At 36.5% G+C, this 72,089-nt stretch overlaps 1 protein-coding gene across 2 annotated transcripts; it reads left to right on the top strand.

Moving 5' to 3' along the window:
• Positions 1-22,206: 22,206 nt before the first annotated feature.
• CAND1 (cullin associated and neddylation dissociated 1) lies at positions 22,207-64,014 on the top strand. 2 transcript variants are annotated; one of them, XM_045553415.1, is made up of 15 exons: positions 22,207-22,700; positions 32,230-32,373; positions 40,641-40,795; positions 42,553-42,676; positions 44,515-44,771; positions 44,856-44,961; positions 46,122-46,267; positions 49,505-49,809; positions 51,473-51,614; positions 51,936-53,429; positions 54,214-54,309; positions 56,706-56,875; positions 56,961-57,125; positions 58,847-58,954; positions 59,642-64,014. In XM_045553415.1, exons 1-15 carry the CDS (start codon positions 22,633-22,635, stop codon positions 59,864-59,866), a joined length of 3,705 nt encoding a protein of 1,234 aa, XP_045409371.1. In that variant the 5' UTR covers positions 22,207-22,632; the 3' UTR covers positions 59,867-64,014. The 2 variants fall into 2 exon arrangements, with proteins under 2 accessions (XP_045409371.1, XP_045409372.1); XM_045553416.1 differs by having other exon boundaries at positions 22,237-22,700; positions 49,505-49,797.
• Positions 64,015-72,089: the final 8,075 nt, after the last annotated feature.

Below are 72,089 nucleotides of genomic sequence, written 5' to 3'. Positions count from 1 at the left end.
GCAAACACATTTATGTTGCTACTTTAGGGAGAATGCAACCCCAGGAGAGAGGAAGTGCGAGGGAAAGGGGAAAGAGGTGGGGAGGTAGGAGAGCCAGCACCAAGTATATCACTGCGCAGGCCACCACCTGGGACCAAAGAGCCTATGGCAGGATCTCGCAGGATCCTAGGAGCCTACGAACTGCTGCATTTGAGGATAGTCTGTGGGATGGAGGGAGGAAGGAAGGGTGGATCGTTTTTCCGCTGGCTCCCATCTCCCTTTGTCGTAACATTCACTCTCTGTGGTTCTCTAAGAGTCACTTTCCTGCAATTACGGTTTGAATGGGTAGGCGCTGAGCAAGTCCTAGGGCACCTCACGCCTCATAGCAACAGAGGGACCTTAAGGCAGAAGGTGAAAGTCACAAGTCTTGGGCAAGGGACAAGGCACTGTCTGAAGTGAGCCTTAGCCTGTGCTGGGCTGGTCACTACAGCTGCAGCTAGCGGGGAAAAGTGAAAAAGGGCCCTGTCGAGGCTGGAAAGATCCAAGTGATGTCTTGTCTGTTAAAAACATCATTTGTGTTGAAAAAAGACGAGAAGAAACCCAAAGAGCTATCTATTACAAGGAGAATGACTGAATAAAATACATATAATTATATGCAACTGTAAAAAAAAATTACAAAGCATTTTAGGTCCTGGTATGGAAAATCTATAAAATATAGTATGAAGTGAAAAAGAAAGGTACAAATGAATATTTATAATGTGCAAGCTTTTACCAGAAAATGGGAGAATGAGCATGTACATAAAGAAACTTGAGGATGATGCTTGTGAAACTGTAAACAGTGCTAACCTGTGGGTAGGGAAGTGAGCATGGGAAAAAGTATGAGAGGCGGATTTCCATTGTAAAATATTTTATACTTTGGGGCTTTTGAGCCATGTGAACGCATTAGCTAAGCATTCAATACAGAAATACGGGGGCGTGGGGAAAGGTTAGAGAATACCCAGAAAAACAAAAAGGAAATACTACTTATCTTCTCACAGGTAGAAAACTGAGAAATAGACAAAAATGACAATGATAATAAAAATAAGTGAAGATTAAAAAAAAAAAAACCCAGACCTTCTTCTTCAAAAAGTTTAATAAAATAGTCATGAAAGGAAAGTCATGCAAGACCAATACGTAAAAAGAAAAAGAATATGAAAATAAATAAAATATAGAATGAGAAAAGGGATAAAATTGCAGATACAATATTATAAACAAGTATATACTGACGAATTTGAAAACTTAGATGAGATGAAAAACTTCAAAGAAAAATAAGATGCTAAAATAAAAAAATTGAGAATTTGAAGAAAACACTAAGAATTAAATAAATTGAAATGGTAGTCAAAGACCCCCATTCCGCCCCCACCCTCACCCCTGACCAAATTCTCCCAGGCCCAAAAGGCTTTATATAGTGAGTCGTCTTACCAACATGTCATGGAGGGCTAGTTCCCATGTGATATAGGTTGTCCCAAAGGTGGAACAAAAGCTGCCTAGATCATTTTATGAGGCCAATGAAATCTTGCTTCCAAAAACATAAGGGCAATACAAGAAAAGAAAACTACAGACCATTTATCTTATAGATATAAATGCTACCTTCAAAGGACAAGCAAAATGTGACTACTTGTCACCTCCTCCTTAACAGTCCAAGCCACCATATCTTTCAATTAAACTTTTTGCAACAGATCTCCCCATTTCCATTCTTGGCTCATTGCCATCTCTTCTTCAGAGAGGCAAAAGTGTTTTTTTTTTAAGCATTGTCATCATTCTTTCAGATATTTGTCCAAACATCTCTTGATAAAAGAGGATTTCATCTTCTTCCATATCGCATCCCTCTTTATCTTTTACTATGCATTACTTTGTTTCACTGATTATCAGCTGATATATTATATATTGCTTTGTTTATGCTTTATTTTCTGTTTCCCTACTCAAGAATTAAATTTTATCAGAGCAGGGATTTTGTTTTGTTGCTGCTGTTTTGTTTGCACTTAAAAGAGTGTTGGTACATAGTAGATAGTCAAATATTTGCTGAGGAATGGCATTTATATAAGTAGAACTACATGGAATACATACTGTGTCTTGTTCAGGAATACATATATATATATTTAGAAACATGTTTATATATGTATTCATAAATACACTTTAAAATGTGCATGGGAATGATAACCACCAAATGCAGGAGGATGGTTACCTCTGGAGAGAGGAAGGGGAGGGAAAAGCATGTGATGTTTTATTTCTTATTTTAAGTGGTAGGTACTTAGCTATTTGTTACATTATTCTTCTTACCTTTTTAAAGTGTCTAAACAGTATATTAATTGTCAAGAGTATAGACCCAAGAGCCTGACCAGTAGGGTTTGAATTCTGTCTCTGCTTAGAAGCTGTGTGACCTGAGAAATTGTACTTAACCTCTCTGAGCTTCAGTGACTTTCTCTGTAACATGGTGATAATAATACCCACCTTATGAAAATGAGCCGAGTGAATACATGCAAAGTGCTTGGTACATAGTCATGCTATATAAGACTTTTCCTTATTTCACATTATTGAGCTCAGATTCAACAGAGTATTTTGATGGGTATAGAATAAAGAGACATATCTATGTTTAAACTTTGGTCATGTCACTTTCTAGTACTAAGCATTGTGGAAAAGGGAAACAAATACATAGACCGTGCCCTCAAGAACTTTATCCTAGCAATGGAGACTGTAAGATACACCTAGCTAAAAAATAATGCAATGTGAAAAAATCAGCACTATAATAGCATAGAGAAGGAAGTGTTTGAAATATGACAGAGTCCAAAACCTGTATTGTGCCAAACTTATATTAAATAATAAATGTTAGTTGCCCCTACTCTCTATTCAGTGGTCTATGGACATTAATTGCCAAAAAAAGAGCCAATAGAAAGCAATTAATGATCATGATGTGTTTAAGAATTAGTTTTTAATTAGAAAGAATATTAATTAATGTAAGCTACCATGCAGAGGGCTTAATATTTATTTTTTCAACATTTAAAAAGTAGAAGGGAAAATTCTGATATGAAAACCATTACTCCGTACATATACTATGAGTGTCATAAATTGAAATTGGTCCTAGAAACTAACAATGCACAAAAAGCATGTCCTGCCAACTATGTGGTTATATTTAGCTTCTCAATATAAACCAAGGAATTATTTTCCCACTGTTTTCAATTCCTCTATGTTTCATACAAATAATTCTCTAAAAATACACATTTTAAAGCATCTTGAGTTTTAAAAATGCCACTGGACTCAAATGACCTTTTATTGAAACTAAAAGTCCCCTTCTGATACTAATTTAGTCTAAAGGAAACAAAGTTGTACTGTTAGTAAATAGAGATGGCATTGAATCTTCCTGAGCTTATCAGCTAAAGCATTCATGGTCTTCGTCAATTTTCTTTCTAAGTCTAAAATAGGGTACAACCAGGCACAATTGCAAATCAAGTGAAGTTTGTCTGCACAGCTCTCCTTTCTAGTAATTGAAATCCCCTGCTGCTGAAGAACTTGTTTGTTGCACTGGCAAACAGAGCAGCATTGGAGTCTGGGGTGGGATACTCAGCGTGAGATTGTACCTAGAAAGAGTGAAGAGTTCTGTCATTTGAAGATACTTTGCATCTACATTCTTTTGAGAAGTTGATCATAGAGGACTCAGGTAGGTCTCAGGGAATAAGACTTGAACGGTTGAGTTTCTGGAGGGCAAGCCAAACACGGTGGTTAAGAGTGTGGGCTCTGGCACCAGGCAACTGCAGTTAGAATCCTGGTGTTGCAATTTGTTCATTGTGGGACCATGGGAAAATTATTTAAACTCTCTGAGTCTCAGTTTCTTCATCTGTAAATTTGAATGATAATAATACTTATCTTTTAGAGTTGTTATTGCAATTTAGTGAGCTAGCATTTGTAAAGCACTTATAATAGTGCCTGAAACAAAGTGTTATTTAGGTCATTTTAAAATGAATAAGTAAGTAAATCAACCAACCAACCAGAGCAATCCTACTTCTGGTAATGACAGACTAAGTAATTACTGAACATAGCTAAAATAAGCCAGAGGATATTTTTGAGAGTGTCTTCTGAGTACTGAAGATTTAATCAAATAGTGATTAACTACTGGGCCAATATCTCGGTAGTGAAGGAAATTGGTAGTGATACCAATTTTGCCCTGGGAGCACTGTCACCTGGAAAGAGGTGGCCGAGAAGCTAGGCAGTGCTTTCACAACCTTATGAACCTATGAGAACAAAAATCAGAGTCCAGGGCCCATCAGGGATGGCAACACTGTTACCTACTCCCTCCTTATATTTAGGCTTCCTCTTTGTGTAAGAATAAAATGGAAATAAACCAGCCGTCCCAAGGGATAAAGCCTTGTTTTAAGTCACCTAGGTGTCCCCCAAACTCTTAAGGCTTGAGAAGGTTAAAGGTATCGCTGATGGCGAGTGCCCCCAGACACCTAACAGAAAAAGCCATCTCTGAAGGAAAATGGAATTATCCCAGTTTTCAAGATCCTACTATAAACACATTTTCAAATAGAATGACTAGTACATGGTTAAAAATAATGAGCCACACAAGGAGGAGAGTGAGTGTAAGTGAGATAGACCGCAGAAAGGAAGCCAAGGGAACTCCAGATACTAGAATTATTTATTAAATAAGGACTGAAAAACAACGATGTCTACCGTGCTCAAGGACATAAAAACCATGTTTGAAAATTTCAGCAGAAAACTAGGAACTATAAGCGATATTGAAGATTTAGGAAAGAACTAAACAAAAATTACAGAATTTAAACAGGGAATAATAAAAATTAAGAACTTGAAAGGATTAGAGAGCAGATTAGAGTCAACAAAACATAAAATTAGTGAACTAGAAAATAGAACAGAAAAATACCAAAAATTAAGAACAGGAGGACAAAATCATGAAAAATAGAGGAAATGATGACAAGACACATAAAGGATATATATTGCCTAATATATAGTCATGTGCCATATAATGACATTTTGGTCAATGATGGATCCCATCTACAATGGTGGTCCCATAAGATTATATACTGTATTTTTACTGTAACTTTTCTATGTTTAGATACACAAATACTTACCATTGTGTTACAATTACCTACAGAATTAAGTACAATAACATGCTGTACAGGTTTGTAGCCTAGGAGCAATAGGCTAGACCATAGAGACGAGGTGTGTGGTAGGCTATACCATCTCGGTTTGTGTAAGTACACTCTGTGAGGTCTGCACAATGATGAAATCACCTAAAGATGTATTTATCAGAACATATCCCAATCGTTAAGTGATGCATAACTGTACTTAACTAAATTCCCAGAAGAAAAGAAGGAAGATAATTGGACAGAAGGAACTTTTGAGGAGATAATGACAAAAAGCTTTCAAAACAGATGAAAAACAGAGACTCACAGATTTGCTAAATCCAACTAATAACAAGTAGAATAAGTTTTTTTAAAAATCCACACCAAGATGTATTACAATGAAGCTGCATATAGAGGCAAAGACAAAGAAAAAATCTTACAGCATTTAAAGAAGATAGAGTGCCTTCAAATGAAAACAATTATGTGGGTTGTTTCTTATTCTTTTCACAGTAATAAGAAAAAAACAGAAGAAAATAAAATCATATTCCTTCAATGAACTGAAAGAACAAAACTTCTAAACTAGAATTCTGTACCCAGAGAAAATAACTTTCAAGAATGTAAGTAAAATACTGGCCAGAACTAGGGTGAGTCAGCAGGACGCTCAGGGTGCAAAATTTAAGAAGGAGCCAGTCCTGCAAGTGCACAAGCCTGAGAGTAGGCGCCTCCTTGTACTTTACACGCTGAGCACTTTGCTTGCCTCCCCCCAGTGAATTCACTGGCAAACTAATGACAGTTTCAAAAGAAAAAAAAACTAATACAGTTTACAAAATACATGCCTAAATTAAAAGAAATTCTAATGAATAATCATCAAGGAGAAGAAAATTAATCCTAGATGGAAGACAAGGTTGTAGAAAGGAATGAAGAACAACGAGAATTATAACAATGTAACATAGTTCAATCATCACTTTGAGAAAATTTGGGAATCATAGACAAAATATTTTAAAATCTGTCTCCTTTGAAGCACCAGAAAGCCGACAAGAGAGTAAAGAATTACAGGGCTAATATTGAAAAGACCGAAACCCAATGTGATAAACCTGACATTTGGTGCTGCTTACCCTCTAAGAGTTTCTGTCAATTCTGGAAGAAGTGCTAAGACACTGAGCACCATTTTGATAGCATCATGGGATGAGAACAAATATTTGGGTCTAAACTTCAGTTTCAACCTCACGGGGCTACTCTACAGGAGTAGACTAGAAGTAGACTCATACTCTCAGTGACTAAGTTTCAAGTTAAAATTATCCAAATTTCTGAAACTGGACTAAGCTGCTCCCACATTGTGGTTGTGGTCATGGCCCACAGGAAGGCAGAGAGGTTTGCTGAGGTGCCCCAGTGAAAGAACTCACTGGGAAGCTGTCCTCTAAGTCCCAGGAAAAGCTGCTCACCAGAGAGATGCTACATGTTTTTGACCTCTGCAAGTTCCTCTTTGTCTCTCCAGTGACTTCTACTGATGAAGTGTAACAGCCTGCCAGCCATCAAGGGAGAAATGTTCCAATATCACAAGCATGCTATGCAGGGTGGATGTGGGAAAGAGAAGCTGCTATGATTTGGATGTTTGTCTCCTGAAATCTCATGTTGAAATTTGAACCCCAGTGTAGCAGTGTTGGGAGGTGTTTGGGTCATGGCGGTGGATCCCTCACAAATAGATTAATGCCCTCCCTAGAGGGTGAATGAGTTCTTACTCTTAGTTTCCCCACAGAAGCTGGTTGTTAAAAAGAGCCTGGCACCTTCTCTACCCTTTGCTTTCTCTCTCGCCATGTGCTCTCTGTGGCTCCCCTTCACCTTCTGCCATGAGTGGAGGCAGCCTGAGGCCCTGATCAGATGCCCAATATTGACCCTTCTAGCCAGTAAAGTCGTGAGCCAAATAAACTTCTTTTGTTTATAAACCACCTAGCCTCAGGTATTCCTTTGTAGCAACACTAAACGGAATAAGAGGCAATAGACAGATACATGGTAAAAACTAATGAGTTAGTAATTGCATTAAAATTAACAAACTAACTGATCCCACTAAAAGGCAAAGATTTCCAGGAAATCACAACTAGGTGCTGTTTACAAAAACACATTTAAGACATGGAAGGTATGAAAACAAAAGTATGTAAAATGATAAGCTGAACAATGATTTAATAAACAGTGACCTTATCACACTAATATCAAAGTAGATATTAAGATAAAACTATTATTAGAAATAAAAATAGACATTTCATTATAGTAAGTTCAATTCACAAGTAATATATAACAAATTAAAATTGTATGCATCTAATAACTTAGTCTCAAAATCTATGAAGCAAAAATTGATAGAGTTACAAAGTGAAATGGACAAATTCACAGTTATATTGTAGTGTATATTTCTCAGTAATTGGTTAAATAAGTAGATAAAAATCAGTAAGAATACGGATGTGTATAATTGTTGCAATGATAGACACATAGGATACTGGAACCATACAGAGAACCCACAAACAGACCTACATGCATATGGACACTTGGTTTATCACAGAAGTAGCATTGGAGTGTAGTGAGGGAAATCATGGTCTTTTCAGTAAATGTTGGGACAAAGAAAAGCACTTACTGTAAGGAAAATAAATGATATGGTGGACTAATGTCAAAATTATGAACTTCTGTTCATCAAAAGACATTAATAAGAGATTAAAAGACAAGGTACAGAGTGGGAGAAGCATTTGCATAACATTCATTTAATATATACTGACAAAGAGATTACAACCAGAGCATTATAAAAAAGATAGCTCAATAAAAAAAAATGGGCCCAAATCTTAAACAGGCATTTCACATAAGAGGAAATGTAAATGCCTAATAAAGACGCTCAATCTGATTAGTAATCAGGGATATATGATTTAAGCTATATTGAGATACTAAATACCCACTTGAATAGCTAAAATTAAAAGTCTGACAACAAGAGTTGGTGAGAAAGTGGTGCAAAAGCAACTGTTATTCACTGCTGATTAGAGTGTAAATTGGCACAACCATTTTGGAAAACAAACATTATCTAGCAAGAATGAAGATACATATGTTGTATGACCTAGCAATTCTTCTCCTAAGTATCTGCTCTACAGAAATAAATGCAAGCTTGCATGTATCAAAAAACATGGACAAGAATTTTCATAGCAGCTTTTTGTGTAATAGGAAAATGTCCATCAGCAATAGAGTAGATTAGAAAAAGAAAATGTGTCATATTCATTAAATTAAATATCATACAGCAATGAAACGAATTAACTATATCTCTTATTTATAATGTGGGTAATTTTAAAAATAGAGTGACAAGTAAAAAAAACCACCTAGAACAAATTTATATGAAGTTCAAAGCCAGGCTAAATGAAACTGTAATGTTTAGGCTGCATACATATGTGGTAAAAATAAATGTATGAAGAACAGTAACAACATGAAAATTGTACAAGTCAAGAGCATGGGAATGGTTTGGAGCAGTGGTCTCCAACATTTTTGGCACCAGGGACCAGTTTCATGGAAGACAATTTTTCTACAGACTGGGGTTGGCGGGGCGGGGGGCGGGGGATGGTTTTGGGATGATTCAAGCACATTACATTTATTCTGCAGTCAAACCTCTCTGCTGATGATAATCTGTGTTTGCAGCTGCTCCCCAGCACTAGCATCATCACCACCTCAGATCGTCAGACATTAGATTCTCATAAGGAGCAAGCAACCGAGATCCCTTGCATGAGCAGTTTACAGTAGGGTTTGTGCTCTAATGAGAATCTAATGCTGCTGCTGATCTGGCAGGAGGTGGAGCTCAGGCAGTGATGTGAGCGATGGGGAGTAGCTGTAAATACAGATGAAGCTTCCCTCATTGCCTGCTGCTCACCTCCTGCTGTGCTGCCCAGTTGCTATCAGTCTGCAGCCCAGGTGTTGGGGGCTGCAGCTTTAGAGGAAAAAAGAGGTTATTATTCAGCGGAGCAAGTGGGATTTCTGGGGAGATGGCAATATTCTTTTGCTATATCTGGGTGAGAAGTACATGAATGCTTTTTAATAATTCATTTAGCTGAACATATACATTGTTGCACTTTGCTAAAGGTATGTTATATTCCATAACAAAACAGCTTCAAATAAAAAAATAAATAATCCTAACATGGTAAAGTACTCCTAAAATGGCTGAAACATTGTGTTGGCTATTTCCTGTTTGTTCTTTCTTTTAATCCTGATAATAACACTAGGAGAACCATATTTTACAGTATTATCTGCATTTTAAGGGTATGAACTATATTGTAGTCATTTTTATCTTCCAAAACCTGGCACCATGCCTGGCATTCAATAGGCACCATATATGTCTGATATTAAACCGGGGCTCAGAGAATTAAATGCTTTTCCCCCCAAGACAGCATATTACACCAGCAGTGAAACCTGCAAACCCAGGTTTTCTTAGTCCAAGCTCCATCAAGCATGCTACATCTGCCTCTCCCATTCCTGCTGTAGCACACAGAAGCTCTCACTGATTCTGATCGCCAACTGCACACACAGCCAAATATAAAACCGATTTCCAACCGTGGACTGCAAATAGATTGCAAGATTAAAAGGCAACTAGAAAGTTAACAAACAAACAAACCTTGACTATGGAGCTTGTCCATGGTGGGACAAAATGAGAATTGTGCACCTTTTACTGCTGTGTTAAACTGACAGCAGGCAGGGAACGAGCATCCCTTCCTTCAGGCAAGAGACACTGTCCTTTTGCCCTAAGCACACTATTTGCAGGTTTTATTCTGGAAGCAGCAGAGAGAATATTAAATTTTTATTTTTAAGTACTTTGAATTTTCCCTTTTGTCCATAGCTCACAGTATGTTTAACTAGTTCATTAGAATGTAGTCAAGAAGTACCAGTGTAAAGATTATTTAAATACATTTAAACAGTCCTCAGGCCTAGTTCTCAGGAAATATTCACCATTGCGGAAGTAATAAAAATCTGTTTCTTATTGGTTTTTGACAAGATAAATTAGACAAAAGTCTAGTGAACAGAAGGGTTTTACTCTGTGCACTGACAGTGACAAACTCAACAGATTATCCGAAAGAGGAGCAAGTTCTAGGGACTCTCTTGGGAAGCAGTATTTTCAAAATGTAGGCCACAATTCAGTAGTGGATACCAACAATTTAGAAAAAATTGAAATAAAATAGATTAGAAAACATTAAAGTGCCTTGTCCATAGAAAGGGTAAGTACTGTTTCATGAAATCTTTGTTTCACATTATATATTTATGTGTGCATATGTGCATATGTGTGTGTATATATATCTATAAATTTGCATTTATAGGACTGTACTGAGTTGTGTTATAAAATGTTTTTCTTAATGTAGGACATGGCAAAAATATTTCTGAAAAACCCTGATTTAGATGCTATTTTTTTCATACTCTATAAAATGTATGGTAAAGGCCTATAGTTATAAGTGCTCACTTTTGTAACAATTTAGATTGATAAAAGAGAAAAATTGGGGTAGCTAGTATGTCATTGCACATGACCTAATTACTTCTGAAACAGTAACTTGATAGTGGCCTGGAAGCAAATATTTAATAGCTAGCTAGCTGACCAGCAGGCGCTAGCAAATTCTGTGACATCATTAAAGCAAGAATCAACTATTCTGCACTGTTATTTTAATCCGGTCCAAAGACAACAAAGTGAGGCACAGCTGAGCCCATGATCTATGCCAAGGCACACTGAAGACTAATCCTCTAACACATCCTAACCACCACCAAAGACTTAGAGCCACTCATGTTATTGACCTTCAGTCCCAAGTATCAACTGAAATGCCACATGACAAAGCAGAAATTTCATCATGTCATCTAAATATTTCCCCTTATTCACTGCAACCCCTCTTATTTTAGTGTTTTCTGTTTACCTTTGTCTCTATTTGAACAGGAGTTAGTCCCATTTCATATACGAAAGAGATTATAAAGGTACCTCAACTCAGAATATTTCTCATTTTGGCATAATGACCTTATTCAGATATTGAATTATTTGGGGTATATGAAAAAAACTTTCATATTATTAAAACAAACAGGCCCTGGAGTATCCAGAGGTAAATATGCTCTGACAGATTGTATGTAAATAAAACTTTGGTAAATTGATTATTTTACTATAAGTACAAAAGCATAAGCGTACATTATGAATGAAGATTTGTGAAATGATTTGGTAGAGACAGTAAGAAAGACATTCTGCTTGTGAACATAAATAGACTAGGTATTTTTGTAATTTCAGCATGAGTTATGCCAAAGCATGCAATGGCCTGGTTGAATCCTGGACACAGGCAGACATAGATTGAAAAGCAGTGAGAGATGAATTTTGTGACTGATTCAAACATAATCAATTACCCTTGGTCAGCATGACTTCTTTTCCACAGAGGTTCCATGGGGATGATGGTAATAAAACGTCTTAACTTCAGAGAATGGTTTACTCCGTTTCTGGACTGTGAACCTGAGTACTGCTACTGAGAAGAAAGTAAACAGTTGGAGGGGAGATTAACTACCTTTTTCAAAATACACTATTGTTAATTCCTCATACTCTTTCTCTTACTCTTGGGGAAGAGTGTACAGTCCTGTTTTAGGACAATTTAGCGCAGATTCACTGTCAAACCCCTCTCCGATAGAGAACTTACTGATGTGCCGGGAATTGGGCAGTCTTGTTTCTGTTTTGTCTTTACAACAAACCTGTGAACTAGAGGTTGTTATCCTTAAATAAACTAAGACTAGTTAAACTCTGGAGGCTGTTTTCTAACTCATGAATTTCTAACCAACTCCAAAGCCTTAACATTTTCATACAAGCAGTTTGACAGCATTTTACTTCTATCTAATAAGATGCTCTGTGCTACCAAAAAATAAGTATGAAATTTCAAGTAATTTAAAGGCAAGATGATATTTATATACAAAAATTATGAATTCCCATATGTAATTATGTTTTTATTGGAAAGCCATCTTGTGCACATAGCTATTATTTATAGGCTATACAAAATACATGAAATATTTTTTATTATTGCCGAAAATCTTTATTAAGCACCTCATATTCTCCTACTAGTTTTCTCATATTGTCATACTAGTGCCCACTCTTGAGAAAAATACTATTAGGTGATTTTCAGGCTCAGGTTTGGTTTACTCTTTAAAGATATAATTTTAGGAAAGACTGCTGTCAACCAACTCTCAAACAGTCCCATAACCAATACTGAAAGTACAACCTTAAAATTTACCTTTTAAAGTACAAATGCTTCTTTCTAAAAAGACTGGAAGCAAGTGTCATGGCCCATCACTACTGAGGACCAACATAAACAGGCACTGTGTGTCTTACTTTATTTTCATCTTTGAGATTATGTGTACTCAAGCAGTGGGCTCGTTACGTAAAACAAAGTTGACAGCATGTGTTGGTAGAAATTGGAAACCAAGAAGGAAATTAGTTTCCTTTATCCCTAGGATTTCCTAACACTTGTGGCTGTAGGGTTGTACTCTATTTTTTCTATTGGAGAATTCCTACCCTTTCTGGTAGAAAGAATATGAAAAATAGCCTCAGAGTCTTTAGTGCTACATATCCAAAGAAAAAAATCAGAGAACAAGAACAGAAAGAATATTAAATGTTTCATTAGGCTAAATAATTTAATCTCATGAGATTTATTTTTTAAGGCAGTGGTCACTTAAAGGAGTGCTTAAAGTAAAACCAAAATTAATAGATACCCCCTCCCCAACTGACCAGAGTCCTCGATTTAATCAAAATGGTCTGCCAGTGTCCTGTTTTCAAAGAAAGGGGAAGATGGGAAGCGCTTGACGTCAACTAAGTATCTGGTGAAAATAATCCCTGAATGTCAGGTGTTTTCTTGAGGTCAGTACACACTGTTTAATCTCCTACTGTACACTTCTAGAGATTGAAAGTTGGTGTGAAGAATGATATCCTGGATCCATACGAAATCCTCTATCAGGAAAAAAGAAAGGAGATTTAGTCATCTTTATTGCAGTGAAGTGCACTATAGCATCCAAAGTCATTTTTAATGTAAGGGTTGAATAAAAAGCATTTTTTTTAGCTAAACCAAAATATACTCAGAAAAAAAATCAACCAAAGCATCCTTCATTCCTCTAATTGAGAGGATCTGTCATTAAGAGATTTTTTTTTTTATGGAGGGGGCAGGGGTTCTGGGGCTTCATATAAGAAAAGTTAACAAATAGTTTCTACATTTGAAATTAAGTTCCTTCTCTTCTCGGGCCATAGCAGGCAAAATAAGCACTGTCACCATTATTCATTATGTTTCCTGTGAGATCCAAAATTATTTAATATATGAGAGTGGTATATTTAATTTCATTAGGAAGTTACTATTAATTATTTGCTATTGTCAATCTCAAAACTGATAAATCAAAATAGTATAAGGATGCCTACCAGAACCAGGGTCAAGGGATATGGAACACCTTTGTTCTTTTTTTTTTTTAACATCTCCAACGGTGAAGCAAGTATAAAATCCAAATCTGGCTCACAAGTTCATCTATTCTCTGATGCAAGATATGCTAGATGGCATTGTGGGTTTGGATTATCCTTGCTTTTTAACCAACCCAGGCACCTGGCATAGTGCCCAGAGTGCAAGATTCAAAGGGCATTGATTCTCCTTGTGCAGTACTGCAGGGCTGCCGCAGCCTCTGACAAATGTCCTAGAGGTGGTGACCACAGCCCACAGAATGAGGAAATCCAGGCTCTCTTGGACCTCATACTGGAACTCTGGAAAGTGGGAAGGAGAGGACTGATATTTAACTCCAGACTAATGTTTTCAAATATTTTTAATCGCTTGCACACCCCTGAGAGTTCCAAATAATTGAGCACATTCTCCAACACAGGGTGATTTTGTATTTACAAATTGTATACATATATTATTATATGAATAAAGTATGCAAACATACAAATTAGAATTTTAAAATATATAAACAAAAGTTTTTATATTTTCTTGCTAAACCTCAATGGACAGTCTTGAGCAATCCTTGGATTACACCCCACCAGACCCCCTTCCACCACCACCACACACATACACTCCTACAGATACACACACACGCACACACACACACACTCACTCAGCACGTTGCTTATCTAGACTTGACAGGTACAGTTTGGCCTGGCTTTACTTTTAAATCAACAAGTCCCCCAATTGGCAACTATCTTAATATATTTAATTTCCAGAAACAAGATCAAGGAACATTTGCTTTATTCAGGAACAACATTTCTAGAGAGATTGTGTGCCACGGTGAACAAGAATTTCCATGGTATCTAAACTATTTGTCATATTGTGAAGTATTATGCTCAAAACAGAATTAAACCCAGGTCAAGAAAAGCCAGTAAAATATATTTAGGGATATGCAAGAATTTAATACAAGTTTAGTGAAAAGTTTAAACTTGCATTGGGTAAAACTAGGCTAATGTGTAGAATTCTTTGATTATTTACTTTAAAAATCACTTTTGGTTAACTCATAAAATAATGAATTAAAAAGTGTATATATTTTGGGTTACATCAGGTTGTAACATTTTCGCAACATATTCATTTGGGTATTTCATAAAATATGAACAACAAAAAGACATTTACATGTATTAATAGCCACAAAAATAACATTTGTATTAATTAAATGTTTAAGTCAAATAATAAGGCATAGATAACTTTTAAATTGGGGGTGTTTTATTTATAAATCAAAGAATACTCTTTTTCTCCCAGCCCTTCCCAAGCTCCTCTTTCTGAAGTCCTACTCATCTTTAAAAGTTCCAGTCTAATTCTATTTCTTTCTTTCTTTTTTTTTTTTTTGGAGGCAGAGTCTCGCTCTTTTGCCCAGGCTAGAGTGCCGTGGCATCAGCTTAGCTCACAGCAACCTCAAACTCCTGGGCTTAAGCAATCCTTCTGCCTCAGCCTCTCGAGTTGCTGGCACTACAGGCATGTGCCACCATGCCCGGCTAATTTTTTCTGTATATTTTCAGTTGTCCAGATAATTTATTTCTATTTTTTAGTAGAGACGGGGTCTCGCTCTTGCTTAGGCTGGTCTCGAACTCCTAACCTCGAGCGATCCTCTTGCCTTGGCCTCCTGGAGTGCTAGGATTACAAGCGTGAGCCACCGCACCCGGCCTCTAATTCTATTTCTTTATCAACTATTTTGAAGTCCATCCTCACCACAGTCAGAACTAGTTACTTCCCTCCAGTTTATATATTGCACGTTGTGGCACTTTTCACCATCAGCCTGAATAATAATAATGGCTACTTTGACCAAGATCACAGGTACTTCTAAGAAGAGCTCAACCCTATCTGACTTCAAAGTCCATATCCTTCTTTCATACTGCATTTTGTAAATTACAATGACTATACTGGAATCCCCAAAGGGTTGGTATGGTATCGCAGCATCTAGTATAGCACCTTGTACAAAATGGGTGATCACAAATGTTTGTTAATTTGAATTGATAAATGCAAAACAGTTACTTTGAATATACGTATTCAAATTATGTACATTAATATATAATTTAACAGGACATTTTATTGGCCTTTAAAATTTATATTGTTCTTTCAGTGTATTTTTGTTATTTTTTAAGAAAAAGAATATGGAAAGGAATATGGGAGGATATCAGTGAACTACAATAATGTGCTATTTCAAAGTAAAATATTAGAAAGCAAGATAACACTAAGTGTTATTTAAGTGGTAAAGTTCTACTGAAAAGAAAATAAATTAATTACTTGAGAGAATGTGCTCATTTTACAATGCATATTGTATTTAAAATTTCTGTATTCTTTGACTTTTTCCAATTCACAGTAGATAGCTAATGATGCAAATCAAAAATATAGAATGATTCTACAGAAGACATTCACTGCTGCATAGTAGTATTTGCATACCCTTCTCAAGAATTCTAGGATGTCAGAATAGGCCATCAGAGATCCTCTTTGACTGACACTTCTCAGGAGAAATAAAGATTCCTTTGTCTAGATCCTTGGAACTGCTGGTAGAGGGGATTTTAAGATACTAGCAGATGCCTGGGAAGACAGGAAGTTCCTCCTGAGACGGGAGAAAGTCATGTCATATCGTCATGTCCTGGAAGATGAGTCTGGCCTTGGGAGGCCAGCTTGGATAGAAAACACTCCTTTTGAGAATAGCACCCGAGGGAGTTTCTGAATGCTCTTGAAGGTAGCTCTTGATAACTTGTTCTACATTTTCTGCAGAAAGACTTCTAAAGCTGAAAGAGTAAGTCTACTCTTTGCAACCTAAAATAGTTGTATGCATCATTTCAAGTCAATTCAAGGTTTTCTAAGAAAGAGAAAAACATTTTTTTCTTATTGATTATGCTGTGTATTGTAGATTTTGACCCCTCTCAACAGGGTTGACAAACTCTAGTCCAGATGGGCATTCCATCCAGCCACTGTTTTTATAAGGCCCATCAGCTAAGAATAGTTTCTACATTTTAAATGGTTTTAAAAATGAAAGGAATAACATTTTATAATATGTGAAATGTATATGAAACTCAAAAATAGGTGTCCATAAGCATAGCTTTATTGTAACACAGCCACACTCATTTGTTAATGTATTTTCCATTGCTGCTTCTGTGCTACAATGGCAGTGTTGAGTAGTCACAACAGAGACCGTATAGCCCACAAAGCCTAAAATATTTACTGTCTATTTACAGAAAAAGTTAGCCAACCTCTGATCTACAGTGATGAGAGAAAAAAGGGGAGATGTATAAAGTGATGAATATGAATGCATGGAGAATTCTCCAGCGAGTTAATATTTAAAAGAGTCTTGAAAAAAATTGAAAATATGAAGGAAGTTCTTATAAATAATAATATTAATGAAAAATCATTTGGAGAAGTAGCAAGGAATATGTGAAAGTGATATCAGTGAGGATAAAAGCTTAGAAGATTCTGAGGCTTGTGAAAATTATTAATATCAAGAAAAAAAGTTTTACTTGTGAGTTAAGGAAACAAGAATGGCATATAAAGCTACCACTTTGGGTGAATGGCAAAATGCCATGGAAAAGAAGAAATTAAATTGAATTACTTAACTCTCTTTAACTCAACTAACTCCTTAAATATGTTTCTATCTTTTCTGTGGAGATTTATCATCACTTGGAAAGAACAAAATAAATACTAGTAAGAAGAAATGGCAGGTCAAAAGAGTAAAATAGTAAAGAAATATCCATCTGTTCTAGTCTATCTCAAGGCCTGGATGAACAATATCTCAAGATTACAAAAAGATACCAGCATCTCAATCCATCAAAAAGCCACTGACTATTACTAAGTGGCTATTAATAATTTTTGAGATTTTGGGGAGAGCTGAAGAGGTGCCTAAAATCTAGAGTTAGAAAGAAATAGATCTCTTATGAATATTCATGTTCTTTGTCTTTGTATGGGCAGATGCTTTCATTTCTCTTAGGTAAATACCTAGGCATGGAATGGCAGGGTTATAGAGTAGATGTTTAACTTTTTAAGAAACTACCAAACTGTTTTCCACCAGCCATGTATAAGAGTTCCAGTTGTCCCATAGCCTTACCAACACTTAGTATGATCAGCCTAGATTGGCCTAGATTAGATTAGATCAGATTAGAATTTTAACTATTCTAATAAATATGTGGTGGTATCTCATTGCAGCTTTAATTTGTCTTTCCCTGATACTAATGATAGTGAGCACTTTTTCAAGTGTTTGTTATCCTGTAGCTTCTTTGGTGATGTGTCTGGTCAAATCTTTTGTACATTTTAAAATCAGGATTTCTGTTTTATTATTGAGTTATATGAGTTGATTATATATTCTGAATACAAACCCTTTGTTAAATATGTTTTGCAAATATTTTCTACTGTTTTAAGCCCTGGTTGAACCATTAAAAGTTTGCCCAATCAACAACCATTTTCTTCTAAACTAATTCTAGATTGTGACATATCTTAAATGTTAATAACTATATAGGTTATAGCAAAGCCCTGACCTTGTTAGGAATTGATGCAAAATTTTTATTGCTTTCTTCATGAACTACAAAGCGTGCTTCTTTGAATTTCTTTTCTTAGGTCATAAAGAAAAGTTCATATTTTCAAAAATGATGTAAATACAGCAAAAACTCATTTTATATAATCAGCAATTTTTTTCTAGGATGGAGTATTTTTACCACTTCACCTATTTGTATAAATATTAGTAATGATGGGCTGATATCATTGCATAAAATATCCACTGCTGCAAGGATCTCAGTACCATTTAATTAAATTTATTTTCATTAAATTACTATTTTTTCAGCTTCATTTTTTCATAATTTATTCTGTGGGATCATGATTTCTCTTTAATTACTCTTTTACACCTTTTTTCAAAAGTCAACACTTGCACCCGGTAGTAAGCAGAATACCTTTTTAAGCAATAGGTAAGACATCATCAGCACAAAATCTCTATTTAAAGCAAATTGCAACATTTGGTGAATTCTAGCATTTTCTTCTGCATTCTTCTCAAAACTGATAGCTAGATTTAAATTTATAAAGTTATATTTTTAGTTGTCTGAAAATCCTGGACAGTGCACTTATCAATTCATATCAGAAAATGTTATGATCTTTAAGTGCCAAATGATGGTTAATACTATAATAAAAGCCAAAGGTAAGAATAAAATGGTAGATATTCCAAAGGAAGCACTTCTGTCACATAAATAATCTTTCTCATTTTCTCTGATATGCTGCAAATGTTTTCCTAACTCTAAAAGAATAATTCCTTCATAGAAAAATAATTAAGGTTGATTTAGAGTGCCACTAAAAATTAACCAAAAGCTTCTAGCAATTGTTCAGAAGAGATGAAGGGAAAATTCTTAGCTATTGTTTCCCATCACATGGAAATAAATCTTGAGATTAGTTTTATATAGCATTTACTTCCTTCCGTATCTAAGTTGAAGTGAGTATTGATAAATAATCTATAACAGGAAGCATTTTGTGTCTGTTTGAAACACAAATCAGAACTGCCCTTTTCCTGTCCTATCAACATATCAGCTTTGACATTCAACAAAGACTTAATTATATTATTTCAGAAATTAACAACTGGTTGCATAAATATAGCTCTATTTTCTTTATTTCCTTTAACTCAATTTACAACAAATGTAGAACTGAGCACAGTCCACATTTACTTGGCAAAAGGCTGTTTTTAAAATGAATATCAAACTCATTTTCCACCAAGACTCTCCTCTCAATCATCCATTCAGCATTCAGTTCAGAAAAAAAATCAACACAGAACAATGGTTTCCAAATTATGTGTCATGGTCATGGTACTCTCATTCCTTGTGATGGTAATAGGTACAACTTTAAATTCTATGCTCAAATGTGTCAACCAGCTGCATACTACATATTCCTCTTATATATTAACATACTAAGTGTTCTGAGACATTGTATAGCTAAGAAACCGTTTTCTAAACCCTTCTTTTTAAACACAACTCTCTCCACCTGCACCCCTTCCCCAACACATATCCCAAAACCCAAGAGTTTCTATTAACATTTTAAGGAACTAGTGTTCTAGGGTTCACAGTTTGGGAAATGCTACAGTAGAACCTCCTTCTAATAATAGGGGAGAAGGATGGAAACACATACAAAGTCCTAGAGTGTCTTTATTCTCCTAAAAGTTCTGACTTTTTCTTCATATTACAACTGCTTTAGTGAAAATTTAGAAGGTTTTAATTCCATTTACTGTTATTTTACATTCCTAGTCTCTAGTAGGGGTGACCCTTAGCAAGTTACTTTAACCTTTCTGCCCTTCATACTTAAGATGTGGGCAATACCAACCTCACAGGGCTGTTCTGAGGATTAAATAAGTTAATAGAATGCCTGAGCTATAAAAAGCACTTATAATTATAATTATATACAAAGACTTGGAGTTGGATCTTTGTGGGACTCAAAATTTTAGTAGGAGCAATTCCTATATTAGAACAGTGACCGGTCAGAAAGAAAGGGTAAGGGACAACAGAAGGTGGCCAGTGAATGCCAAAACATTTGGACTTTATTCTGTAATAGTGGGCCACTGAATGTTTTAAATTGGTAAGTAGTACCATAAAAAAAATGTTTTGGACAACTCTAAACTGGCTGTGCAGAATGATTTGGGAATAGGGACAAATAAAAGATGGAAAGAATAATAACTAACTTTTATCAGATGCTTTTCTGCACCTTTGCAAGTGTGTAAGAAATACTAGTTATAAATATTATTACTATGCTCTAAGCAATGTGCCAAGCACTTTATATGGGACATCTTGTTTAATTCTTAAAACAACCCTGAGGTAATACTCTGACGATCATCATTTTACACATGAAGAAACTGAAGCTGAGAGAGATTAAAGTGAATTGCCTAAGACGGCTAGTAAGTGGCATTAAATATGATTTATATTTAAGGTATCTGACTCCAGATATTTGGAAGCTGATAAATGAAATGATTTACACACATAAATACGCAAATCATGATACAGGCTAAAAGAAAGGATTATTACTAAATGACTGAGGTTCCAAGCCTTGAGGTCCACACACAAGAAAAGATGACCTGTTTGTGTGTGTGTGTGTGTGTCTGATTAAATATTGTGGAAAGGTTGTTCAGAGCAAAAGGAAATTGGTTGTGGCTGAAGTGCTCACATACAGACTGATCAAAGAGGCCCTAACGAAGGCAGACTTGGGTAAAATAAAGGAACAGATGCGGCATTACTTGGGAGAAACATGTATAGTATATATTACATAAAATATTACATATATTAAAGTAAAAGGATACATGGGGTAGAGAAGAGTAATGAGGGGGAAACTTAGACACATACTGTGAGACTAAAGTACCTTTCATCTGTTTTATTAACTGCTATTGCCTGACTTAGAAGATAGTAATATTTGATGATGTAGATAAGAATGGTAAAGAAAGATTAGGTAGATTTGATTGGATTTGATGTATTTGGAAGTAGGGGGTTATTTAAAGGTTTGTTGTTGTTTTTCACAGGAATATCAGAATTCGATTGAATTTTCCTTGTCTTTTCCCTGGGCTCTCTTTTTATTTAGAAAGGTCAGCTAGATCCAATCCCACCTACCTCAAATTCCTAACAAACTTTTAGGTGGTAACCCCTAGCTGTCAAAATTTACGTAAAAGTTCCCAAATATTAAGCAGGTAAAAAATTTGGATAGTAAAACAAATGCTTTGATATCTCATCTTCATGGCTGTGTATGTCTGAGGGAACAATAACCTACACAGCCGCAGGACCATCAAACCCACAAAAGCTGACTGCATAAGTCTTTTAACTATTTTGAATAAAACGAGTGGGCCCCTGCATACAATCTGTCGCATGCCCATTGGTCTTACTAAGGTCCTGCGGGTGTTAGGGAGCTGACTACGATGCACGGAAGGCGTATATACAGCCAGAGAAGTCGGGAGGTTCTGCTGCCTTTAGAGCGGTAAGTCTTAGGGCTAGAAAGTCGCCACCAGGCTTGCGCCAAGAACACCAACTGACCCGCAGTGCGCCTGGCCAACTGCAGCCGCCTAGCTCTGCAAACATCGCATGGCACAAAAAGCGTGTGCTGGGGGGAAAAGAGAATCCGCGGCAGAAACCGAGTGCGCGGCGACCCTAAGGGTTTATTCAGCTCGTTGTCTCTCCAGACTGCAAATCCCAGAAGTCACTCGTTCCACGGGAGCCAATGAGGAAGCTACAAGTTCCTGCAGCCAATCACATCCTGACCCAGTGTCGCACCTGGACTGGATTCTGGGGTTTGTGGTTTTCACGTGGCAACACCATGGCGGCTAAGGCAATGTAGGCCACGCGTCCGATTCGAAACGAAAGCCCCTCCCTTATAATTTTACGTTGGTCTCCAGGCTAACCCCTTAAATGTCATTACTTCCAGGCCTTACACTTCTCAAAAATCGTAAACTTCTTCTAATGCCATACAGAAAAAAATATAAGTTACTTTCAGATTAAGGCCCAGCGGTCCCGCTCGCCTCACCTCCTTTAACCGTCGCCGTAAAGTATCGCGAGAACAGCCCCGTTTGGGCGTTGTCATGCTTCCAGAAAGGCGGTTCACGTGAAGACTGACACAGGCCTCAGCCAACAGAATTTCCCTTTAACTCTCCTCCCTGCAGCGTGCGTGGGGAGGCCTCCGTGAACTCTGACCTCAGCCTTCCGTAGCGTCCCGCGTCTGCCGCCCCAGCCCCCGGAGCGAAGGAGGCGGGTTTTGGCCTCTTGCCCTAGGGAGCGAGTGCGGAGCGAGTGGGAGCGAGTCGGCCCTGAGTGGAAGTGTCTGACTCCCCGGAGAAGCCCTGCTATACGTCCCGCCGCCCATGAGCTCGTTCTCCAGCGAGTAGCGTCGTCGTTAGGCAGACCCCGTAGCCTCTGCTTCCCCCGGGACAGGCCCACGCCTCGCCGGGGAGGAGGCAGCCCGCGGAGGCGCCTCCCTAGTCAGCGTCGGCGTCGCGCTGCGACCCTGGAAGCGGGAGCCGCCGCGAGCGAGAGGAGGAGCTCCGGCAGCTGCGGCAGCAGCGGGCAACAGCTCCAGCGGCGCCAGCGGGCGGGATCGAGGCCGTCAACATGGCGAGCGCCTCGTACCACATTTCCAATTTGCTGGAAAAAATGACATCCAGCGACAAGGACTTTAGGTGAGGCCGAAATCCTACTCTTCCCCCACCTCGGGGTCCCCCCTCCGCGGCCCTGGCCCTCCTGCAGGCCTTGCCCCACCCCTCTGGCCGTAACCAGTTCCCTCGCCTCCCTGAGGTCTCCAGCCCACCACTCTGCCTGCCCCCTCGCCCCGGCAGGCCCCTCTGACCCCCTTCCCCCGTTCTTTCCTCTAGGCCGTTGCCTGCCACGGTCTCTGGGCCTCTGCCTTCTGCTGAGCGCCCCCACCGCCCTCCCTGCCCCGCTAGGACCTGGTTCGTTGCATCTCAGGTAGCGCGAAGGGGCGAAACCGCTCACCATCGTGGGGAAGGGAGTTGCTGTAGGCCGGGAGACCGGGCGGCCAGGCCTACCAGCCGGCCCTCCCCAGGCGCTAGGCCGCCTTGCTAGCTGGGGCCCAAGCTGCTGCCCACTCGGAGACCCAGCAGCCGCTTCCTTTCCCTCAGGTGTGAGTGGGCCTGCCTGCATTCAGGTTTAATGAGTAAGTTTTTTTGAGCTCTTTGCTGGTTGGGTTATATACTTTCTCTTTGGATTATTTCTCTTCGTGAAGGTGGGAAGCAGGGGGAGGGGAGCCAGCCAGGATGGAGGAAACTTCGCTCGTAGGGTTTTCCCGCCAGCATCTCTGTCAATTTCCCTTGTCAGGTAAAACCCCCCAGAAGCTCGGGGTTTCAGTCTCATATCCTTATATGCGAAATCACTGCCAAAGGGATGAATTGCTGAACCTTAGACATAGCAAATGGATCTTCTTCATTGAAGGAGTTTTCTAATATGGAGCTAGTTAATATGAAGCTTAATTATAGCAGTTCTGTTCTAAGAGATTTGTACTGTCGGTTCCAAATTCTTATGTATATTGAAGATGTTATATTTTCGCAGATTGTTTTGTTTTGTTGCATACTATAGTGATCGTTACGTTTCTTCTTTAATGCCTCTTATCCGTTCACAAATGAATATAAGTACTTGATCTAAAAAAAGCTTTTTATTTCTTTAATACTTAAGTTTTGTTCTCCAGTGCTTCAGTGGTTGTAATTTGTGTGCATTTTCAAGGAAAGAACAAATGGTCTCCAATTAAAATTGTAGCTAAAGAGCTTATGTTTGCTTGTTTTATATGAACGACAATGTTTTAACACCTGAAATTATGTCCAGATCCTATCTACCAGGAAGAACTTTTCAGATTTGTGAAATGATGACCGTGAAAAAAAGTAATGTTCCTGTTCCTAATTAAATTGATGTGCTGGCAAATTAAAATGGTCAGTGAAGTATACAGTTTTGTGACTTCAAAACCACATGATTTTAAAAAAATTTTCTACCTAGGGAGCTTTTAAGTGCTGTATAGAAAGTTAAAAATCAGTTTGCTAATGCTAAAGATTTTACTATTGTGACTTTTTGGAGGTGACATATGTTTGTTTTGGAATTTTAGATTGGTGTAGTTCTAGGGCCAAAATCAAGATTGTTGGGGGAAATAAAAGTTTTGTGGTGTTTTAAGGATTAGAATGTTGTTCAATTCCCTTTGGAGCTTTGCTTGCCCCCAATCAAGTCATTGAAATGTAAATAAATATTTGAATGGAACTTACATAAACTTTCTGCTGTATATGATGTGTGGTGTGATTCCATCCCCTCTTCTGTCAGTGTAGCTCTTCCTGTAAAAGTACTAAATTTCATTCTGATTGTACTCAATTTCAGTCTAAAGGTAGCACTTTCCCTGTAATAATACAATTTTGTTCAACTGGTCAGACTTGTGTGTGCGTAGTATGTTTAGAAAGACTAAAGAAATCATGCCATGTGATGATTATTGCGATTATTAACTGAAGCCTCCTTAAATTTCTTGTAAAGATAATATATACATGCCTAGGCTTTTAAATATATGAAAGACTTAATGCTCTGATGCTAAAATATAGTCATTGATGAATTTGATAACGATTGTCTACCAGTTTGGGTTGGAATGAATCAAACATTGCCCGGAGGATTAGTGTAATATTGGTATATTTCTAGTAGCTTAATGTTATACAAAGTATGTTTAGGAACAATAAGTGACTTCTAGTAATTTGACATCGTTAAGGTATTTTTATTAACTCTTAACGACTTTTTTGTAATACACTCCAACCATCTAGTTAACAGAAGTCTTTGGAACTAAAGCACTCCTTATATTAAGTTTAAACAGACATTTAAGGATTAATTAAAATAATGAGCATCTGAAGTTGAGTATTTTGAAGATTTTGTTGCATATTTTCAGTACATTTATTTTAATAGATTTGTTTCTAAAAAGATGCTTTGTTCTCATTAGAAATGTATTTATTTTGGTATATATACCAAGATTTGCGGCCACATATTTTAAAATACTTACTATAGTAGGAGCTTGAGATACCAGAGGGATCTTGAGTGCAAGGTTAATATTATGGAATGCCCAACATGTGCAGAACACTCTAGCTTGTACTAAGGAGAGGGGAAGAAAACAATTCGGCCAAAATGAAGAAATTTTGTTCTCCTCATGGTAGAATCCAAAGGGAATTTGACCTAGTCACAACATCTGGGTTCTAGTGACGTGCAGTTCTTTCTTGTGTGCTGTGAGATCTTGGGCAAGCTACTTAATTTGAGATTGCATATTCACTTCTGAGAGGCTTGGGTTTGGAAAATTAGAAAAGGTCACTTGTAAGTTTCTTTCTGGATATCTACATAGTCCATTAATGCAGAGAAGGTAGAGAAATGGATACAGGCTTCAAATTTTTGAAATTTCATCATCTTTAAAGAATCCTTTTGTAGGACTTAAATCATAGGCTCAATTTATTGAGAAAATTACTTAATTTTGTGTTTTAGTATTCTGCATTATTTGAAAGTAGGATATTAAGATATACGAGAAAGGAGGAATCCTTAGGATGAGAAATGTCAAGACTAGGAACTCTTTGAAAAAGGGAGGAGGCATTTGTGTATCCTAATGTCTGGGATAGTACCTGTCATCTACTACTAGTCTTGGTTTAGTGAAAAACTATTTTTAAAATAATGAGTGCTATCTCAAACCTTCAGAAGAAAAATAAAGAAACATCATTCTTTGGAACAATCTCATCACTTCTTCCCCAAAAGAAACACTTCCTTGAGTATACTCAGACTTTTTTCTAGAAAACCTTTATTCCAATGTATATTAGTTATTTGAAGTCCAAAAATGCCTAAGGGTGTGTGTTCCTTAAAGGAGTAGAGTAAAAATAAAGTGATGTAGCTAGGAGGTATATGATTGTGTAGATACCAGAGTGAAAGCTTTAATATGGATGAACCATGTGAATACTCCACTTACGAATATACAGTGGGCAGTGGTAACTAATGAAGTTCTTTTACTTTCATATGCTCCACCACCAATTGAATTAAAGATTCCAAGGAATCAAGGGCTAAAGAAAATAACACTTTTCTCTGTTCATAATAGTTAATGCTTACTGCGAGCTTGATTTTATTTATTCTTACAACTCTAGTAAAAGTGGATAATAATAGTCTCTACTACAGTTGAAGAAACTGAGATTTGAAGAGATTAAGTACTTGTCCAAAGTCAGTCAGATAGTAGGTCTGGAATTTCTAGGACTTCTTTACCCCCAGAGCATGAACTCTTAACTACCTAGCTATGCCATCTCTTCTGGGTTTTGACTAAAGGATATTAAGAATCAGCCCTTAAATTTCAGTTCCCTCTGAAATTAGGTTTGTGGAATATTTTATGCTAGAAGATGCTTTTAATAATTGAGAAAGACTACAAGATTTAAGAGCTGGTAATTGCCCTCAGTAAATCTATATGCTTATTGAACACTTAAGACACTACTGGAAAAAGATAAATAACCCAGGGCAATATGTAGTTGTCAGGCATTAAGTGGCAGAGAAGATTAAAGCAAGGTGATTCACAAGTATTAAAGTATACTATACAAAACTTCATTGGGGAAGAGGGAGTAGATTCTTGACTGTAGCTGGATGGGTATTGCTCACAGAACTCCTTAGGGGTAGGGACCTTGTCTTATTGAAATGAATTTTCTACTCTGTCTAGTTCTTGGCTATGTGGGTTCTTAATAGGTACTTGTTTTAGTAGAATTGGATTTTAGTTCCAGTGTTAAAAAAGTATATTGGGATTTTAGGAACCTTCAAGAAGTCATTGTAAAATCTGTTTACTTAAATACTACTTGATACAATCTTCTTAAAATAATTCACTGCATTGTAGAATTTAAGCAGTTCCCAGCTTGATAATGGTTTATGTTACCAAATTTATTTATTTAGGTGTTTTGGATATTGGAAGTTATTTTCTCTTTGAAAGTGTTTAAAATGCTGATAAAAATATCAGGCCTGTTAAAGAATTATAGGCTTTCAGAGCTAGAAGGGACTTTAGAGATCTTATCACCTAACTGAAAGTACTGTGTGGGCATTTACAATAATATAACAGGAAATAGTAAGTGAAATTATCTTGACTACTTGTGCTTGAAGAAAAGCAGGTTTAATCAGAAGAAGTAGATTTGCAGAGATTAAGAAGGTGATTTCTGGGTACTTTTAAAATACTTTGCAGGTTGATGACAGACAGCAACTTGATTTTGCTTAGGTGATTTTTCTTGATGGAGATATACTACTAACTGATTATCAGCATTGATTAGGGCTCATTACTGAAAAAGAGAGGAAAGGACCCTCATTGAGGAAACTGGGAAGAAAGATGAGTAAAAATCAGTTTTATTTACATGAATAACATTAAGACTGTTCCAAGTGAATAATTCTTAGCTCTCTGAGGAATAAAGGAGAAAAAGTGAGCTAGCAGTGGTGTGTGTGCAAAATCTTTGAAAGGTAACTCGTTAACTAGGTGATGAAGTTCGCAATATCACTTAGATTTCTGTTGGAAGCAAGGGTAAAATCGTGTTTATGTATGAGGGGAGGAGTTGTGGTGAGAGTTATTGTGCTGTGCAAGGTATCCATGTCTACCGTTATTTCTGCTTCTCTACATTGGATTTACTAAAGATGAATAAGTTCACCCCTTAATCAGTCCAGTGGAATAAGCCAGGTATGTAAGTTCTAGACTATGTTTTGTTTATCACTGGATTTGCAGAGTATAGTTTCTTATGCTGGTATCCCAAAATACTTGTTGAATAAATGAATGAGATGGCATTGCCTGCAGGTTGTATCAACCTGGGAATCCCATAGGAGCCTGAAACTTAACCTTTTATTTTCCCCTTTTTCCACCTTAAGCCTTCTTTATTCTTAGGTTGGCCTGTTAAATTAGCATCCACTGAAAGCCCCAAGTGGAAAAACCTTGCTGTCACTCTTGTCCCATCTATCTTCCCTCTAGTCTCCTGATGAGTATTTCTCAAATTAGTTTTGCTGCTGTCTCAGGCTTCCTCCTAATCCAGTCTGTTGTGCACTCTAGGCATTAGAATTTTCTTCCTAAATATCACAGCTAATCAGTGCCTCCCTCACTAATTCCCATTGACTACAAGATAAACTCCAAACTTTTTAGCTGTTGCCCATTTGGACTCACTGAAACCGTTCTCCCTAAAATCCCTAACAATCTCCTAATGTAACAGATTTAGTGGATATTTTCTTTGCTCATCTATTTGATATTTAAGTACTGTTTACCACTTTTTCCTTGAAATTCTCTTATATAAGCAACCCTGACACAAGTTGAGTTTATTCATTACAATGAGGGAGAACACACACTCTGGAGCCTCTCAGTAAGAGGTGTTAGAAGGAACCTATTTATTTGGATAACTGTAGGAAGGGATCTAAGGAAGCTGAGCTTTGCTTTAGATTGAATGTTGTCAATCTAGAAAGTGAGTTGCAGTAGAAAGTAAGGGCAATTCTATGATTTGTCGTCCTAATAAGTTTTATGAGAAGAGCAGACCTAAGTGGGGGTAAAGCTATAATTGGTAAAGTAGCAGCAGTTGCTCATTTAATTGGAGAGGGGTATGTTTGGTGTTTTATATTTGGTGTTGCTCAGTAGTGACTTTGTCTGACGTGTGTGTTCTGAGATTGTATATGGCCACGAAAACAATATGCTTTAGCTGAAAGCATTAGATCGGTTTGTAATAACATTGAGCCTCAGAATAGTTTCTGGACTGCAGGGGCTACTGTTTTTTCTTTATCCATTCCCCTTTTGGGCTGAAGTTGGGCTGCAGGACATTAATTTATAATCGTATCTTTACCGTGGCTGAGATTTTGTTAATTAAGATCAGGGAAATATCCATTCAATATAGTTTATAGTTTAACTAGAGTTAATTCTTTCTCCTGTTATAAGATAGTGGTTGAACCATCTGATGTGACAGTGGCTGTACAGGGACATTAAGACTCTGGACAATTATATATCAGCTGACTGTAACTAACACCCAGTTCTTGTGGTTTTCCTCCTACTTGTTTCCTACTAACTCATCCTTTACCATCCCTATGTCTGATCCATGGTGAAGAACTATTAATTTTGACTCATAAAAGTTCGAATAGAGTTGGTTCTCATTATTTGCAGTAGTTATGTGCTATGAAGTAGTCAAAAACACTGAATTAGCAAGTACTGAACCATTGCTTATGGAATTTCAGGGTTAGATTCCTGTGAACCCCTTGTTACAGCATTCTCATCAGTTGATCAGTTCATAACCTTGGTTTTATGTGTTTCTGTTTAAAGATACCTTATTTAATATATATTGTTGATTCATTAACATTGAATTCACAGTCAATAGCACTATAATTCATGCCTGAAAGTAGCTTATTTAACACATGTATTTCTTCCAGAAGGCACATCACAGCCTCCTTTCACTTTGGAATGCTAGACAGCACTTCAACACTATGCTTGGAGGCCATAACAAGAAGACTATCAACAAAAAGCACACATGTGAAACACAGGTTACTAATAGGGTGAGAAGAGGATGCTTGTTTATAGCATGAGAGGTGGAACTAGGGAGGCAGAGTGTTGCCTTGTTCCACCACAGCTGGCATTATATGTGGTGGATGACTCAAGTTTTTCACCCTTCTGTCCTTGTCTGCAAATGACTAAGAAGTAGGCAGTATTAATTTTGGGGTTACAAATTTTAACGAGTAGGCAAATTCACAAATAGGAATCTGTGATTAATGAGGATCAACTGTGTGTCCATTTTTATTTTATCTTTATTGATTGCCATAACCATTCAAGGTACCATCATTTCTCATTTAGACTGCTGCAGTAGTTCTCCTAACTGGTCTCCATTCAGTCTGGCTAAATGAACGAAGAGTGGTTCTCTCCAAAATGTGGTCTGCAGTGTATGTAGGTGGAGTAATGTTTCTGAAATGCAAATCTGATCGTTCCATTTGCTCCCTCTCTTTACCCCAGATATCTTTCAGGACCTTCCCATTGCTCTTAGAATAAAAACTGTAAAGACTAAAATCAAGGTGTGGTCTACAGATCTTTTTAATTCCTGGCCCTTGCTTGCCTGGCACCGGTTCCTACCCTGCTCCTATGATTCTGCCCACTCTTTAGATCCGTCTTCCCTGATGCACAACCCCCAGTCCAGTCTAGGTCAGTTTACATTGTTATACTATTGTGTTGTTTTGATGACACATTCCTTTCCTTCATTGCGTTTATCTCAGTTCATAATTACATAGGTACTTACTTACATATATAATTTTTAAAATTAATATGTCTCCTACTAGACTGTAATATAAGCTCTAAGACAGCGAGAATTCTGTTTGCTTTGGCTAGCCCTTGTATCCACAACAGTTAGTACAGTACCTGGTAGGTAGTAGGTTCTCATTACACAGTGAGTAAATATGTAAGGCCCTTCCCATCTTGACCTTAGCCTACGTTTCCATCATCTTCACTTTCTTTCTCCATCAGGTTTCTATGCTCCAGCCGTACTGAACCGTTACTTAGTCCTTCACTCTGAGATGCTCTGCCCCTCTGCACCATCACCACTGGGAAAAAAAAATAATTTAAATCTCAAACCAGCTTTCCCTATGCAAACCTCTGTTCATCTTTCGACGAGATCCAACCTAGCAGTTCTTTGGTGTAGTAATTGCTCTTGAGTATTGTTTTTAAAAATTTGTCCCATTAAAGAAGTTAAGAGAAAGGGACTAAACTTGGTAGGCTTTATTTTAATACTTCTTTGAGACCAGGGGCCAGGGGTTATTCACCTTTATGTCTGTCCTTAGTTCTTAGTCCAGGCTTTCTTGTATAATAGGCAGTGAGTAAATAAATGACGAATAAAGGAATGAATCTGTTTACCAGTAGAATCACTCAGAACCATAAAACAACTTTTTACTTGAGAGTATCTGTTTTTTTACTTAAATTAATGTCACTGTTTCCTCTTGAAACAGATAACTGGCATTGCAGTGGTCCTTAGAGGTTATAACTATTATGATTATTTAATGGATTTTATTCAAGTAAAATAGTTAAGATATTTTCAGTGCTTTGAAGTGCCTGAATTAATGTGCTATGCAGTTTTTTACTTTTCAGAATATTAATGAAAATTATGTGGTTTTAATTTTGTTTTGTCATCATATCAAAATGAGGAGGGGCTTCCAATGAGCAGAACTATATTTTTTAAAAAGTATATGCTTAATTTATCTTGTATTGCTCCAGTGTAAATATAAACTTTTCTTTATAAGTAGTTTTCTAAAACTTGGTAAGAATTGAACTCCATGCTGCATGTAGTTTAAAACTTTGTCAGATCAGTACTAAATGAAAAGTTTCAATACTGGTTAAAGTTATCATGTAAGTAGCAAATTGCTGAATTAGTAAGTTGGCTTTTGTCAACCTTTAAAGTGGTCTTAGGGCTTTGTTTGAATGTGATAATCTCATTCTGAGAAATTACTTTCAAAACCTTGAATTGTTCTGTAAGGCATATGGGGGAAAATCTGAGACTCTATTTACCTTATTTTACCAGAGACTATTTACTTTATCCTCTGTTCAGCTTTTTCGTTTAAATCTCATATTAGACAATTGATCAGTCTGGGTTTTTGTCCGGCTTTTCAGTGTTAAATCTTCCTTTTGTAGTGGTTCTTAAAGGGAGGAGGGTGGATGTCAGGTGGAGCAACTTTTCTACAATCACCACTTTGGCATTTTGAAAATATATATTCTAGTGATGGGAGTTGGGGTGGGGGATAAGAATTTGTATTTTGGAAATTTTACAGTAATTTGTAATATGTGGGCCCCAAGGCAGCACACATATTATGCGAGGAAGATGTTCTTAATGTTTGTGCTTTAGGGTTTCCTAGATAAAATTCAAATCCCATGCAAAGAAAAAGTAAAGAGGAACTTTTCGTCCCTAAAAGTAGTGATGCAATTAATTAGAATGAGAGAGCACTCACTGTAGGTCCTATTAGTAAATCTGAAATAAAGACTGACCTGGGGAAGATAATTTTGGGTAATAGTACCTGATGTAAGAACATATCAGGACTTTAACATATCTCTTTATATGGATATTTATGATCACTTAAAAACATGGATGAGTTCTGTAAATACTGTGTTCCTGTTGAGTGAATGAAATTTGAAAAATCGTTTTTTTATTAATGTTTTAAAATTTCAGTTATCAACAAATTTAAATTTTTTGATAGGTTTATGGCTACAAATGATTTGATGACAGAACTACAGAAAGATTCCATCAAGTTGGATGATGATAGTGAAAGGAAAGTAGTGAAAATGATTTTGAAGTTACTGGAAGATAAAAATGGAGAGGTACAGAATTTAGCTGTCAAATGGTAAGTTGTTTTTTACTTGTTGGATCCCTTTCTTCTCCCCCAAATCTGTTTAAAAGGTCTGTGATAATTAGTAAATTATCCTAGTCTTATACTATGTCTTTATAGAGTATTTTTTAGAATTTTTAGGTAACTAGTGAATGGTAGTGTTTGTATATGGTACATACAGTATATTTCCTTGTAGCATATAAATTACTAAATGTGGCCTTTCATGGTATTTCTTTTAATGCTTATGAAGTATATCCAGAAACAATGCTTCTCTCACTTGTTTAACCATAGCCTGATTTTTTTTTTAGCTGGGTTAAAAGGCTTGCTTGCCTCTTTCTCTGTATTCCAGCGGGGATGAAATTTATAACCAAACAATTAAGGAAAATAAACACTAATAATAAAATTCTTAATAAAGAATAGCAGCAGTTAAAATCGTAGTTAATTCAAAACAACACAGATGATACAATGGTTACAAAAATCTTTCCTAAAAATTGTGGAAATTGTAATTGTGTATATAATGAATTGGGAGCTTCTTGTTAGGCATAATGTTGGCAGTTGAGTTTCGTAGTAGGCTACAGAATTTGAGTTCTCAGTAAATTCTATTAATGTCCCTATTTAATTCGCGAATGCAAATTTTAGAAGCCCTTAATTTACATAGTAAGTTATTAGTAATTATAACTTGTAGTTTGATATAAAAATTAAATTATGGAATTATGTCATTTTGTATGTCATGTTTGGTATCAGTTTAAATAAGGCATTATCCCATTAGTATTCCTTTATTGGATTTTCTTATAAAGGTTTTAAATTTGTTTTAGACTAGGTTGTTACATAACTTCTGTAGAAGCAAGCAAAAATGAGAGAAATCATTGGTCAGCATAGAATTTCTAGACATGCAATACAAATTTGTTTAACTCGGGACCTTTGTTAAAATAAAATGAATCTTTCAAAAAATAAGTTGTAGAATAATGCAGATGTGTCAGTAATTTTACTTCAGTTTCTTTCATCTTTTGCCATGTATCTAATAAACAAAATTAAGCTTTGTTCAAAATATGTGCTGAGTGTTTCCCAGCCTTTAAAAGCAATAATTAAAAGTAGTCTTTGTCCCAAATTGAGAGTTAGGAGGTATGTAGATCTTATTTACTATGTATGAATCTTATTAGGAAATTTCTTGATCTTTTGATGGTCTTTTGTATTTATAATTAAAGGTGTTGGGGAAGAAACAACATATATATTCAAGAAAATACAGGAATTAGGATCTAAACAAATATATTAGGAGATTAATTAAATCATGATAATAGGTAAATAAATAATCTAAGAGCTGATTCTTAGAGGAGGGAAAATTCAATAGGTAGATAAATTACTAAATAGCCTTATCAAGAAATTGGAAAAATTGTCAGAGAACTTGCTGCCCAAAGGAAAGTTCCAGAAATCTTTTACAGACATCTTTGAAACCTCAAAGAACAGACAGTTCCAGTACAGTTAGTTTTACTACTGTTCCAGAACATAGTATGAAAACCTTCCAGACTTTCAAGTCTAACACATTATAACAAATCCTGACTAGAGATAACACTAAAAAAAAACCCCAACCTCCCCTATAAACTAGCTTCATTTAAGTGTTCAAAATAAAATACAACAATGAATATATCATGGTCAAGTAAGATTTACCCCAAGAATATAAGAGTAGTTCAGTATTATGTGCTTTATGAATTTAGTTATTTCATCATGTTAGTAGGTCAGAGGAAATAAAAACTATCTGCTTAGTTGTCAAGACACTGATAAGATTCAGCATTGACTCTTGATTAAAAAAAACCAAAAAATACTTAAGCTACATAATATAATTAGAGAAGTGAAGAACTTCAAAAATCAGCATCACAGTTGATGTATGATTAGAGTGAAGAACAGATCAAGGATGCTTTATCCTACTTGACAGACTTCATCACCTGTTCTAGGTAAAACATTGAATAACATAGAAATTGATAGACCTGTTCTCTCTCCCTCTCTCCCCAAAAGCTAATAAAATACCAGGTACATTCACACTAGTCAGGGACAAGGCAAAAATGTCTATCTCTGCTAGGTTTTTTTTTGAGGGTATTAGCCACTGTAAGGCAAGGGGTAGGGGACAATTAGAGGCATAAGAATTGAAAAAGTATATGTGGAAAAAATCAGGTCAAGTCAAGAAAAAAATTTAATGTACAGTAATAAGTCAGTGAAGTAGAATGTAAAATTTATGAAAATAGCTTTTAATTGCTGATATGAAAATCAGATTTTCATATGGGCAATTATGATGAATTAGAAGATGTCGAAGTGAATACCATTTATGATAGTGACAGAAAGACAAAATACCCAGGAGTAAATGTAACAAGAAATGTTGCAATAGTGACTTTGAATGGGAGTGTTATAGTGGTGTACACCAAGGTTACAGTTTTCTCTTTTTACAAACTTATGGGAGGAAAACATCAAAATATTCTCAAATACAAAAATGTACTTGAACAAGTTGAAAAACATCCCATGTCCTTGGATAGGATAACTCTATCATAAATTTGTTGATTCCCTTCAAAGTAATTTAATGCTAATCTAATTGTAAAAATCACTTTTTCCCAGAAGCTAGACAAATTGACTATATTGGGGTGGGAGTGAGCATGTGCTGAAGATAGCCAAGAAAACTGAAAAGATAGAACAACTGCTTGGAATGGAGGTGTGTTGGTTAGCCCTATGAAATAGGAAAACACTATTATGTTTGTATAATCAAAGTAGTGAGTTAGTGGGGCATTAATAGACCAATGAAGTAAAATAGAATGTAAAGTATGTTATGAAGAAGACATCATTGGGGAAAAGATAGACCTTTTTCAAAAGAGTGAATAACCATTTGAAAAGGTAAAATTGTATCTTATACAGCATCCCCAATCAAGGTCACCATTGTTCACTTTTTGTTCACCTAAAATTAGTTTGCCTGTTATATACAGTATGTACTCCTTTGTGTTTGGCTTTTTTGCTCTCATAAAATCTGTGAAATTCATCCATGTTGAATATATTAATAGTTCATGTGTTTTTATTAATGATTAGTAGTCTATTTGATAGTACCATTTTTGGTTTCTTTCCAGCGTTTTGCTATTGTGAATAAATATACAGTGAAATGAATGTGCCCCAGTCCCTTTTAGGACATGTGTCTTTATTTCTTACTGATAGATACCCAGGAGTGAAATTGCTATTGTCCATTTAGTTTCTTAAGAAAATTCCAAATTGTTTTCCAAGGTATTTTACATGAAAGTACTAGTTGTCCCACATTCTCCACAGTTGGTTATATCAGTCTTAATAATTTTAGCCATTCCAGTAGGTGTATAGGTATGGTTTTGCTTTACATATCCCTGATAACTAATGATGTCAATCACAGTTTTGTGTGTTTATTGGCCATTTGTGCATTTTTTAATTGAGTTTGTCTTTTTATTATCAAATTGTAGTTGTCTTCTTCCAATTTGAGCTTAAGTTTTTAATTTTTGTTTTAGTTTGGTTTGATTTAATTTATAAATGACTTTTAAATTTTCTTTTATGGTTATTGTTTTCTGTGTCCTAAGAAATCTTTGTTTACCCTAGGTTGCAAAGATTTTCTCCTAACAAGTCTTATAGTTTTAGCTTTCACTTTTAGTTCTGTGATCTATCATGAATTAATTTTTGTGAAGGATTTGAGGTAGGAATTGAGTTTATTTTTTATTTCTATATGGATATCCAGTTGTTTTAGTACCATTTATTTAAAAGACCTTCCTTTCCCTGATGAATTACCTTGGCATCTTTGTCAAAAAAATCACTTGACTATAAAAGTGTGGGTCTGTTTCTAGACTCTATTCTGTTCCATTGATTTATCTGTTTTTATATCAGTACAACACTATTAGTGTAGCTTGGGGTTTTTCATCCTTAGCGCTACTTAATTTTGGGGCCAGATAATTCTTTGTTGTGGGAAGTTTAACTATTATTAGTCTTTGTTGTGATTTTTTTTTTTGATCTATCAGTTATTTGGAAGGAATTTCTAAATATTTGGAGGTAATCTAGATGTTTATTTTTACTGGTTTCTAACTTAATTCCACTGTAGTCAGAGAAGCATACTCTAAGATTTCAGGGTGCTTTTTTTTTTAAACATTTATTGAGATGGTTTATGTCTACCATATGGTAGGTCTTAATGAATGTTTCATATGCACTTGAAAAGAAAGTCTATTCTGTAGTTGTTGGGTAAGGTGTTTTGTAAATATCAGTTAGGTCATATGGTATTTGATAGCATTCAGATTTATATCCTTTCTGATTTTTTTGTTTGGTTGATCTGTTGAATATTGAGAGGAGTGTTAAAATTTCCAACAATTAATATGATTGTTGATGTATCTTTTTCCCTGTGTAATGTCAGATTTTCCTTTATGCATTTTAAAGCTGTGTGATGTTAAAAACAGTAAGGAAGACTTTAATCAGGACTATCATGATAGGTATCAAAGACTACCACGATAGGGAAGAGAGATTGGGGTCAGCTCCAGATACAAGGACAAGTGGAAATTTATAGCCAACAAGCAGAAAGGAGGGGTCAGGGGATGGAAAATTACATAGGAAGAGACAGCAATGGTGGAGGGATTTTTGCTAAAACTGGGCTATGCAGGCCCTGCAAGGATGGGGGTCAAGGTCAAGACCTGGTTGAGAAGAGGGCTGAAAGGAGCCTGACTAAAGTTTGGTCAAGGAGAGAGGTACATATTTATGACTGTTATGTCTTCTTGATGATTTACTGTTTATGAGTATAAAATGTTTCTCTTTATCTCTGGTAATACACCTTACCTTGAAATATATTTTGTGTGATGTTAGTAACACAGCCACTCCAGCTTTCTTAAGATTAGTTGTGTGTACATGGTGTATCTTTTTTATTACTTATTTTATTTGTTTTTATTTTAAAATGATATTTGTTATACACAGCAGGTAGTTAGGTTTTGTTTTTTTCTTTTGCATTTTGTAATTTTTGCTCTTTAATAGGAGTTTTTAGCTCCTTGACGTTTATTATAAATATTGATATGGTTGGATTTAGAGGTGCCATTTTACTTCTTGTTTTCCATTTGTTCATATGTTTTTTGTTGTTGGTATTTTCCCCCCTGCCTTTTTTTGAATTAATCAAATACTTTACAGTGGCAGTTCTCAAAAGTTCAGTGGGGAAGGGTGGGGGGCTGTGAGAATCAAAACTATTATATGAATAATAAGATTATTTTCCTTTTTGACTGTTATTTTCTTATAAGTACACAGTGTAATATTCCAGAGGCCACATGACATGTGATAGATACATCACAGCAGATTGAATGCAAAAGCAAATATAAAAATCCAATTGTTTTACTCTCAAACATTTAAAAAAATTGCAGAAATGTAAAACAGTACTATTCTATTTTTTTCAATTTTTGAGAATATAGTTCTTTTTCTTAAAAATGTTACTTGTGCTAACCTGTAATGGGTTTTATTATTTTTAATTTTTAATATGGTAAACATTGACAAACATACCCACATAAAAGTTCTCTGGGGTCTTCAGTGATTTTTAAAGCGTTAAAAAGGAGTCCTAGACCAAAAAGTTTGGAATCACTGTTTTATATTATTTCATTTTGATGCCTCTTTTTACTTAGATGTATCTATTCATATTATTTAATTGTCACTGTAAGCTAGGGATTATAAATTGCATCTTAAATTTATCACAATCTATTTGGAGTTAATATTGTACCACTTGGTATAAATTACTATAATATATAAACCCTGCAATAACATGGTTCCATTTACTTTCATCCTGTCATTTGTGTGCTACTGCTGTTTTTGATATATTGGTAAGTATGTGTGCGTTTTTCCTTAATACAGCATTATTTGTAGTTTAAAGAAAAATATTTCTTTAAATAATAGCCTTTTATGTATGTGCACATTTAGCATTTCTGGTGATCTTTATTCCTTCCTGTTAATCCAGGTTACCATCTGGTTTAATTTTCCTTTTGCCTAAAGCACTTCCTTTGGCAATTCTTGTAGTATGGGTCTGGTAGTAATGTATTCTCTCAGCTTATGTTTTTCTGAAATTGTCTTTAATTTATCCTCATTTTTGAAATATAATAATTCACTGGATATGGTATTCTAGATAGACTTTTCCTCCATCTGTTTTTTGATCCATTTTTTTCTGTCATTCAAATTGTTGCTTTCTGAAAGACAGTTTTAGAGATTTTTTAATTGTTATCTGTAGGAGGGGGTTAGTTCAACAAAACTGTTCTGTCATTGTGGAAAGCTAGAATTCTTTAAATTCATTTTTAGAGTCCCATTTATCTCAGCTCCCAATTTTCATTTCTTTCACAAATGAATTTGTTTCATGTTAGGTCTCTCCATGTATCTGCCATGTTTGTATTATCACTTCCATCATTTTGAATTAGGCTATTCCTGGGTTTCTCCAAATAACCTTTCAGTTTATTTTTCTTCCCTTCTTTTAATTCCCCAATTTGTACTGCCTACTACTTCTCTAGGCAAGCAATCAGCAGTCATTTATTGAGCATCTATGTGAGACATTGGTATGAGCATTTATCAAATTAAACTATTTTTATCACATCACTTACGCTTGAAAAAATGGATTGATTTCTAATTTTACCACAGTTAAATCACATTTAAACTCATTGGCCTGGCTTTAAAAGTTCTCTGTAATAACCTGAGGGCTTACCTTCCCAATTGTATATTCCATCTGCCTCTTAAGCAATTCTTTTACTCCTACTTTCTTTTAATATGCATTCCATTCATTTCAGTTTCTGATCTTTACAAGAGCTTGTCTTCCCACTTGAATTGCTCTTCTTTTCTAATAGCATCTCATCGAAGCCCCATACCTAAAAATTGGACTATTAATGTACTGTCTCTGGTAATCTCTTGGCCCTGTAAATGCTAACATGAATTTAAAAGTTTTTTTTTTTTTAATTATGCAGGTTAGTGAATGCCAACTTTATTTCATAAATAGTCATGTGAGTTCCTTACCTCACCAAACAGATGATAAATTTTGAAAGATAGGGTCCATACTTTCTTTGTTTCAGTAATCTTGAATGCAGTGACTTCTCAATGAATATTCATGTACCATACTTACTGTATACTAAAATCTATGGGAAGGACACAAAGGACTTTTCTCCAGCCTCTAGAAGTGGTTCAGCCAGTGAACATAATGCAAACCTATAATACAGTATACAATACTAATAAGAAATGTATATGCAAGGTGCTTTGGGAGCACAGAGTAATATTCAGTTGTTTTGGTTCTTACAATTACTTTATACTTTTAAAATTTAGACAAGAAATAAAAGGTACTTAGTTATAAATTAAGGAGACTCAAAGACATTAGAAATTCTTTAGTGTATGAAGTGGAGTTTGGTGATAGGAAGAAAGGGTCGAAGTGATACAGGATGAGTGTCCCTTATCTGAAATGCTTGGGATCAGAAGTGTTTCAGATTTTGGATTTTTTTTTTAATTTTGAATTTTTAAGTATTTGCATGTACATAATAACATATCTTGGGAGTGGGACCAAAGTCTAAACATGAAATTCATTTTAGGTTTCATATATACCTTATACACATAGCCTGAAGGTAATTTTACACCATTGTCTTAATAGTTTTGTGCATTAAGGATGGGCAGGGGAAAAATGGTAATAATTCTGTGCTTAAAGTCTTAACTATACCCATGACATGCGGTCACGTGTGGAATTTTCCACTTGGGGTATCAGGTTGATGCTCAGAAAGTTTCAGATTTTCTTACTAGGGATGCTCAACTGTGTATTTGATGGAACTTCCATTGTAGGTAAAACTTCTTGTTAGGAGCAGAATCCTGATTAGCCCTTTTATTTTTAAAAAGTTTTCTCCTGGATGTTGTGGTGTGTGCTTGTAGTCCAGCTATTCGGGAGGCTGAGATGAGATTGCTTCAGCCCAGGAATTTGTGGCCAGCCTGGGCAACATAGTGAGACCCCATCTGTAAATAAATAAATAGATAGGTAGATAGTTTTCTGTGTATTTGAAGGGCTAGGGGTGGATTATGGAAAGCACCTTCAGTTTCCTGATGCTATGATGGAAATCAATGGGAAAAAATTGGAAACCAAATACAAGGATCTTATCAATGAAGAATTTCTTTCACATCCTTATTTGTATACTATTTATGATATAGGCATGGTGTACACTTTATGTTGACAGTTCTAGGCAGAAAAGGTAATGTTTCTACTTATATATTTTTGTTTTTTGTGTTTATCTAGATTTTTAAAAAAATTTTTCTTCTTTGTATTACAGTCTTGGCCCATTAGTGAGTAAAGTGAAAGAATACCAAGTAGAGACAATTGTAGATACCCTCTGCACTAACATGCTTTCTGATAAAGAACAACTTCGAGATATTTCAAGTATTGGTCTTAAAACAGTAATTGGAGAACTTCCTCCAGCTTCCAGTGGTAAGCAAGAGCACTTTTTTCTTACTATTTTCTTTTTAGGTGGAGGTATTTCTCTTTCACCTTTTTTTCCCCTCCTGGCCAAGGAGGGAGAGAGGCGGCTGTCCTTAAAGATCTTTTTAGGCGTCCCCTTGAACAATTAAGAAAAATTAAATTGTGAACCCTTATTTTTGTTAAAAATAAATTCAGTTTAAATGAATATTATCTTGATTGAATTTTAGCATCTCATATCAGTTCTGAAGAATTTTTATATGTTGGAGCAAGATTTTACATTGTTGTATGTACCATGACTACAGACTAGAGTTACGCCAACATATGCAGTGAGGGAAAGATAAACCAAAATAATGAGTTGTGGTTAGTTTTATATTTCCAGTGTTAATTTTGCTTTGCATCAGAATTTACTATGTAGAATTTAACACATTATAGACATAGCTGAGAAATAGTTCCATTTACTATTATAGTAGCTTTAATTAAAACAGCCTTTTACAGCTACTTGGTAATTAAAAAATTTTAAACTATGATTAATGAATTTGTTGATTAGCTTTTAGCCTCTGACAAAAATGTCTAGATGATGTAAGTTTTAGAATTGATCTTGACTACTAAACTTTTGCTTAAGTTAGTAGTCTAAAAATTATTGTTTCATCTGCAAATGGGGTGAAATTATCATCTATTTTATGAGAAGATTTAGATTGGAAATAATGCAGTCTGGGTATGTTGTTTTCACGCAGGTACCTAATAAATTATTCACTATGCTAGTTATGCAAAATACTCCACGTATGTTATTTCATTTAGTCTAAACATCAACCATATAGGAAGTCTTGATATCCCTTCTAGTTTATAGATGGGAGAACTGAAATTCAGAGAGATGAGGTTAATTCACACCAAGGTGTTGAGTACCTGGTTGAATGAAGATTCAAATCCATAATCTTTTAATCCAAAACTGATGTTTTTCCCACTGTATCATACCAATGTTATTTTACCATTATTAAGTATTTATTTTAGTAAAACATTTCACCGACCCTGAAGTATGTTATTATATTAGCTGTATTGACATTTTTATTTTTTTCTCTTCATTGAAGCATGTTTACATTTAGCCAATTTCTGGTTTTCACAAGAATTCTTTTAACCATTCAGATTCTTATTTTCACAGCTACTTGTTCCTTTTTTCCTCTCATTTGTCAGTAACAACAACATGACCTACTTTAATAGTAATAACCCTGATTTTTGAGTTCTGGAGCAATATTTCTGCTTTATAATGAGGTTATGGAATCTTTGGGTTGGAAAGGACCTTATTAGAGGTTATAGCTTTTTTTTTTCTTTTTTTAAAGAAACTAATGAGTATTGGAACTCAGAATATATGCTTTTTAACTCACTGAAGTTTAAAAGGCTAGCTTACTAGAAAGAAGACTCAAGTAGAGGAAACTCTCCTTGTTGCATTTCAGTCTAGGGGTACAAGCACTACAGCTAGTACTGGCCCTGTAGCCAGCATTCATGCCAATATGTAGAAATAGTTACCCAGTTGAATCTGCCGAATCTTGTGGGGTTTTTCTCCTGTGTCCTATACCCCTTCTATAGTTATCTCTAATTCTTATTTATGTCTAATAGCTTATTTTATTGAAAAGCAGCCATATCTTTCTGGCATAGATCTTGAGTCTCATGGTCAAGTGTAGAGTTGTTGAATATTTGGTAACTTACTGTGAATATAAGGTAGACTTCAACAAGCTTGCCTTGAGATTATTATTGGTTTCTTATTTATGTAGGCTCTGCATTGGCTGCTAATGTGTGTAAAAAGATTACTGGACGCCTTACCAGTGCAATAGCAAAACAGGAAGATGTCTCTGTTCAGCTAGAAGCCTTGGATATTATGGCTGATATGTTGAGCAGGTAAATATGCCTGTTTATTTGCATTAGTTGTGATACGAATATTACATTCATTTATTAAAACTCCTTTCTGGTAAATATAATAAAACTTGGTCCAAAAATATTCATGTTTAAATGGTAGCTGTTTTATAAATGTGTGAGGTTGGAGGTGAAGGGAGAAACAAGCTAATTATACTTAGGTAACATTGCATAGCAAACGTGTTTTGTAGTTCTGAAAAGTAATTAATAAAATTAAATTTTAAATCTTTCAGCACAGTTTATGTTTTGTTTTACTCTTGTATTCTTGCATTCAGTGATCTTCTAAGATAAGGAGATGTGCCAGTGGGAGTTAAAATTTTCCAGTTTAAAAAAGTGCTAGGGCCGGGCGTGGTGGCTCACGCCTGTAATCCTAGCACTCTGGGAGGCTGAGGCGGGCGGATCGCTCAAGGTCAGGAGTTTGAGACCAGCCTGAGCAAGAGTGAGACCCCGTCTCTACTAAAAATAGAAACAAATTATCTGGCCAACTAAAAATATATATAGAAAAAAAATTAGCCGGGCATGGTGGCGCATGCCTGTAGTCCCAGCTACTTGGGAGGTTGAGTCAGTAGGATCGCTTAAGCCCCGGAGTTTGAGGTTGCTGTGAGCTAGGCTGACGCCACGGCACTCACTCTAGCCCAGGCAACAGAGCGAGACTGACTCTCTCGAAAAAAAAAAAAAGTGCTAGTAATCTTCATGTTTATGCTGCCTGTGTTGGGGGCTGTCGAGGAGCTTGACTTTTATGCATTTGTTGCCTTTCCACTTTACTTTGGAAGTCAAACTTTGGAAGATGGCCAGTCCTAAGCAGCTCTTAAGAGAAAATACATTCAAGGACCTGTCAATTTCAGTTTTTTTCTGGATTCTCATAATCATGATAGATTATCATTATTTGTATATGTTATTTGTGGCAAATTCATTTTACTTTACTATAGGAGATAACACAAATGGCTATGAGGCAGACTGGGACTAAAGAGTAACTAGTAGCATAGTGTGTTTTAGGGTTTAAAATGGGAGGATCCAAGGAAGTTTATTTTGAGGGGGAAAAGTAGCATTTGAGTTGTATTTTGAAGAGTGGGTAGCACTAAAATATGCAGATGTGCCCAGCTGTAGAATATATCAGCACAAGTGGTGTTGGAGTGGAAAACCTTTTCTGATAGATTGGGGTCGTGTTGAGGTTGGTAGGGAATTTATACTTAATTTAATAACCAGTGAAAATTTAGACTTTTTATCCTACGTGTGGTTTTATCACTAGCACTGTCTTGGCACATTGTAGATGTTTGAGTACTAGTGACTCATTGAACTACTAATGTATGTGAAGATGATTTTGGAAAAGAGATGTTGGACCAACAGGACCAATGGAACTTAGTATATAGATGTATAGAGGAAAGATATAAGGGAGAGGGAAGAATCGAGAGATGATGAGGTTTTGAGTGTTGTGAACCCCCCAAAAGGTTATAGTCAATAGAGAAAATCATTTAGACACCTAGGAAGGAGAAAGGTGACAAGGTAATTGGTTTTTGTTTTGTTTCTTGTTTTATTATTAGTACTTTCCCAATCAACTTGGTTGGATATCCTATAATTGGGGTTTTAGGTCTAGATTCCAGGAATTTGGGGATATAAATTTCAAAGCTGTCTTCACTTAGCTCAGGTTTTCAGTTGCATTGGTAGAGACAGTGAGAATTCAGTTTTCCTTTCATTCTGAATTTGAGTTAGTCTTAACTAAATTTATACTCTGAATATTTATATTGAGGTCAGAGGCCAGACATTTTAGTAATGCTGACATTTTGAATTCATTTGTTTTTTTTCTTGTTTAATTTTGTTTTAAGGCAAGGAGGACTTCTTGTTAATTTTCATCCTTCAATTCTGACCTGTCTGCTTCCTCAGTTGACCAGTCCTAGACTTGCAGTGAGGAAAAGAACCATTATTGCTCTTGGCCATCTGGTTATGAGCTGTGGAAATATAGTTTTTGTAGATCTTATTGAACATCTGTTGTCAGAGTTGTCCAAAAATGATTCCATGTCGACAACAAGAACCTACATACAATGTATTGCTGCTATTAGTAGGCAAGCTGGTCATAGAATAGGTAAGCAATTTTAAAGTGTTTTAAAGTTTTCTTAAATTAAAAAAGAGTAATGCATGTTTTTAAGAACCAAAATGCTTTTCTTAGGTGAATACCTTGAGAAGATAATTCCTTTGGTGGTAAAATTTTGTAATGTAGATGATGATGAATTAAGAGAATACTGCATTCAAGCCTTTGAATCATTTGTAAGAAGGTAAGTTTTTAAGTGCTCTATTTTTTTAAAAAAAGTTTTTCCTTAAGAATAGAATAATAATTAAGATCTAGATTAGGTTTGTGAGAAGAAATGGCCTATTAGATTTGAGATGGGTTTTAATTCATTTCTCATTAAACAGTAACCAATACAATATTTGAAGCTAATGTCATCCCATTATTATAAAATGTGGTTATCTCATTTATTTTGAAAATTTTTTCTTCCCATTGTTAGAACTTTATTTAAAGAACTTGGGGGAAGTATTTGTAATTATTTTGAGTTTACCTTAGCCTCTTTGGAAGGGAGGCGACACCAGTGTAAACATGTCGTCTATCCTGAGAGAGCAGCAGGGTAAATAACTGGTCAGAAATATATATAGTGAATTTCATATCTTTTTGACAGTTTATTAGGTCTGTCACATATATTTTGCTAGGACAGTGATTCTCAATTTGGAAACCTTGTTCTAATATATATTTGAAAAAACTTAGTAAGAATTGTGCATTCATATACTAAACAGGAATACTGGATGAGTAACAGATTTTTTTTGCCTTTGGCTAGTATAGCCACACACTATCTTGAGACCTCATTGGTTGTTTTCTGCAGTTATCCCTTGCCACTCATGGTTTTGAGAAATGGCTTTATAATGATAATATATTGTTAAAATTGGAAGTTACGGGATTCATTTCTGTCCTTTTAATTAAAAAACACAAATTACGCCTTTATTTGTTGGCCTTGTGGGCATTTACATGTTCTGTCCTCTGAACCTATGGCTAGGAGACTAAGCCTAGGTGAATGTGCAGTGGCATTTTCACAAATATTCCTAGCTGTTGAAGAGCATGCTCATCTGGGTTTGATCTTCTAGTAACATGTTCAGAAGATAGAGCAGCATGTACTGTTTTCTCTCTAAACTAGCTCATGTTAACCAAAACATAGCTAAAATGTGGGGGGGAAGTTTATCTTAAAGTTGATTAAATAAGTGTAATTGAAAAGGTAAATCTTTTAAAACATGAAGCCTACGGGAGAAAACGATCAAGGGTCCTTGGTGTTAAATAGGCTGGGGACTACTTTTCTATGTTAGTGCTGGTAATAAAGCAAAATGTGGCAGATAATGAATCAAGGAGGTAAGTACAGCTATTCAGGGTGTCTTTTGTTTTTGTCTTCAGATGTCCTAAGGAAGTATATCCTCATGTTTCTACCATTATAAATATTTGTCTTAAATATCTTACCTACGATCCTAATTATAATTATGATGATGAAGATGAAGATGAAAATGCAATGGATGCTGATGGTGGTGATGATGATGATCAAGGTATTTCAAATTAAGTAGAAGGAATCTGTTAAGTTTTTGTGAAAGAGCGTTATAGATGGAGATGATTCTTACTGCAAAGTATACATACCATTTTATTTATAATAGTGAAAATGGAAAGACCTTAATATTTGACAATAGCAAATTGATTAAATTAGGGGCTTCTATGTGTTGGACTGTTGTGCAACACATTCAAAATCATGTCTAAGAAACATTTATTAAAGCTATTGATAAGATGAGTGAAAAGTGGGTAACAAAAATTATTCACTGTATCCCAATTTTATTTTTTTAAATATACAGGAAAAATTCTGTATATTTACAACTAGTAATATTACTAGTTGCTTTCTTGTGGCTAGCAATTATATTTGATTTTTGTTCTTTAGTACTATTCAAATTTTCTACAAAGCATTTTTATAAGGAGGTAAATCAAAAAAATTTTTTTTAATTGAACCTATAGATATCAGGGCAGTTTGGTTTGAATATTAGTTTGCATATTCATAGTTGTTTTCATGAAAAGTCCTAAATACTGTTTGAGGTGCCATTTAACTTTTGTGAATAACCTAAGCATTTCTGAGTCTCAGAAGATTGATGTCGTTACTCTATGACTTGTGGTGTTTACTCTAAAAAGGACTAGCGCTTTGAGGACTTAGGGGTTGCTCATGTTTAGTTGTTTCTTTTTGTATTAGAAGAATCATAATACAGATATTTAAATGGGTAAATATAGGTATATGGGTTGGTGGATTTTCTGTTATTTTTGATAATACTTTTTAGTTTGATTCTTTGAGTGAATTTATATAATGACTTTCCTATAAAATCAGTAATTTCACCCATCTTTAAAAAACAACTATAAAATCTCTCAACCTCATATACTCCTCCAGCAGCTACTGCCCAGTTTTTCTGCTCAACAACAGAACTACTGAAAAGAATACTATTCAATTCCTTTCTTTCCCTTCTCTCTTGAACCCAGTCCTCTGGTAGATGGACAAGATTGCAAATGTTTGACTCTCCCTATCATATTACTCAGTCTCATCAACGTTTCTTTATTTAGCTTTCAGGATACCACACTTGCTTTGCTTTAGTCCTGTCATTGTGATTACTCCTAGTCTTCCATACTGGTTCTTCATCACCCTGACTCACTGAACTTAACGTATCCCCAGGCTCAGTCCTTGGGCTTACCCATTACACTCTTAATTTTTTGTTGATCTCATCTAGTCTCCTGGCTTTTATGTCAACATGCTGACAACCCAGATCTTATCTTTATTCTGGATCTCATGTGAACCCAGGTTCATATGCAACTGCTTAATTGCTGTCGCTGCTTAGATAACTAAAATATCTTTTCTCTACCCTTTCCTCATCTCCCACGTAACCTATACTTTATCCTTTTCCATCTCAGAGTAGCACTTCCATTCTTCCTAATTTCTCTGGCCAGAAACCTTGGTCATATCCGATTCCTTTTTCTTTTCATCTAGTCTCTCACCTCAGAGTTTTCCCCTCACTTTTTCATACCCGTATTTCCCGTTATATTTCCCATTTCAGCATTTTGATTTTTGTTATCACAATCACTTTCTGACTTGCCACAATTGATTATCTCCCACCTACTAGAATGTAAGCTTCAGGAAAGCTAGACATTTTAATCCCTTGATTGACTGTTTCATTCCAGTGCTTAGGACAATGCTTTGACACACAGTAGGCACTTAATAAATGTGCTGTATTAATGAAGAGAAACCTTAGCTTATAATGCGAATGTTCTTTGAAGAAAGTAATAGTGATATACATTTCAGGTTTTGAATGTTGATATTTAGTATGCTAAATAACAAAGTACTTCAGCTGCTTTGACAGTTATTGAATTATGCGTAATAAATGTTTTTCTACCATGGTGTCACTGTGACTCATAAAATGAATGTAATTTCAGTGATTGGACCATTTGTTAATTTTTTTATAGTCTTGTTTTCAATAAAGCTTATATTTCTAAAATGCAAATCCCGTAGTGTGTAGACATGGGTAAAACTTTGTTTACTTTTATAGATAGTCTGTTTTTGCAATATCTTTTAACTTTTATTTAAATAGGTTTTAGCAAATGAATCATATGTCTTGTGTTTGGTTTCGTTGAATTTTCCTATAGTGTGCTATAAGGTGAATAAAATTAAAGTGTTTCGAGATTGGAAAATTTTATTTTATTATATATGATAGAATCTTCTAAGGCTTAGCTGGCTACTTTTAGCTGTCAATGAGCTAATTGAAATATAAGCTAGTAAAGAGAAACTACCCACCCACCCACCCCCACCTCTTGGATTATTTCAAGGCTGTAGTTTTATCTAAGCATACCAAAATTATTGGTAGATACTTTTAGACTGTTGGGAGAACTGCTAATATTTTTCCCACCTTCTTGACTTCATGTTACCTAACTGATTCAGCCTGATGGTGTTAGAAGGAAATAATTTTTTAGAGATTTCACACACATACACACACATACCTTATCTGTCAAGTGTGCATAGTGAAATACAATTCTTAATGCTTATGCTTACAGTGTTCAAGATTTATCATTAGGAATTTGGAGAAGATGGTTCTCTGTTGTCAAGTGGGCAGCATTTTCTTGTTATAATTAATAAAATGTGGTTTTGTTAAGGTACCTTGACAAAATTGTGAAAGGTGGAGAATATATATATTTGTTGCTCATAGGCCATCAACACAGCTTTAGTGAAAAGCCTCCTGGTCACAAAGCTGATGTGAGCATTCTTCGTTTTCCCAGAAAATTAATTCTACAGCATGTTCTGGGATTGGTAACTATTCCTTTTATTACATAGTCTATAGACACAAATCCATTTCATGGATTATTATTATTCCCTGATTATTTGCTTGATTTTCCTTTGAATTTTATTTTCAAAGGCTGGGAAATTTATAACTTTATAAATGTTCATATTTATATTCTAAAGAAGTTTAATGTGTTAATGATTTTAAAGGATTATAAGTAAGTAGCAGGTTCATTACCTACAAAAAATGAAACTATGTTTAGCAAAATAAAAACACAATCATGATCACTTTTTTAGAGGTTAATTTATATGTAAATTTATATAAGTAATAAGCTCTGTGTCTGTTCCATTTATTTGTAAACCTACCTATTTCTGTATATGTTAGTGAAAAATTAGAGTAACCGTCTTGGTTAAGAATGTCAATTCACTTACAGTATTAAATGATATACTTATCATTAATAGTCTATTTACATTAAAATTTCCCCTTTAGGGAGTGATGATGAATACAGTGATGATGATGACATGAGTTGGAAAGTGAGACGTGCAGCTGCTAAGTGCTTGGATGCTGTAGTTAGCACAAGACATGAAATGCTTCCAGAATTCTACAAGACCGTCTCTCCTGCATTGATATCCAGATTTAAAGAGCGTGAAGAGAATGTAAAGGCAGATGTTTTTCATGCATACCTTTCTCTTTTGAAGCAAACTCGTCCTGTGCAAAGTTGGCTATGTGACCCTGATGCAATGGAACAGGGAGAAACACCCTTAACAATGCTTCAGAGTCAGGTTGGTTTAAAAGTAAGATTTAGAAAGTCATAATAAATGTTTTTTTAAAATTGTTTTTATGTGACAATATGAGTTCTAGAATATCTTTAGAGAAGAAGAAAGTTCTGGGATATATTTGCATAATAGTTAATGCATGTTCATATTATGTTACTTGTAAACCATTCATTCTAATTATTCTTTATTTTACTTGATAAAAAATATTAAAATAATTTTTAGATTCAGTAAAGTAATCTTTATCTTTGATATTAATGGAGAAGTCTTAGAGCTGTGGGGTCAGACTACTTGAGTTCACATAGCTGCCTTCACCCCTAATTTAGTTGGGTGATCTTGGACAAGTTATTTAGTCATTTTATTAAACTGACTCATTTGTAGTAAGAATTTACTTAGAAATATCTATCCAGGGTAATGAAAGATGAGATGATCCGTGTAGAATGTTTAGTACCTACTCCATAGTAAGTGCTTGATGTATGCCAGCTCTTACTGTTAATAAAATACATGTTTTTCACTTTAGGATATTTTTTCTAAGATCCTAAATATTAGAGCCATATAGCTCCTATTTATTGAATATTTAGTACCTGCCAGACATTTTCTTACCTTGTATTAGTCCCTACAGCAGCCCTATGGGGTACATAAACACTAGGTCCACTTTTATACTAGGTCCACTTTTATAGATGACAAAACAGATGTTGAATTAAACCAGGGGAGGGGATACACATATCAATCTTGTTTTTAAGTAGTGCAAATAAATACATTTTGTGGTGAATTTATTCATAAAGGTGAACATTGAAGGAAATGAGGTAAAGTATTAATATATGGAGGATATAAGCAATTAATAAATAAATGCATAGAAGTCAGATATTGCTTAGTAGAATCACCAGGAATTCTGATAATGCTTTGGGAAATTAGATAATTTCTTTTATCTCTAGTTTTCAGATAGTGTTCAATTATATGTGTTCGTGTAGTTTTGCTGTTGGGATTTGCTTTTAATCTTTACTTGTTTTGCTATTGGGGGATTTTAGAAGCTCCGTGTATAGCCTGGATTTGTCAGTAGAGACCCTGTTTAATTTTAGTGACTAGCAAAACATTAGAAAGTTTAGAGCAGATGTGTTTGAATCATACCCTTGCTGCTTGTAGCTACATTTGAAGTGAGGTTGATTCCTTGTAACAGCAAACTGAAAGCAGAAAAGGACTGATTTTGTGGTTGCTTTTCCATACTGTGTCTTGTTTCCTTTGATGCCCATCTGTGCTATTTTTATTCAAAATACCATTTATAAATTATACTCCTAAATTTTTGGTTGAAAATATTTTATTATTTGATTAATTTTTAGTTGTGTGCATTTCATAATTAAAATTAATCAAGGAAGACTGTTTTGCTGCTCTGTAGAATGCTAAATGATGGCTTCTCTTTAATTCTGTATCAGTATCAAGCAAATATGGTTACAAGAGAACATATAGAATACAAATAGTAAACTTTGCTCGAATCTATCAGTCTTGTTAGTGTTAGCAATAGCAGTAGATAGCAGTAGTAGCTTCTATGCAGCAATAGATAGCTGGATTAGTAATTTAACGAAAAAGGATAAATTACTCCCTTTCTCTTCATTCGCCATAATTCATGTTAAGTGCACTGAGGAAATACCAACAGCTGAACCAGCTAATGAATGTGTGATAATTACAGGTTCCCAACATTGTTAAAGCTCTGCACAAACAGATGAAAGAAAAAAGTGTGAAGACCCGACAGTGTTGTTTTAACATGTTAACTGAACTGGTAAATGTATTACCCGGGGCCCTCACACAACACATTCCTGTACTCGTACCAGGTATGAAAGAAACAGTAAATCTCTTTTGGGACTTAGAGAGTTTTTATTAAGACTTACAAGCTTAAATAATTGTTTCCTTCAAAAGAGAAATTTCTGACAACTTAATTTGCGCATAAAACTAACTTTTTTATCTAACCGTCTTGAACACCTGAATTTAAAAATTTGGCTTTAATATTCATTATAGATTGTGAAATTTCTGCTACTTTAGAAATAATATGATGAAATGGGAACTTTAGCAGTATTTTAGGCATTGATTTTTAATTTTTTTCTTTCTCAAAACTGCACAGAAATGATTGGGGTTTTTTTTGGTTGGCTTTTTAGGAATCATTTTCTCACTGAATGATAAATCAAGCTCATCAAATTTGAAGATCGATGCTTTGTCATGTCTATATGTAATCCTTTGTAACCACTCTCCTCAAGTCTTCCATCCTCATGTTCAGGCTTTGGTTCCTCCAGTGGTGGCTTGCGTTGGAGACCCATTTTACAAGATTACATCTGAAGCACTTCTTGTTACTCAGCAGCTTGTCAAAGTAATTCGTCCTTTAGATCAGCCTTCCTCATTTGATGCAACTCCTTACATTAAAGATCTATTTGCCTGTACCATCAAGAGATTAAAAGCAGCTGACATTGATCAAGAAGTCAAGGAAAGGGCTATTTCCTGTATGGGACAGATTATCTGCAACCTCGGAGATAATTTGGGTTCTGACTTGCCGAATACTCTTCAGATTTTCTTGGAGAGACTAAAGAATGAAATCACACGGTTAACTACAGTAAAGGCATTGACACTGATTGCTGGGTCACCTTTGAAGATAGATTTGAGGCCTGTCCTGGGAGAAGGGGTTCCTATTCTTGCTTCATTTCTCAGGAAAAACCAGAGAGCTTTGAAGCTGGGTACTCTTTCTGCCCTAGATATTCTAATAAAAAACTATAGTGACAGCTTGACAGCTGCTATGATTGATGCAGTTCTAGATGAGCTCCCACCTCTTATCAGCGAAAGTGATATGCATGTTTCACAGATGGCTATCAGTTTTCTTACTACCTTGGCAAAAGTGTATCCCTCCTCCCTTTCCAAGATAAGTGGATCCATTCTCAATGAACTTATTGGACTTGTGAGATCACCCTTATTGCAGGGGGGAGCTCTTAGTGCCATGCTAGACTTTTTCCAAGCTCTGGTTGTCACTGGAACAAATAACCTAGGATACATGGATTTGCTGCGCATGCTGACTGGTCCAGTTTACTCTCAGAACATGGCTCTTACTCATAAGCAGTCTTATTATTCCATTGCCAAATGTGTAGCTGCCCTTACTCGAGCATGCCCTAAAGAGGGACCTGCTGTAGTAGGTCAGTTTATTCAAGATGTCAAGAACTCAAGGTCTACAGATTCCATTCGTCTCTTAGCTCTACTTTCTCTTGGAGAAGTTGGGCATCATATTGATTTAAGTGGGCAGTTGGAACTAAAATCTGTAATATTAGAAGCTTTTTCGTCTCCTAGTGAAGAAGTGAAATCAGCTGCATCCTATGCATTAGGCAGCATTAGTGTGGGCAACCTTCCTGAATATCTGCCATTTGTCTTACAAGAAATAACTAGTCAACCCAAAAGGCAGTATCTTCTGCTTCATTCCTTGAAGGAAATTATTAGCTCTGCATCAGTTGTGGGCCTTAAACCATATGTTGAGAACATCTGGGCCTTATTACTAAAGCACTGTGAATGTGCAGAAGAAGGAACCAGAAATGTTGTTGCTGAATGTCTAGGAAAACTCACTCTAATTGATCCAGAAACTCTACTTCCACGGCTTAAGGGGTACTTGATATCAGGTGGGTAACTAAATTTTTCTATTTAAAAGAACATTTTATTGACAGTTGATTGCCTTAAAAGATGCTTAATGAAGTTAAACCATGTCTACTATATTTTCTTCCATGTAAAAGCTAAGTATATTATGAAAAAGTACTGTCTTTTGTTATAATATGGAACAACATTCAAATGACAAATTGTTGTTTAGAAGGATGGAGCATAATTAGATAATGGTTTAAATAAATCTATTCTAGTTCCTTGTGATGGTTACATTTTAATGTTACTGTGTCTTAAAATGTCTTAAAAAAAGACCTATCTCTTGAATTAATATAATCTGAAGAGCTTGCTAGTACTAATTATAATACTAAAATTGGTGAAAGTACTTAGTTCAAATGAAAGCTCCTAGAAGAGTTTGCAGATTTAGCACGTCAGCCATATTAGAACGAGTAGAAGGTAGTAATAGCCATTCATTCTTAGAAATTGCTTAATAAAAAAGCTTGAAGATTTTATAAGCTAATTATGGATTTAACCAGTTCCCTTTTTGTGAGGGCTAGATCCTTCACTGCTGCTTCATGTCCTCTCCTTCCCAGAAGAAACTATTTCTTTTGAAATCTAATGGGATTATGTTTCATAAGGTGAGTAAACTTTGCTCCTTTAGAATCATCAGTGCCGCAAGAACTATCCTTCTTGGCCAAAGAGAATTTTAAGGAATTGAAGACAGTGGTATTATTTGAAGTGGTTTGAAAATGATGTCCACGGATTTCAGGGGACTGCATACCAATAGACTTGCAATTTATTTTTAATTAGGCTCATCATATGCCCGAAGTTCAGTGGTTACAGCTGTGAAGTTTACTATTTCTGACCATCCACAACCTATTGATCCACTATTAAAGAACTGCATAGGTAAGTAGAAACAAAGATAAAACATACTGATTAACTATTTTGGGGGAAGATAAAATTATTATCAAGAAACTCTTAATTTCAGTATGATCTTATAACTTTAGCAAATTACATTTGCTTGTATTGATATCTATTAGTTTGAAATTGTTACGAGATGATTTTGCAAATAATTGAAATTAGTAAATATACCAACATGTCTTTAGAGTCAGCTACACATATTTTGATAATCATAATTTTGGAATGACCTAAGATAACTTTAATGGATAAAGCAAAATGTTAGCTCTGTCTGACTAGTCCGCAGTTTCTTCCCAGATATAAACAAGTCTCACTTGAGCTTTTAGGGCCCCAGTTTTTTATTATTGCTTATAACCCTCCAGGTCCCAAGGGAATCTGTGGAGACTTCCATATATGAGATGGAAACCTTAGAATTCAAAAGTTAAAGTTGGGTAGAGCCAATTCCCAGAAGAACTAAGAGGAGATACCCAGGAAAAACTGGGCCTGTCTGTATTTCTGTGGTGACAAAAATTAGCTTTTGGGATTATTTATGATTTTATAACTTCCCTGGTTTTTATTGTTTTATCGTTGGTTTTCCTAGAGTTGGTAGTAGCCAAAAACACTTAGAACTCAGTTTGATGCTTTCTTTAGAACAGAAGAATGGAGGTAGCAGCAGGGAAGATTGAAGGATTTGTAGCTTCATGCCATTCTGCAATTGTGCCAGAAAGGAAAAAAAACACAATTTAAAATTTCGACTATAGAAGGGATTGCCAATTCAGAGTAAGTAGGTACACAGGCAAAGATGGGCACTATTGCTAGGACCTAGAAATTATTGAAAATCTGTATGAGAAAATATTTGCCTCTATTCCCCTATCCATTTTTTGCTTTTATGTGTTTATTCACATTTTGGTATTACGTAGGATAAGACAGAAGAAGATCCACATCCCTAGAGACATCTTCTCAGGTGGGCAACAGTCAGTCAGTATGCATTGTTGGTATAGTTATCAATCAAGTGGTTATCATTCTAATTGAATCATGATCTAGTTCAGTATTTGTGACTATCTGAACATCAGAACCACCTTAAAATTTGAAATTCCTAGAGCAAGGAATTGGGGACCACTGATCCTAGTCCATGACACCATTTTGTCCATAATAGCAATATTTTAGATGCTTTACTCAAAGCAGATACATACTCTATTGTAATTACTCTTCTAATGTACCAGTTCAGTAATTCTATACAAACAATAGGAGGTGGGGATGATTAGTCTGGTATATTTATATTGTTTTTGAAACAGTGCTATCCCCTAAACTTTTTTTTTGTACTCAGTGATGGAAATTTCCTGGTGTCAACATTCAGTTTACCAGTCTGCGGTGTCTGAAATCACGCTTTCCTCCCATACGTTTAGATTGCTGTTTTTTCAAATTGATGTTAGAGCTTCTGTCACCTCTTCTTTATTTCCCTGTGTATTTTAAAAGATTGCCAGTGATAGAGTTGAGATCATATAATGATGAATAATACCTATGTGTGAATACCTAGTGTGTACCAGACACTGTGTTCAACAATATACATGCTGTTTATTCTGCTCAGTAGCAGTAAAAGTTTGGTAATCCTCATTTTATTGACTGAGAAACTGAGGCTCTTGTCTACTTGCCCAGAGTCAATACATTTGACAGCTGGAATGGTTTGAATCATCTGTGTGACTCCAAAGGTCTTTGCATTATAATTTCTTCCCCACATTTGCAAGAACAAGCAGACTTAAAATCTGTTTATATTAGGTTCATTTCCTCTTTTTATACTCTTAAGAATTAGTGTGCTTCTTGAAGATAGAAATAAAATAGGGCATTTGGAGGCACACACCTCTTTGTCATTTGATGAATCGTATGCCTATTAACGGTATTCCATCTTTATTAAGCAGTGGGTCTATCCTCACCTTGTTCATCTTGTTTTGAACTTAGTTTAAAAATTTTTTTGTTGCTTTCAGTAAACTATAAGGAGAATCATACAGGTTATTTGTCTTTTTTTTCACTGCTGGCTCTGTCACTTCCCTGTGAAACCCACCTCTTTATAAAGTATTTATAAAATAATATTGGGGAACTTTATGGTCTCTCTTGCCATAACCTCTGCATTATATGTGCTGAGAGTTAGGTTATCAGTTGGAAATCTACTCACCTTCAGAAATGATAGTTGCCCTGCTGCGAGAAGAAACTGTGGTTCACTTAGTATTTCATCAGGTTCTTCCATGACCTTTATTGAAAAAATAGCAGTGACATCAACAATAATAAAGTATATCAATTTAGGAAAAAATATATTATAATTATTATATTTTAAGCTTACCATAACTGTTTTGCCCTTTTTTTTCCTTTCTTTCTTTCTTTCTTTTTTTTTTTTTTTTACAATTTTTCAGGTGATTTCCTAAAAACGTTAGAAGATCCAGATTTGAATGTAAGAAGAGTAGCCTTGGTCACATTCAATTCAGCAGCACATAATAAGCCTTCATTAATAAGGGATCTTTTGGATACTGTTCTTCCACATCTTTACAATGAAACAAAAGTTAGAAAGGAGCTTATAAGAGAGGTAAGTTAGTTACAGTACACTTTATCTAAGTTTGTCTTTGCCTTTTTAGTATAACATATCCACACACTCTTTTTTGTTTTAACAGGTAGAAATGGGTCCATTTAAACATACAGTTGATGATGGTCTGGATATTAGAAAGGCAGCTTTTGAGTGTATGTACACACTTCTAGATAGTTGTCTTGATAGACTAGATATCTTTGAATTTCTAAATCATGTTGAAGATGGTTTGAAGGACCATTACGATATTAAGGTAAGATATTTGTGCCTATTTGTACAACATTTTAGAAGACGACTTTGCTATGGTGACTTCTACCCTTGTCATTTACTCACATGTATGTGTCAGAAAAAATTGGGTTGTCTGTCAGGATTTTAATAGATATGTTATAAACTATAATATGCAATAGTAATGGTGAGGCAGTATAACATTTGACATACAGGAAAGATCTAGAATTCTTTTGGAGAAGGAAGTAAAATTAGATGCAAAATTAGTAAGAAATGCTCTGTGCCAGCTTGCTTAGTTTAGTAATCCCTAGATCTTTTCCCTCAGAAGAAGAATCCCAGGCCAGGCATGATGGCTCGTGACTGTAATCATAGCACCTTGGGAGGCCGAAGTAGGAGGATTGCTTGAGGCCAAGAATTTGAGACCAGTCTGGACAATAGCAAGACCTCGTCTCTACAAAAAAAATTTAAAAAATTGCCTGGGCATGGTGGTATGGGCCTATAGCTCTAGCTACTCAGGAGGTTGAAGCAGGAGGGTCGCTTCATCCCAGGAGTTCAAGGATATAGTTAGCTATGATCGTGCTTTAGCGCGGGCAAGAAAGCCAGACTCTGTCTCAAAAAGAAAAAAAAGAAGAATCCCTACAGATTTTGCTGCTTCAAGTATAAATCTGTGACCTTTTTGGCCTGTCTTAACATTGAACTTTAGGTACTTACTACCTGTGGGGAGTCTTCTTAGTTTCCTGGCATTGTCTCGATTAATTCCCTTGGGCTATCTTTAGGGCTACTCTGAATGACAACAATATGATTTACCTAAATGAGGAACTTTTGTTTTTCAATATAATATATTGTGTTTAATATCAAGAATTGTGTTAGATGACAACATGGAAGAAATGCTTTCATATACACAAAGCAATCTGTGTGGAAGCAACCAGAGCGAAATCATACTGCTTCTTAGGTTTAGAGGATGAATTTTGCTTATAACTGTTTTTTATTTTCCTATTTGTTCAGATCCATATTAAATGTGAATAGTAAAAGGGCGATTTGAAAAATAAAAATTAAATGCATTGTGTCTTTTTCATCTACTCTCCATTTAGGGCCTTTGGGCCAAGCAGCCATAGTACCAGAACTCTCCTACTCATGCTTCCATGTGTGGTAGTGGCCTGATCCTCTCACAGTTCAATGAAGAGAGTCCCCCCAAAAGTAACAGGATGTGCTTGCCTAATTCTATGAGTTTATAATCCAAGAGATAAAGAATTACAGTTTAACTGGTTTTGTATTGATTAATCTGAATTAGTGGTCAAATTTTTTTTTAAGGAAAATATGTTAAAATATTACAATGCTTATCTTCCATTTCAGTAATTTTCGAATTTAGGGATTTTCAATTCTAATGCACATAAGCTTTTTAAATAATAAATCTATGGCGCTATCTTTATAGGTTCAATAAAACTCTGGGGATGGGGCTGAGGAATGGGTGTTTCTAAAGCTCCCCAGGTAATTCTAATGTGTAGCCAAGATTGCAAGCCACTTTTCTAGTTCTGCATTCTAAAACAACATTATAGATGAAGTCTCTCTAGCACTTACCTTAGATAAAGTTTGAGACAAATTTATGTGATTCTGAATGGCAGATTACATTAAAAAGAAGTTTTATTTTACATGCCTAGGTAGTCATCTTCCTTTTTAAAAAATGTGTCAGAATGTAGAATTTTATTTTTGGAAAATAATGTATAAATTTTGTCTTTTTTTTCCTAATAGATGCTAACATTTTTAATGTTAGTGAGACTCTCCACCCTTTGTCCAAGTGCAGTACTGCAGAGGTTGGACCGACTTGTTGAGCCATTACGTGCCACATGTACGACTAAGGTAAGAATTGGTGGGGATCGACTTAGGTCAGACTTGAAGTCTTCAGAATTCTGAGTCGATTCTTTTCTCTAGTTTTCTACATTTACTTTTCCTAGCACCATATGTAGCAGATGATTTTAAAAGGTAACCTATTGAATATGGATGGGTGTTTTATAAAACTTAGCACTGTTACATCCTATGTTCTATTCTTAGAAGTTTTTGTTTATTGCTATAATAATATGTTGTATATTTTAAAATACTGATATGGGATAAAATATAATCAAAGCCACAAAAGAAATGTTTAATTCTAATTGGAAAGGGAGTCATATAAAGGTGATGACGTTTGAAATGACCAAGAAGGTGAAATAAGGCTTTGCACATGAATAAAGGCATGAAGATGTCATTATGTGGTGTGTTTGAAGAACAGTGAATAGGATAGCTAGAGGAGTAGTTTCTTGGTGGTTTCAACCATGTGGGTCTGGATTTTCTGTTTTTACAACAGGGCTTTGTGTAAAATATTCCCTTAAAAGGAGACAGCTACTGCTTAAAATGGAAGTTTAAAAACCGCTGTGCTTAGAATATAATATGCCTTATGAACCTACAAGAGAAACTTTGCTCTTTATTTACCTGGAACTGCTGTGTGCTTAAATTTTGTTCATATAGGAGCTGTCTTTATAGCATGTAATCTAAATTTACTTCATGTTACAGGTTAAGGCAAACTCAGTAAAGCAAGAATTTGAAAAGCAAGATGAATTAAAGCGATCTGCCATGAGAGCAGTAGCAGCACTGCTAACCATTCCAGAAGCAGAGAAGAGTCCACTGATGAGTGAATTCCAATCACAGATCAGTTCTAACCCTGAGCTGGCTGCCATCTTTGAAAGTATCCAGAAAGATTCATCATCCACTAACTTGGAATCAATGGACACTAGTTAGATGTTTGTTCAACACAGGGACCGTTAACATATGACCATACAATGCACTGAATTGACAGGTTAATCATAAGACATGGAAAGAGAAGTGTCTAAAGCTTCAGTATGTTCCACTTTTTTTTTCCTTCATGGAGACAGTTTGTTTGGCTTTCTTCCATTGTTTTTGTAGCATTTATTTCTGAATATGTATTTCCATAATCCAGAGGTTGTAAAACCACTAATGTTTTAGTGGTTAGGGCAACAATTAAAATGTAAACTAAAAGTTAGGATTTATGGAGTATGGAGATAGGGTCCAGTATCTATTTACCCTGTAATGTTTAGGATTAAAATGTTAAAATTTTGTGACCATGAATTTCTTTCTTTTATAAATTTTCTCATTTAAACATCAAAAATTCTGCAAGACAAAAACCATGTTTCTTTTTCGTAAAACTTTTTGTTTCAACAACATAATTGATTTTTAGCTGGCAGACAAGAATATCCATATAAGATTTGTTACATTTCAGAGGGTTTGGCAGTTTATAAAAGGATAATAAGATATCATGTTTTAAGTGTGGGATTAACAATATCCCTGTTTCGCACACTAATTTTGCATGAGCAAGTTTACAAATATGTATTGTCTGTAAAGCAGCATGTGCAGATTATTCATAATACAAAAGTTAAAATAAGTATTCCTAGTGCAATTTTCAGATATTTATTTTTGCACAGAAAACACATCTGGAGAGAGAGAGAGAGGAGTAAATTTTTGAAGCTTTGGTTTTCTTAATGCCAGTGTGAATTTGCAGATGTTTTCAGCAAATCAAGTCACAAGAACATTTTGCCACTTTTTTCTATTATAAATTTTCTTACACATTTAAAATTTGAATATTTAAGTACTTGGTTTAATTTTTTCTCAGTTACCCCTTTGTGTGCGTGTGTTCCACATAGAAATTCTTAAAGACAGATTTTTCTTTTCATTCCCTTTGGATGTCTGCATTCCTTATCAAAGAATACAAATACTGTGTAATGCTTTTGAATATACTTTAGGGAAGTTCTGAAGTGGGCTATCACAGGTTTGTTAGCTAATAATAGTATTTTCTTTTAGTTGAGTTAGATTTTTTTCCCCATCTCTTGTAGATCTAATTTACACACTGTATTTGGTAAGTGTTAACTACTTTTCCTGATTAAGGGATTTGTGCTGGGAGAACAAAGCTTTTGCAGTATCTTAAAATTTTATTTAACATATCCTTCAGTGAGCTCATTTCACACTGTAGCCTCTTCCTTCAAATTTGTGGTGCTCCTGTAACAGTAAGAACTAACTTCTGAAATAAAAGACATCTCCTAATGCTGTGCAAACATAGTTTACATGTATTGAAGGAGGCAGTTGTTAAATTGAGTGACCAATTTTAAGCAATCAGATCTTTGAAAACTGCACCCTTTATTTTTGAAACTGTGAATTAGAAATACTTCTGCTGTATTACTTAACCTGCTTTAACATCCAAATATGCAGTGATTTTAATTGATAACGTACTGTGGTTATTAGATTAGCAGCTTGATTCCAAATGTTCAGATAATGCAGAAGACATTGCTAATAATAAGGATTTTGACTAGTACGTTGACGTGGAACTTTACATGAAGTTGGTGCCATTTCAAAATGTGGCAGGTGATAATCTTATACCATAATTTGCAAAAAACTGTAATAGAAGTTTATTTTGAGATGTCAGTATATAATGTACTATGCATTACCGTGGTATAGATGTTGTGGATATATTTAAGTATTTGGTTACATGGTTTCACAATAAATTACAATACTGCAGGCTCTAGGACTGAATAGGAGACTGACATGCATATGTTGTGTGAATGTCTTCTTAGTTAATTGCCTAAAGTTAAATCCAAATACTTGTGTTGGATTTTTCTTTAGTTTTTTTTTAACTTCCAAGATGCATGTTTTGTTTTGTTAAGTCTTGCAAGCCAGCTCATTTTTCAAACATAGTTGAAATTCTTTTAGTACTAAAGAAATAGATACTGTTCTTTTATAGTTTTAGTGTTTATATACCCATATATACACATGCATAACAAAATTAGTAACAAAGAGGAATGCTTGGAATTTAAATGCTGAGTCATGCTGATTAACTCCATACTTCTAGAGGTGATGTCCAGATACTGGACATTCCAGATACTGGAATGAAAGTGGCAAGGTGTGAAGTCCAGACCTACCTACCACTCACGCTGCTTTCTGGTAGTATTAAGTTCTGTTTAGCAATTCTCCACATGTAGGTTCCTCAGGAGATCTAAAAGTTAATAATACAAAAACAAGCTGTTTATTGATTTTCATGAGAACATTTAAATTAGTTTAGATCTACCTGATTCTTTTAAAGGAAAGCTCAATATGGATTGAGTTTTGAGATTAGGTTATTTTATGAAAAACTAAGGCAGAAAGGAAATTTGATATGCCGGGGCCTAACCTAAAAGGTTATTTATAAAATCAGTAGCACTGAATGATGATTTTTTTTAAAAATGATGGTCATGTATTTTATTAATGTTATCTGAAAGCTGCTTAACCATTAGGAATTAGTATTTTTAAAAGGTAGGAGTATGATGATTTCATCAAATGTGTGAGTATTTACATAATTTTTATGTGACCATAGTCAAGTAAATAGTGTTTTTTCTTTATACTTTTCTTGGGGTAAATAGTGAAGAAATAATATAGGGGCATATCTAATTAACCAGTTCTAGGGGATGTTTTGGTGTCTTTATGTATAGCTCAGTCTCAGACATATGAATATGATTATATATTCATGATTGAAGTTGAAAATGAGGATGTACAAAATTCTCAGCCATTAAAAATTCAATTGTCATAAGCTTTGTAAGCTGTATTTAGTCACATGACAAAGTATGTAGTAATACTTTGTAACTGAAGGAACATTTTCTGCCCACATTAAATTTTGCTAAAAATCTAAATTGTTAAAATTAATTGTCAATCTCTAGATATAATATGCTTAGTAAGTGTTTTGAAATTAAACAGCTTAAAAATTTCAGTAAGTGAATTTTAGATTCTGGTTCTATTTTAAATTGAATCCTAATTTTCAAACCACTGCCACCCAGATTCATCTGTTTTTGAAATCTTATTTAATCTTCTATGGAATAGAAAATGGACAATATAGTAACAGTTCATAAAGTGTTTAGAAAAAGATTCTGGTTCTAACTGATTTTTCCAGTTGAATAAAATTCCTTTGATACTTTTGGTTGCAAAAATGGAACACAGTAGTATTTGGCCACAAGCTATCAAAAGCTCACCAGATAAGTCTTATGGAAATGCAAAATGAAATTGTATATTTTCCTTTTCCAATATAATAAGTTGCTTGTTTTCGTAGTAATACTGGAAAAGATTTTGTAAACACCTGTGTTGTAGTTTAGGGCATGATCTTTTAGTAATATATTTTTGTTCTTTGTAACTTAGAAAGTTAGCTCTGAATCAAAAATGGGAATTGTTTTTCATAGGATGTTAAAAAAGCCAACTTAAATCAAAACTACCTCGATGGGTAGTGCATAGTTTTACTTTGTTGGATCTTGTAATGCCAGTGTGTTAGATTTCAGAATGATTTTCAGTAGACAGAAATACCTATTTCTGTTTGTGGAGTCTTAATTCCCTGGCCTCTTCATACCTTTTAATTTTCATCTCAATATCGGTGATGATTTTGGCAAGTTTGTTTTGCTGAGGTCTTAGAAGAGAGAGAGCTTATTTGAAACAAAAGTCTTTCCAGATTAGGGAGTATTAGAATTAGTGTATTTAGCCTTTGTCAGTAACTAATGGTTAATGCATATTGAGTGATTTTACTCTAGAATGTTCTCACAAAAAAGCCTATTAACAGTTGTACCTCAAAACTGATTATTTGTACGATACCATAATAGCCCCATGTTTTAATAGTCTGTAATAAGCCTAATACTCTGAAAAGCTATTTTACTTGTTTGACGGATATTTCCGTTTTAAACTAGATAAAAACCCAACTGCTTACTTAGGTAAAGGCAGCTAAATGTGTGTGATGGTAGCTTACTGTAATCCTAGTGTAGTGGTTTTTCAGAGACACACAAATGTGTATTTGCTTGCAGTCATTACCATACATGAACTGAATTAGGCTTTCCCAAGAGGTCTGGAAATAAACTCCTGATTCCTTATTCCAGAAATAAAATCCATGTTTTCCTCCAGAATTTACACTTTAGTAGAAACATTCATGTTCATTACTTTAGATTAAGATCTTAGATAGACCTTGGCACTATTGACATTTTGAACTGGATAATTTTTTGTCGTGGGAGGCTAACATAATGCATTGTAAGGTATTAGCAACATCTGGTTTCTACCTACTAGATGCTAGTAGTGTCACCACCCCTTCCTGGTTGTGACAACCAACATTGTCTCCAGACATTACCAAATTCCTCCCTGTACCCCCAGGAACTTTACATAGACAAGTTTTCAGACTTAAGTGTCAGTTTTTCATCTTCCTATTAGAACTATCACAATTTAGTTAAAGTAGGTTTCTGCTCTATGTATTACCTCCACTGATTTAAATGGATGGTCTTTAGTAAATTCTCTAATGTGTTTTTCTCTGACTGTAAAATGCATTTTGCATACTTAATAGAAATATGAGTATAAAGGGGCCACTGGAGTATGAGGCACTTTGATTTAAAATTGATGCACTACATACAAGTGTAGGAACAGTAGCCATGAGCAACTAGTGTATTTTACTTGAATTCTACTAAAGAAGGCTGAGTAAATGGATTTTCAAAATTAACATATTGTCTTCATGAGAACAGTTTGTCCATTAATTTATTTCCTTGAACTAACAACTTGTTTCCCAGTATGGGAATTTCTAGTTTAACTGTGATATTTTGTATAATCCAAAACATATATTTGAAAACAACTGTTAAACTGACTATAGCAGATTTTTGCTATTTGTTTAGGATTAGTTAGGGATTAGAGACAATAAAATGCTTCTGTATCAATCTTGATACCCACATGTGAGATTTTAAAGACTCTTAATGGTGGCAGAAAAACTACCACAAATTGCGAATTTGAAACAAGACCATTGAACCATGTCAGTCCCATTTAAGAGAAATGGCATAAGCAAAGATGTTAATAACCTTTTATATAATGTTACTGAAATATTAATGAGGCTGACTGGCCAGGAGTTTAAGTCTAGAATGTCAAGTTTTTAAGTCTGGAAACCTTGAACATGTAACTACATATTTAGAGATTTTCTCTGTGGCTGAAAATTATATTCATAGACTTTAAAAATCTACATTTAAAAGATTTAAATTTAGAAAGTTGTTCCCCACATCAGTTTTTCTCTAAAATACAATCCAGCAGGGTCAGGTGACCACATGTGGCTGCCCAGATGGACAGCGCCCTGCTGATCTGTGTACGGCCATATCCCTTAGTGTTCTACATGTCAAGACTTACATAAAAAAATCCAGCAGAACCTGTGCCAAAAATTTTTTATTACCATGCCCCCTTTCCTGTAAATGGATCATCACATTAAAGGCAAAGGTAATTATTTTCCTCTCCTTCCCTTGATATTCCTCTTTAATACTATGTGCTTGACATTGGGGACAGTGTCTATGGGGAAGACACTATATAATTGCCATTAAATATTATTATACCGGGGGAAATACCAGGTTTTGTGTGATTTATGGCACAGAGGTACTTGGACTGGGCATCAGGCCAAGTTCAAGATGAGGAAATGTAATCCATGTAGTGGGGACAAAATTGGCAAACGCTTAGAGGCAAGAGTGCATCGTGTTCTGGAGCTGAGTATGGCTGTAGTTTGGGATGTACGAGGGAGAGTAGTGAGAGGCTAGGAAGGGCAGGTGATAGGGGTCCTTGTAAACAGTTTGAATTTAATTACAAGGACAATAGCAAGCCATAGAAAGAAAGGCTTAAAAGCCAGGAAGTGATGTGATCAGATTTGTGTTTTTGAAAGAATAGCCGCAATTTAGAGAATGAATTGGAAGTATGGTAAGACATTGGCTGATAGGACATTATTAGGGTAAAACAGGTGAGTGTGGTAAACTGAACTAGTGTAGTTTTGGAGCGGTAGAGAGAAAGTGAGTAGTGAATCACATCGGGCTCATTGTGCTTTCCCCCGAAGTGACACACACCACTTCTGATCACATTTTGGTGGGCATCAAGTCACAGCCATACCTAGCAGGCATTGATGAGAATAGTAAGCCCATAGTAGAGCTGGGGATGATTCTTTTTTAGGGAGAAGCAGGGAAGAAGAGTTAGGCCACATTGCATACTCTACCACAAATGATTCAAAATTCCATGTTCCTATTCTCAGTTTTCAACCACCCTGCTCTCTGAGTTTTCTCTTAAGCTCTGACTTCTCTCTTTCCTCCCTTTACCTTTTCTTCCCTATCCTCTACAACTACCCGTGCCCCACAATAACAGTCAAATTTCATTCCCCTTTTTAAGTGGTGGCACCTAGGGCTGTGGGAAATGGATCATCTGCATCAAGCACTTCTTTTTCTTTAGCCTGCTTCATGTGTTTTTCCAAACAAAAACAATAGTTTCTCTAAGAGTGCCAACAATTTCGATGTTTTCTGCCATGTACTCATGTAGATGTCCTCTTTCAATACTCCAACCCCATTCTTGCTTTCATCGATTTTCATCTCCACTGTTTTTATCTTAATTTTTTCTGGGCTTATGTTTCTATTGTAAATTGACAAATTATAGTTGTATAAGTAGGCTACCAAGTGGTGGTATGTGTATACATTGTGTAAGGATTAAATCAAGCTAATTTACATATCCACCTCAAATATTTTTATGGTGAGAACACTTGAAATTTACTCTCAGCAATTTTGAAATATATATTATTATTAACTCTAGTTGCCATGCTGTGCAGTAGGTATTCCTCCTAACTGAAATTTTGTACCCTGTGTACCCACTAATTCAAACAACCACTCTGAAGGCTATGGCTTGGATATTTTCATCCAGAATAGTTTGTACTTAAACTCCAATATCCTATTCTAAGTCTAACCTGTCCATCAAGTTCTATCATATCTTCCTTCATTCTAAGACTGATCTTTGACCTCACAGAGTCCTGCAGTCAGTATTTCCCACCGTTTTCTCCTGGTCCCTCCTACCCACCTGGCTGATTTTGTAAACGGTTTGTTCATACAATCACTTAATGCATTTAGGGATGCTCCCTCTCCTGTTCCCGGTATCATCTTCCTTTTGTTTAAGTGTTCACTTGACCCTTGCCTTCATATCCAGCAGACAACTGGTAATCCCATTTCATCAATCCAATTAAAGCCTAATCTCTCTTCTTCCACTTAAAACTTTACTCATGTCCATTCTCATCCTTATGTCCTCATCTCAGAGGTTGAGTTGTCACCCACTGGCTCAAGACTAACCTCTATCCCAGAACCATTTCCCTCCAGCTTCTTCCAGGTTTTGGTTAAATTGATCTCCCTTCTTGCCCTTTTCAACACCACTTCCACAGGTTCCATGGGCTGGACTCTCAAAAACGTTCAAAAGACTCATCTAAAAGACTAAAAATTTTTAATGCTTCCTTATCAAGATGCCATCTATCTGTAGAGACTTAGATTTGCTTTCCCAATGTCTTGCCTTTTCACTTGTCAAACTATTCTAATCTGGCTTTCATCCTTGTTGGTGATCATAGCCAAACCAGTGAAGTCTTACATGCCACAACATGGCATTTAGTCCTTTTCTTGATTGATTCAGTCTTTTTTGTACTTAAATTTGGTATTAATACTATTGATCACTCCCTTTGGAAGCTACCTGCTACGTTGGCTTCTAGGACACAATGTCTTCTGGGGGTTTGCTTATTGTCGCGCCCGCCTCGCCAGCAAGGAAGACGCGGCAACAGGAGTTCTTCTACAGTGCTTTATTGGGGATCCCTCTAAGCTTCAAGATGCGGAAGACCCTGAGCACAAGCTCTCACACAGTAATATACTCTCAGGGAAACAGGAAGTAACAGTGATAGGCCACAATCAATCACAAGCGGTCACCAATAGGCCAAGCCAGAAAACCTCATATGCATACTTATGTAACAGACCTACAGATGTACTACGCATGCGCCACACTTGTTTACCTCAGCCAAGCCACCGGAAATCGGCGCCATCTTGCAATGGCGTCCGCGCTTCCCACATCTCCCCCTTCTTTATTATTTAAGAAAGCCTGCCAGACTTACAACCACCTCGTCTCGTGCAATGAGCGAACTCGGAGACGTGCAGAGGCTGGTCATAAAGGCAGCCGTGGGTAAGGCCTCTGTCTTAGGCTACGCGGGCTGCCTCCCGGCCTGGCACCAACTGGTGTGCCTCCAGGCGCGGGACCCACGCATTCCCGTCATGGAGGTACCTTACAGCCGAGAGAGGGGGGAGAGCAGGCAAGTCGCGGAACGCCTATAACCTGGCCATCCACACGTGGGGGTCCTGGCCGAGTTGCAGTGCGGCAAAGGCTTGTTGCAGCAACATTTGGTTGCGCCGATTGCGACGCGCCATACGGGTAAGGGCCACAAATCCTATCAGGGCCACAGTCGCGAGCAAGGCTAACAAACAGCCCATTCCCGCCCACTCTTTCACATGGTTAGCCACTTGCCACACCCAATCCGACAGTCCTTGGGCAAAGTCCACGTCGACTCGCGTAGAGTTGACGTGAACTATACTAGCCTGCAGCTGTTCCATCAGAGTCTCAAACTCATTGGACCATGCACCCAACAACTGCTGTGACAGGGTTCGTGATAGGTTAGCTGCCCGGGAAGCGTTCTGAAAAGGGATAGAGGTGACACACATGCCAGGCAGGCGCCACTCGCATCCGAGCTGCATGACCTGCATCAACAAGTCCACTTGTTCTTGAACCAAGTCCACTCTTTGGTTGAGAATCATGATGCCTCCTTTCAACTGAGCGTTAACGTTTGATTGGGTCGCCAGGGCAGTCGCCACCCCCGACGATAAGTTGTTCAAGGCGGTAGCCGCCAGTGTCGAAGTGGTGAGCGCAACTGCAGCCGTCGCCGCGGCAGCCACCGCAGCCGCTATGGCGGCAACCACGGCCGCGGTGATGCCAAAGTAGCGTCGCTGCCGATACAGCGTCATGGCCGAGGGCGCCTCCACAGGGATATCAAACGGGAGGAAAGGTAGTTCTAGAGACTCGTTGGTGGTAAAAAAGCGGGGAAAAACTGTGGCGTCATGCCGGACGGGCATCGGCAGAGGGAAGACATCCATCAGGGCCCAGCGCGCTTCCGGTACCGCCGTCGCCGTCGTTAGGACTCCCGCCAGCATCAGCATCTGCAGTGACGCCATCCTGGCCCGCCGGACGCTCGTCCTCCTCAGCCGTGGTGTGCACCGAGCGGGTCAAGCGCGTCGGAACCCAAATAGGGTCCTCGTGATCCTGCGGGAAAACACAAACAGCTCCCCTGGACCTGGCTATAACCGGATCCGGGCCTCTCCACTGGTTTATTAAGACGTCCTTCCATTTTACCGCCTCGCGGTGAGCCACCGGGGGGGACGTGTGTCTCTCTGCCGCAGAGCGGCCGGACACATCCAAAGTCAAAAAATTTAAGGTAAAAAGGGCAAGGGAAATGGTACCTTTAGGGGACCTCTGTATGGCCTCCAGGGCATCTCCCCCTTTCTGTTTTTGTAAATAAGCCTTGAGCGTGCCATGGGCACGCTCCACAATGCCTTGTGCCTGAGGATTGTAGGGGAGGCCAGTGAGATGCTTAACTCCGAGGCGAGCACAAAATTGTTGGAAAACTCTGGAGGTATAAGCGGGGCCATTGTCTGTTTTAATAGTACGTGGCTTGCCCCAGGCAGCCCAAGCCTCCAAGCAATGGATGATGACATGACTGGCCTTTTCCCCCGCCAGTGGCGTGGCGTGGAGGACTCCAGAACAGGTATCTATGGAGACATGAACAAACTGAGTTTTTCCCAGAGAGGGAATATGAGTGACGTCCATTTGCCACAATTGTAATGGTCGCAGACCCCTGGGATTTACTCCCGTATGCGCGACATTGCGAAAAGGAGCACAAGCGTGGCACTGCAAGACAATCTCACGCGCCTCGGCACGCGAGATGTGAAATCGGAGACGCAAGGTCTCAGCTGGCACATGGTAAAGTGTATGAAAATCTTTGGCGGCAGCAAGGTTATCAGCCACCCAAAGAGTGCGGGTGGCCTGGTCTGCCATTGCATTTCCCGCCGCCATGGGTCCAGGCAGGAGGGAGTGTGCTCTGATGTGCTGAATAGAGAATGGGTTGGTCCTACTCAGGATGATGCTTCTGAGGTCCGTGAATAAGGAGAAAACTGTACTTTTAGGAAGGATATAAGGGGAAGTTTCCAAAACCTTCACTGCGTTAACCACGTAGCAAGAGTCTGAGATGATATTAATGGGATCGGTGATGGTGCTGAGAACCAGGCCAACTATTGCACACTCCACCAGCTGAGGGGAGGCGTAAGGGAATTGCTTAGTAAACACCTGGTCCCGGACAACATAACTCCCAATGCCTGTTTTAGAGCCATCAGTATAGACATCCAGGGCATTAGGCAGTGGGTGTGCCGAAGTCACCTTCGGGAAAATGAGGTCATTTCTCATAGCAAATTGTAATAGGGGATGTTTGGGGTAATGATTGTCAATGCCTCCTGGGAAAGCGCACCGCAGCACTGCCCATGCATCAAGAGTGGCACATAAGGTGTCTATCTGGTTAGAAGTGTATGGACAGATGAGGCTCTCTGGGTAGCGCCCGAAGTGGGAGAGAGCCATGTGAAGGCCCTTTAATGCGAGGTCAGCTACACAGGTCGGGTAGTGACCAATCACCTTTCCCGGAGAGGCTTGAGGATGTACCCAGAGAAGGGGACCATCCTGCCAAAGCACTGCTGTAGGAAGTGTAGGAGAGGGGAGCAGACATAGAAGAAAAGGGTCCTGGTGACGAATGCGTACTAGGTGCGCATTCTTAATGGCTTCTTCAACCCTATGTAAGACCTCTAGGGCTTCCGGAGTCAAGGTTCTAGGGGATGTGATATGAGGGTCTCCCTCAAGAATCTGAAATAAAGGTTTTAGTTCAGAAGTGGTAAGGCCCAAAAAAGGCCGAAGCCAATTGATGTCTCCTAATAACCGCTGGAAATCATTTAAAGTTTTCAAAGCATCCCTTTGAATGGATAGCCTCTGAGGCACAATTTTATCAGGAAGGATGCTACTGCCAAGAAATGAGCCCACTTCCCCTTCCTGCACTTTATCGGGAGCTATGGACAGCCCCCTTTCCTTTAACTGAGCGTGAAGGAAGGCAAAGACCTGAAGCAACAACTGGGCATCCCGATGGCATAGTAGAATGTCATCCATGTAATGGATGATTTTTACCTTAGGGTACCTCTGTCGAACAGGCTGGAGAGCCGCGCTCACGTAAATCTGGCATAGAGTGGGACTGTTAGCCATGCCCTGAGGCAGGACCCGCCAGTGGTACCTTTCATCAGGCTGCTCATGGTTCATGGAAGGGAGTGTAAATGCAAATCTAATTTTGTCAGATGAGTGAAGGGGAATAGAGAAAAAACAGTCTTTAATATCCAAAATGATCAGATTCCAATGCTTGGGCAAGGCAGAAAGAAGGGGCAACCCTCGCTGGACAGGCCCCATTAGGCGCATCTGGGCGTTGACCGCCCTTAAGTCCTGCAGTAAGCGCCACTTTCCTGACCTTTTCTTGATCACAAAAATAGGGGTGTTCCAAGGCGAGTGAGAGGGTTCAAGGTGCCCAAGAGTGAGCTGTTCCTGTACCAACTCACGGGCTGCAAGCAATTTGTCGGAGGGTAATGGCCACTGAGACACCCACACCGGGTCCTCCGAAACCCAGGGAATGAATGGGCAAGGCAGTGTCAGCGGCCCCTAGGAAAAACCCAGCCCCTGTCTACCGGGATTGGGAGTAGGCATAAGTGGTGTTGACCTGCCTTGCAAATTCTTTCCTAAGCCCTTACCCGGGACCCATCCCATGGTACTCATCATGTCTTGGCTCTGAGCAGAATACTCATTTGTTAACTTAAGGTTTAACTGTCTCAGGACGTCTCTGCCCCAGAGATTCACTGGTAAGGGGAGAACAAAAGGCTTAAAACTACCCCTACTGCCTTCGATATCACTCCAAGACAGGGTTCAGGCACTCACGGCTGGGGCCGAAGCGTAACCCAGGCCCTGCAAAGTTGTCTCTGAGCGGGTGAGCGGCCAGCCTTTAGGCCACCATCGCTCAGATATGATA

This window comes from Lemur catta, chromosome 6 (assembly GCF_020740605.2).
Source record: "Lemur catta isolate mLemCat1 chromosome 6, mLemCat1.pri, whole genome shotgun sequence".
Taxonomy (NCBI): Eukaryota; Metazoa; Chordata; class Mammalia; order Primates; family Lemuridae; genus Lemur; species Lemur catta.
This window is presented reverse-complemented; position numbering and strand designations above follow the sequence as displayed.

Excerpts from the sequence above, each read along its gene's own strand:
- CAND1 (XM_045553415.1), top strand. The coding sequence starts at position 22,633 with ATGGCGAGCGCCTCGTACCACATTTCCAATTTGCTGGAAAAAATGACA. Across the intron at positions 44,962-46,121 it reads TTTGAATCATTTGTAAGAAG|ATGTCCTAAGGAAGTATATC; the intron begins GTAAGTTTTTAA and ends TTTTGTCTTCAG. Across the intron at positions 49,810-51,472 it reads AGAGTCAGGTTGGTTTAAAA|GTTCCCAACATTGTTAAAGC; the intron begins GTAAGATTTAGA and ends TGATAATTACAG.